Source organism: Hemiscyllium ocellatum, chromosome 46 (assembly GCF_020745735.1).
Source record: "Hemiscyllium ocellatum isolate sHemOce1 chromosome 46, sHemOce1.pat.X.cur, whole genome shotgun sequence".
In the NCBI taxonomy this organism is placed as follows: domain Eukaryota; kingdom Metazoa; phylum Chordata; class Chondrichthyes; order Orectolobiformes; family Hemiscylliidae; genus Hemiscyllium; species Hemiscyllium ocellatum.
Window position 1 is genome coordinate 16,071,896 of NC_083446.1, and position 72,089 is coordinate 16,143,984.

General features: G+C 43.5%; 1 protein-coding gene across 9 annotated transcripts; it reads right to left on the reverse strand.

The window, feature by feature from the left end:
- Positions 1-11,098: 11,098 nt before the first annotated feature.
- On the reverse strand, positions 11,099-58,035 carry LOC132836241 (zinc finger protein ZFP2-like). 9 transcript variants are annotated; one of them, XR_009647343.1, is made up of 5 exons: positions 57,966-58,034; positions 53,880-53,926; positions 39,183-39,291; positions 37,237-37,407; positions 11,099-12,447 (listed from the first exon to the last, which is right to left on the reverse strand). XR_009647343.1 is itself a non-coding variant. In XM_060855585.1 (5 exons), exon 5 carries the CDS (start codon positions 35,080-35,082, stop codon positions 34,039-34,041), a length of 1,044 nt encoding a protein of 347 aa, XP_060711568.1. In that variant the 5' UTR covers positions 35,083-35,243; positions 37,237-37,407; positions 39,240-39,291; positions 53,880-53,926; positions 57,966-58,034; the 3' UTR covers positions 32,770-34,038. The 9 variants fall into 9 exon arrangements, 8 of the variants coding, with proteins under 8 accessions (XP_060711568.1, XP_060711567.1, XP_060711569.1 ...); XM_060855585.1 differs by lacking the exon at positions 11,099-12,447 and adding an exon at positions 32,770-35,243 and having other exon boundaries at positions 39,240-39,291; XM_060855584.1 differs by lacking the exon at positions 11,099-12,447 and adding an exon at positions 32,770-35,243.
- Between the last annotated feature and the right edge of the window lie 14,054 nt (positions 58,036-72,089).

Sequence of the window (72,089 nt, forward strand, 5' to 3'; positions counted from 1 at the left end):
ATTTTAATACCTTTTATAAAACGCAAAAACTCCTCCCTCCTTCTGTCGACTTATCCAAGAGCACTCAAAGATATATCGTTTACATCAATATCCATCATATCCCTCTCCTTGGTGAATACTGATGCAAACTACTCGTTAAGAATCTGACCCATTTTCTCTGACTCCATGCATAACCTTCTTCCTTTGTCCGTAACTGGGTCAACCCTATCTCTAGTTAGCCTCTTGCTCCTTATATATGAAAAAAAAACGGCTTTGGGAATTTCATTAACCCTGTTTGCTAAAGATATCTTGAGACTCCTGTTAGCCCTTTTAATTCCTTATTTCAGATTGGACCAACTTTTCTGATATTCTTCCAAAGCTTTGTCTGTCAAATAGCAGGGCGCTGGCAAAAGTATTGAATTCCCCAATGACCACAGGAATGGTGCTAGAGGACTGAAGGGCAGTCAAAGTGGACCTTTCATTCAAGAAGGAAGCAAGGGAAAAACCAAGAAACTACAAGCCAGTCAGTCACATCTTGGTGGTGGGGAGGCTTCCCGAAATAATCCTGAGGGATAAAGCTAATTTGCATTTGGAGAGGCAGGGATTAATCAATAACAATCAGCATGCGTTTTATTTTGAGGGGACTCCACGCCTGACCAACTTGATTCAATGTTTTGATGAGGTATCCAGCTGTGTCAATGAGGGCTATACTTTTGATGTTGTCTCTTTGGACATCAGTGAGGCTTTTGATAAGGTACTGCATGGGAGGCTGATAGCAAAGGAACCGATTGCAATTTTGCAAATTGGAACCACAATCGGCTGAGTGGCAGGAAGCAGAGGGTGATGGTTGAGTTTTATTTCTCTGACTGGATGCCTGTGTCCATTGGGTTCCCACAGTGGCCAGTGTTGCGCCCTTGCTGCTTATAGTTTGTATAAATGTTGAATGTAGGAGGCTTGATCAGTTAGTTTGCAGATAATGCATGTGTAATGGGTGGTAAATGTTGAGGAGGATATAGATAGGCTGGCCAGATTGGCTGATTGGTGAGAAATAGAAGTCAGTCTGGATCAGTAAGAAGCGACATATTTGGAATGGACAACTGATCATTGCATTCAGCTGTTAACTATAAGGTTCGTGGTTCGTGCACAAGCCAGGTAAGGAAGGTTACTTATTTTTCCTATCAGCATATTCTGTGACACAGCCCTGGGTTGTCAATGGGGATTTTAGCAGCAAGACTATTTTGCCAAATATTGCTGGTTAGACCTCAAACAACAACACCTAATGCACGGTGTTGCAAATTATAAAGAAAGAAAATGGAATTTTGGCTTTAAGTCCTAATATTTCATTGCCCTTTAAATGTTGACCATCTCTGATTGAAATCCTACAATCATGAAAATGATTGCGTGACCCAGAAGGATGTGTCCTCGCTGAATCGGAGCAGATCTTTGGCCTATCAAGTCTGCTCCACGATTCAATCGTGGCTGATAGGTTTTTCAAACTCATTTTCCCCTTTCGCTCCATAACCTTTGTCCCCTTGGCAATCATGAGCTTATCGATCTCTGTTTTAAATATACTCAATGAACTGGCCTCCATAGCCTTCAATGGCAATGAATTCCAAAGATTCACCACTTTTTGGCTGAAGAAGTTCCTCCTCACCGCTTTACTTCCCTTTACTCTAAGGCTGCTCCCTCGGGTCCTCGTCTCCCCTACCAATGGTAACATCTTCCCAATATCCACCCTGTCCGCACCATTGCGTATTATGCAGGTGTCAATCAAATCCTCCTGCGCCCCCATTCTTCTAAACTTCATTGAGTATAATCCCAGAGTCCTCAAACGATCATTTTATGTTAAGCCTTTCATTCCTGGGATTATTCTTGTGAACCTCCCTGGATCCAATCCAGGGCCAATACAGTTTTCTTGAGGGATGTGGTCTGCCTAGACCTTCAGAAAGCCTCAGAAGTACATCCCTGCTTTTATATTCTAGTCCTCTCTAAGTGAATGACAACATTGTATCTGCCTTCCTAACTGCTAACTCACCCTGCAGGATTACCTTAGACAAGAACTCCAAAGTCTCTATGCGATCCAGATTTCTTTTTCTCCCCATTTAGAGAATCGTCCATGCTTCCAATCTTCCAACCAAAGTGCATAACCTCACACTTTCCCACATTGTACTCCACCTGCCACTTCTTTGCCCACTCTCTTAACTTACCTAAATCTTTATACAGCCTCCCCGCCTCCTCAATACTACCTCCCCCTCCACCTACCTTTGGACCATTTGCAAACCTTGCCAGAATGCCCTCAGTTCCTTCAGCTAGATTGTTAATATATAAAGTGCAACCGACCCTGGCTGCCATCCTGAGAAGGACCCTTTTGTCCCCACTTTCTGGCTGTCAGGCAGAAAGCAATCCCCTATCCATATTACCACCATGCATCTGACACCATAGGCCTTTATCTTACTCAGCAGACGCCTGTGTGGCACCTTGTCAAAGGCCTTCTTGAAGTCCAGACAGACAACAACCATTGGCTTTCCTTGGTCTAACCTGTTCATAGAGTCATTGAGTCATAGAGATGTGCCGCACGGAAATATACTCTTCAGTGCAACTTGTCTATACTGACCAGATATCCCAACCCAATCAACTCCCACGTGCCAGCACCCAGACCAATCCCTCCAAAACTTTCTTATTCATATATCCATCCAGATGCCTTTTAAATATTGCAATTGTACTAGCTTCCACCACTTCCTCTGGCAGCTCATTTTATACATGTACCACCCTCTGTGTGAAAAATATTGTCCCTTAAGTCTCTTTTATATCTTTTCCCTCTCACCCTAAACCTACGGCCTCTAGTTCTGGACTCCCCCACCCCAGGGAAAAGACTGTCTATTTATCCTATTGATGCCCGTCATAATTTTACAAACCACTCAACCTCCAACGTTCCAAGGAAAATAGCCCCAGCCTATTCAATATCTCCCTATAGCTCAAATCCTCCAACCCTCGCAACATCCTTGTAAATCTTTTCTGAACCCTTTCAAGTTTCACAATATCTTTCCAATAGGAAGGAGACCAGAATTGTATGCAATATTCTACCAGTGGCCTAAACAATGTCCTGTACAGCCACAACGTGACTTCACAACTCCTGTACTCAGTACTCTGACCAATAAAGGAAATCATACCAAACTTTTTTTAACCCTATCCTATTTACCTGCGACTCCACTTTCAAGGAACTAAGAATCATTACCTTCTCAAATAATTCTAACAGATTGTTAGGCAAAACCTCCCGCTGATAAAACCATTTAGACGTTGCCCTATTTTACCAGGCACTTCCAAGCATTCCGAAATCTCATTCTTCACAATGACCCCAAAATCTTATCAACTACTGAGGTCAGGCTAATCGGCCTATACTTTCCCATATTTTGCTTTACTCCCTTCTTAAACAGGAGGGTTACATTAGTGATTTCCTAGTTCTCTGAAACCCTCGCTGACTACAATAATACCTGAAAGATCACACTAAAACCATTATTATCTCTTTACCAACTCCTTCAGAATTCAGGGTGTAGTCCAGCTCGTTCAAACGGTTTATCCACCTTCAGGCCATTCAATTTTCTGGCACCTTCTCTTCGCTGATGGCCACCACACCCATCTCTATTCCCCTGACTCTCTTGAGTTTTTAGGATATTATTTGAGACTTCCACCATAAAGACTGATGCAAAATATTTATTTCATTCCTCAGCCATTTCATTGTTCTGATTACTGCTTCTCCAGCATAATTTTCCAGTGGCCCAATGTCCATTTTTGCCTTTCTTTTGCCCTTTATATATCTTAAGAAATTCTTTTAATCTTTCTTAATATTACCAGCTAGCTTAGCTTCACATTTAATCTTCTCCCTCCTTATTTTCTTCTTCATTGGTCCTCTGTTGGTTTTGGCGGTTCCTAATCCCCTGGACTCCCATTGACATTTCTCCAGAGTAGTAAACTCCATTTCAATTTGAGAAGTTATAACCATCATCAGAAAAAAATCCAAAGGTCAGAATAAAATCATCTGAAACTCACAGCACAGATGGAGGCCACTTGGTCCATTGTGATTGAATGGATGAAATAGAACTATCCAGGCCGATCTCATTTTATTGATTTTAGTAAATAGACCTGTACATTCTGTATTTCAAGTGTATTCATGTCCTTTTATTTTAATGCAATGAGGATTACTGCCTCTATCAGACAGAGAGTTCCACATCCCCACCATGTCTGGGAGAAATGATTTCTCCCTTCCCCTTCTTTCCGTGAAATATTTTATATCTAAAACCTCCAGTTATCGACCTCTCTGTTCATGAACAGCTCAATCAAATCCACTCTATCTGGACTCATCATTATCTTATCAATTCAATTAAATCTCACGTCGATCTGCTTCTCTTCCACAGAAAACCACCTCAACCTATCCAATCTATATCCAACCTATTCAATCCTGACAGCTTTAATTCTCCAATTCTGGAAATATTCCCATCAATTTCAACTGCACCAGCTCTAGTGTGACCACATCTATCCTGGAATGTTGGGCCAGAACTGAGTATCATATTTTAGCTGTGGTCAAATAGGTGTTCTCATGAATCACAGGAGTTGTATCACTGGCTGATGAAGAGGTATCAGGCACGCACTGAGCACTGGAGTTGGGATGTCATGTTACAGCCAAACAAGACATTGGTGAGGCCACATTTGGAGCACCTTGTACAGTTTTGGTCACCCTGGTATAGAGAGGATGTTATTAAACTAGAAAGGGTGCAAAAAGGATTTATTAGGATGTGACGAAGACTGGAAGGTTTGTGCTACAACGAGAGGCTGCATAGGTTGGGACTTTTTCTCCCTGGAGTATAGGAAGCTGAGGAGTGACATTAAAATTATGAAGGGCACAGATAAGGTGAATATTTAAGCTACTTTTTTCCCAGTGTAGAGGAGTCCAGAATTAGAGGACACAGGTTTGAGGTAAGAGGCGAAAGCTTTAATAGGGTCTTCAGGAGCAATGATTTCACACAGAGAGTGGTGCACATATGAAATGAGCTGACATAAGAAGTGGTAAAGACAGAAACGATTACAACATTGAAAAGACATTTGGAGAGGTGCAAGGATAGGAATGGTTTATAGCAATATAAGCCAAATGCAGTCATATTTGACTAGCTCAGTTTAATCGATCTGGTTGGTATGATGGAGTTGGGCTGAAGGGCCTTTTTCAGTGCTGCATGACTCTGTGACTGTAATTATCTTGGTTTCCTCACAGGAAATTCAATGTGCAGTCCATGGGTCTACCTTGTGTTTCTTTATTAACTAAGCCAACCTTCAGATTAAAATAAAGATCGATTCATTAGCTACTCACTAATCAACTTCTTCCATTATACAGAAGTCACCTTTTTATAGTAAGTTAACCAAAATATTTTTTCTTTATTATTATTGAAGCACTACAGATTTTCAGTTTCTGTCAAATCAGATGTCTTCACTGTTATAATTATTTTGTCAGTTAGCTTTATCACTTTTAGAGACATTTGATGAATTGAATACTGATTTTAATGAAGTATCAAAATAACTTGAGTTTTATTGTAATTAATCCAGTCTCACTGTAGTTCATTCATGTGACGAACAGAACTGCCCTCTGCACTCCAGCTGCGTTCTAACTCATGTTTTCTAATTCTCTAGCATAATCTCCATGCTTTTATGTTCTAGGGTCAACCAAACCCCTCACTGACCTCCTTATGGGGATGTGTGGACATCACTCGGAGTGCTGGCTCTTCCTCTCAACTTCATAGTTTCCTACTATTTATTGTACATTTCCTTTCCCTATTAGCCGCTCTCGTCCCAGATTCTTTATCTCCAGAACAAATTCCATTAGCCAAGTTTCTTCCCTTTTGTGTAGTCCATTGACATCATGCAGTCTGCAGCTTTCATTGTCTATTTCATGGCCAACTTCTGTCTTATTTACAAACTTTTTCATTATGGTATTTACATTGAAATCCAAATCCTTGATTTTCAGGGTGAGCCCGTATCCGCAAAATCATTTTCCGTGGTTTCAGTTACACACTGATTACCATGCCCTGAACATACAATAGGGTACCAGAAACCAAGAGGCTGTGGGAAGGTATGTTTCTATGCTCCTATCCGCTGTGGATGAATCCTTTACCAAACTTTGAGCAGGTGAATGGTCTTGCACCTGAGTGGCTATGTTGGTGAATTTCCAGCTCAGATGAGGACGTGTATGCTTTGCTGCAATCCCAACTTTCTTTCTCAGTGTGAGTGCACTTGTGGTTCTTCAGGCCAGAAGATTGTTTGAGGCCTTGTCCAACAAAGAACACAAATGTGCTTTCTCCCAGATGTAAATTTCTTTTTATATCCATGTTCAATATCTGTTGATCCTCAGATTGCGACAAATTGAACAAATCCATCATATCCTGATTTGATGTTTGGTTTGAACTTCCCAACTGCAAACTTTCCCCTTCTAACATTCCGTGAAATTGGTTTAAAATTGGTTTAAAACAGAAAAAAAAGGAAGACAGAACCCACAAAACAGAAAATTATGTTGTGAAATTGATCTTAATGAACCTGATAATTTATATGAATGGCACTCAGGAAAAAGTGGAAACAAAAACTGCTGAATTGATGCAATAACTGAATCCAATAACTGAATATCCATCAGGGAAGGGTAACTACCATCCTGTCGTGATCTACACAAAAGTCGGGCCTCTAACGGACGACGAAGATGGAGAGAGTAAGAGAGAGAATGTGGCTGGAGAGTGAGAGTGGGAAAAGGAAGACAGGGGAAAGAGGGAGTGCAAAAAATAGAAGCAAGCAGGAGCATAGGAGCATGAGAGGGCAGTGTGTAAGTGAGGCCTGTGCAAAAGTAAGGACACGTGTGTGGGAGTGGGATAAATCAGTAGCACAAAGTTGGGAATGGGCAATGATGGAATCCTCATTTAGATATGCTCGGAAGAAATAGCGATAAATTATCACATGGGGTTAAAGCGCTCAATTTTAAAAGTAGAGGAGTTGTGAAAATGGCAAAGAGGTAATTAGGCAGGATAGGGATAAAGCACAGCAATGGATAGACATAAATTCAGATTGATACTGAGGGGGTCACATCAGTCCTCCCCCGTGAATCTCAGCACAGCAAGATTGGCATTGAGTTTGTAGATGAATGTTCAATAATACTCAGCTTTGGAAAAACATGTTAACATGATTAAATGTAAATTCTACTGCTCCATCTTGCAGTTGAGAAGACAAAAGAAGTGAATCAAAGAAAAAGTTCAGAGTTTTCATGTCTTCCATTTCTCTGTAAAATGAGATGACAGCAGAAATAAGTATCAGTCAAGGAAGGAATTCAGAGGAGGCAAACACTTCTCATGCTTTGAGCACTAAACATCAACCTGTTAAAGGAGTTTCCAACATCCATCACCATCAGTTCAGGATGGCAACTTACAACATGTTTTGAGGGATGAGGTACTTTAATTAGAGGAATATGTTGTAGAGAGCAGACGCCAATGCGTGGAGCATTTCAGGGAAAATCTCTGGGACACTTACACCAAATAACCCTGCCACCTTGTGGCCGAACATTTCAACTCCCCCTCCCACTCCGCTAAGGTCATGCAAGTCTGGGTCTCCTCTAATGCCAAATCAAAGCCACCAGAGTTTATCTCTCATCCCCATCCACATTCCTGAAGAAAGACTTATGCCTGAAATGTTGACTCTCCAGCTCCTCAGATGCTGCCTGAACTGCTGTGCTTTTTTTTAGCACCCCACTTTTCGACGCTGACTTCTGCGTTCTTCACTTTTTCCTAGCTGTAGATAGTGGAGTTGAGAGGTTTGATGGATTTGCCTCAAGTTCAGGACGTCTTTCTGACCGCCGATTTTGTTCTGACAAAGAGTATTTGGATAGCGGAAGCCTGAAATGCAAGAAGGAGAAAACTATTAAAGAGTAGAATCAATCTTCAGTAACAATTGAAATGAATGGTGGATTAAATACCCGGTATTCCCCGCTGTGTTGAAGGTCCTCTGCCCACTCCACAGAGCAGGGGTGCATGCACGGTGCTGACTGGATTTCCACAATGGAAGTAATGATGACGGTTGTGGGCGCTATTTTCCAAATGGTAAGGTCGGAGAGCCATAGGGAATGATGGAGCTGGACAATGGATGGAGGGGGTTTATAAAGGTCTCCAGAGATAGGCCAGCACATTGAAAGAGAAGCTGCAGATTAGTTCCTTGCAGTTTCGGGTCTTTTCTCCAGGAACGGTCCAAGGTGAACAAACAGCATCTCGGCCGGTGATGGGAAGCGCCTGTGCAACTGTGTGGGTGATGCCACAGTCCAGGGAAGGCTGAGCATGAATCCTGCAAATGATGGCAATCTGAGACGAAACCAGAAATTGCTGGAGGAACACAGCAGGTCTGGCAGCATCTGTGGGGAGAGAGAGGGAAAGAGAAACAACACACTTAACGATTCCAGTCCATAGTGTATCTTCTTCTGAACTCAGTGCCCAGGAGGTGCAGTCCACTGGGCGATAGCTTTTTCAGTAACTTCACCCACAGGTGATATTTGCAATAAACAGCCATCTACGTTAATCCCAGGATTTCTCTGGAGTGAATATCTTTAATGAACCTGTTCTCATGTTTATGACCACATTTCTGGAACAGATGGGACTTCAGAATCCAGTCATCCTTAGCCAAAGTAGTTTTCCTCAGGGTAGAGTCCTTGGCCCAACTATCTTCAGCTGCTTCATCAATAACTTTCCCTTCAGAGTTAAAAATAACACAACACCAGGTCACCCAGTCCAACACCGGCATCTCCAAATCATTTCCCTTCAGAAGTAGAGATGTTGGCTGACGATTGCATCATTTGTGACTGCTCACATACTGAAGTAGAGCATATCCATACATAGCAAGACCTGGACAGCAGACACTGGGGAGAAACCATTCGTGTGCTCCGTGTGTGGGAAGGCTCGTTCATCCAGCCTCATGACACATCATTGTGTTCACACTGACAAGAGACCTTTACAGTGGAAAAAGCTTTAAAAGCTCAAAAGATCTAATTCAACATTAACCTGATCACACAGGGAAGAAATTATTCAGCTGTTTCAGGGGGGAGGAATTCACTTGGAGAATTAAGGGCTATGGGGAGAATGGAGTTGAAATGCCCATGACTGAATGGCGGAGTGGACTCGATGGGCCGAATGGCCTTACTTTCACCCCTATGTCTTATGGTCTTATGGATTTAGCCTATTGTCACATAAATGTCTTTGCCACAGGGAGAGAGGCTTCATCTGCCCTGTGTGGGGGGAGGATACACTTCATGCTCCAGCCTAATGTTACACAATCAAGTTCACACTGGATAGAGATCATTCATTTGTTCTGTGTGTGGGAGGAGATTCACTCGATCATCCATCCTAATGTCACACAGTCACATTCACACTGGAGAGAGAACTTTTAACTGCTCTGTGTGTGGAAGGGGATGCACATCATCACCTAACCAAAGGTCACATAAGCCATCTCACACTGGAGAGAGACCGTTTATCTGCTCTTAGTGTTGGAAGAGCTCCAGCCAGTTATCCAGTCTCACTAAACATCGACTTGTTAACAGTGGGTGAAGCCATTCACTTGCTCCATGTGTGGGAATCGATTCACTTCTTCTTCCCACCTCACTTATCACAGGTGTGTTCACACAGGAGAGCGGTCTGCTCTGTGTGTGGGAAGGGTTTTATTAAATCAGCACAGCGTCAGATACACCAGCGTGGTCACACTGGGGAGAAACCTTTTACCTGCTCTGTGTGTGGGACGGGATTCACTCAATTTCCAATCTCAGCACAAACGGAGTTATTCACACCGATGACAGAGCATTTAAGTGTTGTGAATGTGAGAAGATCTTGAGAAGCAGCAATGATTTGATGAAACACCAGCAAACTCATCTGAGGAGAGTCTATTCACCTGCACTGTGTGTGGGTAAGGGATTCAATGTTTCTTCCACATGTCTGCGACACCAGCGAGTCACGTGATTATATTCGGCTGGTACTACACCCAGAACTGAATCGTATTCACTCTGATAGCTGGCGTTTATTTCAGCGGATAGGAATATTCTGTTTAGTTGGACCTATGTTTAATTGTCCTGCTATCAACTTCATCAGATACACAGAGTTCGTGTCACTGATTTCTCTCAGATTAGAGGAGACTGAGAGATATGATGCTACTGACCTTGTGAAGTGCAGTCACAGTTGGAGGAGATACAGCAGCTAAATTTTGTGCAACAAACTCTTACACACAGAAAAAAAAACACATGCTGGAAATAATCAGCAGGTCACGCAGCATGTGTGGGGAGCATAGCTGATAACAGAAAAATGGCTATGACAGGCACTCTGTTCAGGAGTGATTATTGAGGGATGCACATTGAGTAGCAAAACTGACAGACCTGCTCTGCTCTTTGAAATAGCTTCATTGGATCTTTTAAATCCACCTGTGAGGGCAGATGTGGGTCCAACTAAAGGTTCCCTTTGAAAGATAGGATCTCTGATAATGCAGTTCTTCCTCAGTCCTGCAGCACAATATCAACCGGGATTTTACACTAAAGATTCTGGATGGGATGTTTGAGCTCACAACATCCTGACACAGAGATAAGCATGGAACCACTGAACATTAATACCACATCATTAGTTAAGATTATTTCAAATCTGAAACTTTTGTGTGACAGATTTTTTATGGTGCAGAACATGGCCATTCAACCCAGCGTATTATTACTGACTGTTTGAGCTTTATTCTAGCTTTTACATCTTTGTTTATTCTCATGGCCACGTTCACCCATTGGGCTCTTGGTCAATACGGGGCAATGATTTGCAGAGCAACACAAAAGCTGATTCTGTGACAGGAGTAGTGGAACATTTTATTAAATCATGAAGAAAACGACAGATATCAAACATTACAAACTGGTGCTGTTAGGAACTAAAAAGGCTTAACCATTCAGGCCTTTTTTTGACTTAAAAAAATAAAGTTTTTAAAAAGACAAATGCAAGTATAATAAACAAAAACGTAAATTTCAATCCAACTACTAACTACTAATCTACCCTACAAAATGAAACAAACCAAACAATGTGCAAAGTAACACTAATAACTACGAGATTGACTGAAAAAAAGAGCACATAACTCAGAATAACAATGCTTGGCACGAAGCTACCTGGAAGCTACCTTCCAGGGCCCAGAGCTCAGCAAACCTAACCATCCTGTTTAAACAAATGCCCTAGTTGAGATAGCAGACAAATCTGTATCCAAATAACTCAAAAAGGGCCGCAATTTCTTATAAAAAAACTGTTTTGTGGTGCATCATATTCGTGAAACAATCCAAGGGAATGTGCTCCATAATTACTTTTTGCCATCCCGGCAAGCCTGACTGGTTCTCAGACACCCAATTCATCAGGAATATTCTTCCGTGTACAGTAAGAATATTTACCATTCTCCAATCTCAGCGTCAAAAATGTTAGACCAAATCTTAAAATCTGAATTTAATAGAGAGGTGAGCCTATATGAAACACAGTCCTCAGGAACCTTCCCCTTTTTAAGAATGATGGAAATATTAGGTTGTCTCAAAGATGGTGGGAGGCATTCATGAATATAGGAGTGATGTACATTTCCAGCATCAACTCTGAATGAATCCCAGTAAATTCCTTATAAAGCTCACCCAGGAGGCCATCAGGGCCAGGCACTTTCCCACTTTGAAGTTGCATAGCTGCCTCCTGTATTTGCTCAACTGTCAAGTGGGCATTATGGAGAGAGACCTATTACAAGATCACCCCCGGGAGGTCAAGGTCCTTAAAAAAGGACCCATCCTCACAACCTTCAGGTTGATACAATTCAGTGTAAAATCTCTGAAAAGCCTCATTAATCCTTTTGGCATCATATCTAAGGACTCCAGTGCTGTCTCCCTAATTACAGTAATGGATTGGAGACCATGCTCTTTCTTAGTCAGATATGCTAAATATTTCGCTGGCCAAACCCCATACTCGAACAGCCTTTGTCTAGGAGAAAGTGAGGGCTGCAGATGCTGGAGACCAGAGTTGAAAAATGTGATGCTGGAAAAACACAGCAGGCCAGGCAGCATCCGAGGAGCAGGAGAATTGGCGTTTTGTGCATAAACCCTTCAGGAATTTGCCTAGCAAAAGCAAGTTCTTTCTTTGTGGTTTGTGTAAGTACTGAATTCAGGGCTACCCGGAGGACCATGATCCACTATAGATTGGTCACGAAACACCTCTCAAAATGTACCGCTTCAGTGGCTTTCATCCCCGTCTCAAGTAGATGCTGCAGTTCCCCCTTCTGTTGGTTCCAGTTAGCCAAATAGGAAATAGCTAATCCCATAGCAAAGGCCTTAGCGGTATCCCATAGCATAGACGGACTACTCGCCTTGTCTGAGTTGATAGTCAAAAACTCCTGAAATTCCCTTGAACAGTTTTCCACAAGTTTGGAATCCTGGAAGAGAAAAGGATCCAATTGTCAATGCCGTGAACCTAATTCCTCATTCTTGGCCTTAACCTCCAAGTATACCACCACGTGATCAGAAATACCTATGTTCCCAATTTTACAACCAATAATCGAATCCAGAACAGTTGAGGGCGCCAGAAAAAGATTCATTCTCATATGATATTTATGAGGGTTTGAAAAAATAATGGAATCCCTGCCGGTAGGGTGAAGACATCTCCAAATGTCCACCAGCCTCAATTCCCCAGTCACCTGCTTGGCCCACAAAGAGATAGTTAGGGGCTCATTGGGCATCCTGCCCACTGTCAGATCCAAAAGGCAATTGAAATCTCCCCCTATAATAATGTGTTGTGTTCCAGAGGCACTCAGTTTAGAGAAGGCATGAATCAATAGTTTGAGGGGATGTGCCGGGGGACAGTAGACATTTAAGATGCCATATTCCTCCCAATGTATCAGGGCCTTAAGAATCACAAACTGCCCTTGCTCATCTTTCACCTGTTCTAATAATGTGTACGTAAGATTTTTTTTCTGGATAAATATAGCTACACGCACCACCCTCTGAGTGAAAAAGTTGCCGCTTGGTCTTTTTTTTTATCTTTTCCCCCTCACCTATGCCCTCTAGTTCTGGACTCCTCTACCCCAGGGAAAAGACCTTGTCTATTTATCCTATCTATGACCCTCATGATTTTATAAACCCCCATAATGTCACTCCTCAGCCTCCAATGCTCCCGGAAAACAGACCCAGCCTATTCAACCTCTGCCTATAGCTCAAATCCTCCAACCCTGGCAGCATCCTTGTAAATCTTTTCTGAACCCTTTCAAGTTTTGCAACATCCTTCCAATAGGAAGGAGACCAGAATTGCACGCAATATTCCAAATGTCCTGGACAGCCTCAACATGATCTCCCAACAGCTGTACTCCAGCTTTAGGTGATAATACTAAGGTAATGATAAGTATTTGGATTTTGCATTGAACAGTCTGCTGAATCGATTTAATATCACAAACAATCCCTTTTGAATAGAAATCAGAAAACTAGAAATACATGTAATATGAGTAATACGGTAATAATGGGAGAAAGTTAGGACTGCAGATGCTGGATATCAGATTCCAAATGTGTGGCACTAGAAAATCACATCTAGTTAGGCAGTATCCAAGGAGCAGGAGAATCGAATTTTCGAGCATGAGCTCTTCATCAGGAATGTGGGATGTCCAAGGGGGCTAAGAGGTAAATGGGAGGGGTGTGGGGCTGTGGGGAAGATAGCTGGAAATGTGACAGATGGATGAAGATGGGATGGGGGTGACAGTGATAGGTGGGAGAGGAGGGTTGAACAGATAAGTGGGAAGGAAGATAGACAAGTAGGACATTTCAAGAGGGCAGTGCTGAGCTTGAGGGTTGTATCTGGGATAAGGAGAGGGGAGGGGAGATGAGTGAACTGGTGAAATTGGCATTGATCTGTGAAATTCACAAACCCCAAAGTGTGGTGGATGCTTGGACAGTGAATAAATTTAAGGCGAAGTTCGACAAATTTTGACTTGGCAATGGGTTGAAGGGTTTTTGGGGAAGGCAGGAAAGAGGAGCATATCAGTCATGATCAAATGGCAGAGATACTCAATGGGCCGAATGGTCTAATTTTGCCCCATGTCTTATGAACTTTTGAGCTAAAGTAATTCTGCAGTACTAACAAAAAAGTAATTCTGATTTCTATACTGTCCAGTTTAGCTTACTTTGGGTGTAGCTCAGGAGAGCATCCACATGCATTCTCGTGCACGCCTTGAATGTTTAGATGAGACACATACATTTTTCCTGGAACCATTTGCATTTTTGCCCATCATTTTTCATCAGGAACCACATTTGATAGCCAGGTCCAAGCTGAAATGCCAGGACCATATAGGGGCAATAAGCAAATGTTTTGTGAGAGACCCCTGCTTTAATCATCTGTGTCCACATTCCCCTACTGTTCACTTCAACCATTTACTGTGTATGAGTCCGCATTCTCAACACATACTGGGTAAGAAGGTTTCTCATGAAATCCCCATTGGATTATTGAACTCTTTCAACATCTTCAAGAATTCCACCACATCATGCTTCAATCTTCTCTTTTCTATACCACCCCATCCTGCTGTTTCTGAGGGTGAAATGCTGTCAGTTCAGGTTTTATCTTTGTTAAACTGTAACACCTTTGCTAGTGCATCCATTCCATTTCCTGAATGAAGAGGACAGAGACTGGGACTGTAATCCCAGTCAAATCTAACCATGGTTCTGAAATAGGTGGCATGAATCTTCCTGATTTTTCAATGAAATCTCTCTAATGCAACCCCCATGTTTTGGTCCTATGCTTCAGGTATGTTGAGAAGTTCTCACAGAGGTCAGTTAAGATTCAACCACATTGGTATGGGTCTGGAGTCATACACAGGCAACACCAAGTATTGGCAACAGATATGCCTCAGAAACAAAAATGGAAATTGCTGGAAAAGCTCAGTAGGTCTGGCACCATTGAAGAGAAATGAGAGTTAATGTTTTGAATGCAATTAGCCTTCCTCTAAGGAAGTTTTTCCGGCAATTTCTGCTTTTGTTTCTGATTTCCAGCACCTGAAATTCTTTCAGGTTTTATTGGATATGACTCAGTGTTGGTCAGGGTCCTCAGTAGGAGCATAGTCAGTATTCCCATCTGTCACAAGGGAGACTGGGATTTAATTCCCAACCAGGGAGAGTGCAGCATTTTTAGGAGACTGTTGTGGTGCAGTGGCAGTGGTAGTGTCCCTGCTACTGAATTGAGAGGCCTAGGTACAACTGCCAGCTGTCCCAAAGATTTGGAACAACATCTCCCAACAGACTCCTGGGAAAGAAACAATACAAGCTCATGGGGGCTTGCCAAATAATTGCCCCATTCCTCATTGTCTCCCATTGTCAGAAGACCATCCATTCCTGTTAGGTCTTCCAGCCATGCCCAGAGCCTCCAGGAACAGACAGATGTCAGGCCGCCAGTACACTTCGTAGCATGGAGCAGGACAGAGGTAGAGTCGCCGGGTGTGGGAGAGGAATGGAACCGTGGCTGGGCGGGAGAGGGCATCCCGCACCTACACCCTGGAAGGGTTTGTGAGACAAGGTGGGAAGGTACACTGGACAGGGGGATAGGAGGAGGAGGGGGCCCAAGGAGGTTATAAACTCGAGGGGGAGACCTGAGGCTGCAGTGGGGTGAACTGGCCATCAACTTGGGTGAGGGCAGGAATTCTTATCGGGTAACTGTCCGATAACTCGATATGAGGAAAAGGCGTGTCAGACTTTTGGGAAAATCCATGAGGCTGTGATCAGTAAGGAAACCCTCGAGGTGGGTAGGCCAGTGGGAGGATTTACCAACACCACCTGGAAACCCCAAACCCCAATCAGACTCAGTGCTTTAATTTTCAGTCTGCAGCCAGAAGCTGGAAAACTGAATCCAGAGACAGGATAGAAAACTGGGAATGGGGAAAGGAGATTAGAATCCTGACAATGTGGAAACAGGCCCTTTGGCCCAACAGATCCACATCAACCCTCCAAAGAGCAATCCACCCAGACCCATTCCCCTCTGTTTACCCCTTCACCTAACACTATAGGCAATTTAGGTCAGCCAATTCACCTAACCTGCACATTTTGGGACTGTGGGAGGGAACCAGAGGAAACCCACACAAACACAAGGAGAATGCACAAACTCCACACAGGTAGGAATTGAACCCGGGTCCCTGGCACTGTGAGGCAGCAGTACTAACCACTGTGCCATCTGCTGCCATTGCTATTGTCGATCACTTCCAAGATTGACAGTCTGACTGATTTGTTTCAATTTGATGTTACCACAACTATAACTTGCTAGCGTTTGGTAATCTGGATATGTTGCTGATTTTTGGGACTGCAGTGTCCCTTTTTAAAAGCACCAACGTTGATCCTGGATTCGAGATCTGTGTTTGGAGAGAGGAACACATATTCTGTGGAAGGGAAAACACAAAATCATCAACATTCCAACAGAAATCTGACAAAGGAGATCACCAAAAACGCTTTATCTAACAAAGCTCCCAGGGCCAACTACTCTGTTCATTGCCCACTATTGCGCAGATTGACAGCATCATAATTTGTGATAGGAATTGGATGAAGAATGAAGTGAAATCGAGCTGTATCAGAGTCCCCACTTGGTTTTCCAATACCTTCTCCATTCTCTTCACTTTGGAATTCTCCTGTGATATGGGGAAATTTACCTGAATACGAGGTCAGACAGTCAGCTCTACAATCAATCCAGACTGAAAACGAAGTCAAAAGTAAAGCATGTATTTAGTCAGAGAATTCCTCTGCCTTACACTGACAACAGTGCACTCTCACAAACTGATCTACAACGAATCAATTGTTCATCTATCCTATGTTTAAACATAACAGATCCACACTTGGATCAGTGTAAAGACCATCTTTTTGTGACTTTGAGACTGTCGTGAGATAACCTGTTTCCTAGAGCAGAACTCAGTACACATGTTGGGAAAGCAGAGATCACCTTTGGCTGTCCCCTGAATTCTACATAGAATAACCACACCCCGACTCTGAGCATGTTGCTTTCTGAGGTCTGTGCTCTCAGAACTTTGTTGTCTGGAATTGGAAAACAGAGGACTGAGAACAATTTTGGTCTAAGGTTTATATTATAGATGAAATATATATGTAGATATCATTTATACATATATATAAATTATCTATTTTAGAGTTTGGATTTTGAACTACCATCTTTACGCTTTGATCTGTTTATGTCAAGGAGTTTAATCTGTTTTTTTTAAAAAGTTGTTCATCTGTGGGATGTGGGCATCACTGGCTGGGCCTGCATTTATTTCCCAACCTGGGTTACACTTAAGAAGATGGTAGTGAGCTGTCTTATATAGAGAATCCCATCAGTGTGGAAGCAGGCCATTCCCCCCAGTATTTCCTGACCAACCCTCTGAAGAGCATCCCACGCAGACTCTGACCCTTCCCCTAATGCTGCACTTCCCATGGCTAACCAACCTAACCTGCACACGCCTGGACACCATGGGTAATTAGGTTACCCAATCCACCTAACCTACACATCTTTAGACTATAGGAGGAAACCAAAGCACCCAGAAGAAACGCCATGCAAACATGGGAAGAATGCACAAACTCCACACAGATGGTCATGTGAGGCTGGAATTGAAACACGGGTCCCTGGCAATCTGTGTCAGTAAACTAACCACTGAGCCACCATTCCTTCTTGACCTGACCTGTGCCTTGCATATGGTGGTTAGGTTTTGAGGAATCAGGAGGTGAGTTGCTCACTGCAGTATTCCTAACTTCTGGCCTGTTCTTGTAGCCATTGTGCTTATGTGGCGAATCCAGTTGCATTTCTAATCAATGATAACCCTCAGAATGTTGGTAGTGGGGTTTTCTGTGATGGTAACACAGTTGAACAGCAAAAGGCGGTAGTTAGATTGTCTCTTATTGGTGATGGTCATAGCCTGGCATTTGTGTGGCACGAAGGTTACTTGCCACTTGTCAACCCAAGCTCGGATATTATCCAACCTTGCTGCATTTAAGCATGGACTGCTACAGTATCTGAGGAGTTGTGAATGATGCTAAGCATTGTACAATCATTGGCGAACATCCCCAATTCTGACCTTATGATGGAAGGAAGGTAATTGATGAAGCAGCTGAAGATGGTTGAGCCTAGGATACGACTCTGAGGGACTCCTGCAGGCATGTCTTGGAGCTCAGATGATTGACCCTACAACAAAGATGACCATCTTTCTGTGTGCTAGGTACGACTCCAACCAGTGGAGGATTTGCCAGTACCCATTGATTCCAGTTTTGCCACAGCTCCTTGATGCCACACTAGGTCAAATGCAGCCTTGATGTAAAGTGCTGTCATTCTCCCTTCCCTTCTGCAATTCAGCTCTTTTGTCCATGCTTGAACCAAGGCTACAATGAGGTCAGGAGCTGAGTGGCCCTGAGGGAACCCAAACTGGGCATCACTGAGCATATTATTGCTGAGCAGCTGCTGCTTGATAGCACTGTTGATGATTCCTTCCATGATTTCCTGATGATCGACAGTCGACTGATGGGGCGGTAATCGGCTGAGTTGGATCCGTGGTGTGTTTGTGAACAGGACATACCTGGACAGTATTGCACACTGTTGGATAAATGCCAATGTCATCATTAGAATGGAGGAGCATAGCCAGGGAAACAGGAAGTTCTGGAGTGCCTCCTCAGTTTGTTTTACTGGAATGTTGTCAGGAACTACAGCTTTTGCCTACAAATGTTTCTTGATATCATATGGAGTGCATCAAATTGGCTGAAGACTAGTATCTGTAATTCTTGAAACACTGAAGAATGCTCAGATAGATCAGCCACTTAGCATGACTGGCTGAAGGTTGCTGTGAAAGCTTCAGCCTTATCTTTTGAACTGATGTGTTGGGCTCCTCCATCAATGAAGATGGGGCTATTTGTGGAGTCTCCTCCTCCAGTGAGTGGTGCAACCAGGGTTGCCCCCCTGGATTGATGGTAATGGTTGAGTGGGGATATGCTGTGCCATTGCAGTTGTTGGCCCACAGCACCTCACCTTTCTTGAGTCGCCAGATCTGTGCAAGGTCTTTTCCATTTAGGACAGTGCTAGTGCCACATAACACGATGGAGGGTAGTCTCAATGTGAAGGTGGGACTTCGTCTCCACAAGACTGTGTGGTAGTCACTTTTATCAATACTGTCATGGACAGATATATCTGCAGCCTGTAAGCACGAGGTCAAGCGTATTCTTGTTGGTTCCCCTACTGCCTGCCGCAGATCCAGTCTGACAGCTATGTCCTTTAGGACCTGAAAAGCTCAGTCAGTCACACTGCTGCTCAATCACTCTTGGTCGTGGACAGTGAAATCCCCCACCCAGAGGATATTCTGTGCCCTTGTCATCCTCAGTGCTTCATTCAAGTTTTATTCAACATGAAGATGGACCAATTAATCAGCCGAGAGAGGACGGTATATTGTAATCTGCAGGAAGTTTCTGTACCCACATTTAACCTGAAGCCATAAGACCTCATGGGGTCCGCAGTCAATGTTGAGAACACCACAGCAACTCACTCCTGGCTGCATCCGACTGTTCCACCACCTCTGCTGGATCTGCCCTGTCAATGGAACAGGACATATCGAGAGATAGTGATAGTGGTGTTCTGGGACATTATCTGTAAGGTATGATTCTGTGAGCATGATCTATATCCTGATGCATTGTTTGACAACCTTCCTCACTATCCTCAACTCCACTAATTCTCACGGCATTATCAGAGGCGAGAGTGGTGCTGGAAGAGCACAGCATGTCAGGTAGTATTCAAGGAGCAGGAGAATTGATGCTTCGGGCAAGAGCTCCTGCCCAAAACATCAAATTTCCTGCTTCTCAGATGCTGCCTGATCATTTGAACCTAGTCCCACATATCAGCAGTGTGAACGTACTGATGTCTCATCAGTTGTGCTACAAAGTGGAATCCACTCTCCCCTAATAAATTAAAACCAAAACACCCCAAGATAGTTTTGTTTCGTAATCTGATAGAGAAGTGTTACAAGGGGTACAACCTACCTCCTACACCCAATCTGTTAGAAAGAAGTGGTTAAATGAAATAGAATTCTTTCACCCATTCTATAATTAACAATTTATTGATCTAAAAGTGATCTAAAATTGACAGAATTACTAACAAATTGGACAAATTTTCCCTAAGTACTAAATATTCCCTAACTGAACAAAATTCTACTGGAATGAAAGCGGTTCAAATTAACACAAGTCCCATTTATATAAATCCAATTAATAAGGAAACAGTTAATTAAACTTTAATCTCTCCAAGTTCACACAGTCCATGTCTTCTTGGCTTTATCTCCAATCTTCCTTCTGCTGATCTCACGTCACAAAACCTTTCCTTCCCATGATTGCTGTATCAGGATCTTGAGGTGCAAATACTGTGAGTTCTTTGATGTGCTTTTTGAAGAGAATTGAACCATTTTTGTCTAAAACCCAGATTTTTTTTTCTCTCAGATTGCAGACTTGCTTTTGCTGCGGCATCAATTTGGCTCCCTCTTCAGTCAGCAGGAGGCTCTGTGTTGGGAGGTAGGGGTCTATATGTTTAGGGGCAGAGGGCTCTGTTCAAGAGGGGTGAGGGGTTCTGTGCTCAGACAGCAGGGGGTTCTGTGTTCAGGCGGCAGGGGTCTATATGTTTAGGGGCAGAGGGCTCTGTTCAAGAGGGGCGAGGGGTTCTGTGCTCAGACAGCAGGGGGTTCTGTGTTCAGGGGGCGAGGCACTTTGTGTTCAGGTTGACAACAGGGCTCTATGTTCAGGGGTGGGGGCTCTGTGCTCAGAAATGTGTTGCTGTGTTCAGGGGCTGGGGGCTCTGTGTTCTGGGGGCTCTGTGTTTGCACCATGGAGCTCTGTGTTTTAGGGGAGAGGGACTCTGTGCTCAATGCATGGTGTATTCCGCGTTCAGGGGATGGGTAGCTGTGTTTGGGGACAGAGAACTCTGTGTTCAGGGGCCGGAGGGGCTCTATGATCCAGGGCAGAACGCTGTGTGTCACAGCGCTCTATGATCGAGGGCAGAACATAGAACAGTACAGCACAGAACAGGCCCTTCAGCCCACGATGTTGTGACGACCATTGATCCTCATATAAGGTAAACCTAATGTACGAACCCTCAAATTTCTGTGACCATATGCATGTCCAGCAGTCTCTTAAATATCCCCAATGACGTCGCTTCCACAACTGTTGCTGGCAACGCATTCCATGCTCTCACAACTCTCTGCATAAAGAACCCAGCTCTGACATCCCCTCTATACTTTCCGCCAAACAGCTTAAAACTATGACCCCTTGTGTTAACAATTTCTGCCCTGGGAAAAAGTCTCTGGCCATCAACTCTATCTCCTCTCATTATCTTGTACACCTCATTTAGGACCCCACTCTTCCTTCTTTTTTCCAATGAAAAACCTCCGAGCTCAGTCAACCTCTCTTCGTAAAATAAGCCCTCCATTCCAGGCAGCATCCTGGAAAACCTCCTCTGAGCCCTCTCCAAAGCATCCACATCTTTCCTATAATAGGGTGAACATAACTAGACACAGCATTCCAAGTGCAGTCTACTCAAAGTTTTATAGAGCTGCAACAGGGTCTCACGGCTCTTAAATTGAATCCCCGTTAATGAAAGCCATAACACCATATGCTTTCTTAACAACCCTGTCCACTTGGGTGGCAATTTTAAGGGATCAATGTACCTGCACACCAAGATCCCACTATTCCTCCACACTGCCAAGAATCCTGTACTCAACTTTGAAGAGCGACCTTCCAAAATGCATCACTTCGCATTTATCCAGGTTGAACTCCATCTGCCACCTCTTAGCATCCTGTGAATGTCACGCTGCAGTCTACAACAGTCCTCTATACTGTCAATGACACCTCCAACCTTTGTGTCATCTGCAAACTTGTTAACCCATCCTTCAATCTCCTCATCCAAATCATTAATAAAAATTACAGAGTAGAGGCCCAAGACCAGAGCCCTGCGGAACACCACTCACCACTGACTTCCAGACAGAATAATTTCCTTCCACTACCACTCGCTGTCTTCTGTTGACCAGCCAGTTCTGTATCCAGATAACTAAATTTCCCTGTATCCCATTCCTCCTGACCTTCTGAATGAGCCTACCATGGGGAACCTTATCAAATGCCTTGCTGGCATGGGGGCAGGTGGCTCAGTGTTCGGGGACTGTGGATGGGGTGGGGGGGGGGCTCTGTGTGGAGACAGCGGGTGGCTCTGTATTCTGGGAGTTGTGTTCAGTGGTGGGGGTTTGTGTTCTGAGACCAAGCGGCTCTGTGTTCTGGCGGTGAGGGACTCTCTCTCGATTTTCAAAACACACTTCCTTAAATACCAAAAATGCAAAAACAATCTCACATAAAATGATTGGTTCAAGGTAGTCAACACGAAGAGATTAGAATTTAATTGCTCCTTAATCTCAAAGCGCTTTTTAAAAAATGAATTGGCTGAATTTAAACTTGGGCCTGCTAAATGAAAACTCTTTTGATCCAAGTGTTGGGACTCACTCCCAATGCTTGCAAACTTCCATACACAAACAAAGCACAATTTCCTAAAGGGATCACAGCTTTTCAATTCTTTTTACAATTTTGCCATTTTTTCACACCAACTTCATGACAGTTGTCCAGAATCTTTGAAGCACTTCCCACAGTTTGGACATTAAAAAATCTCCCGTCAGTGTGAACCAGCTTGTGTGTCAACACTGTGGATAACCAAGTGAATTCCTTCCCATGATCAAGGTTTGTGTGATGTCAGTCGAGATAGTTGTCTAAACCCACGTGCAAATACAGAACACATGTATGGTTTCTCCACACTATGAACAGTACTTTCTCCTTCCATATTCAAAATCTGGTGATATTCAGATTACGATAAACTGGGGGGGGGGGGGGTTATCAAACCCTGGGATGATGACTGGTGTCAGTTTCCCTGTGAAATTGATTGAAGTCAGGACAATGGGAGCGAGATCGAGCCCCACACAAACACCAGGCCGCTGTGAAATTCAGCTAGTAATCAATGTGGTAATTGTTAGGATTTATGATGCACAATGAGAAAGTGACCACAGAAGCTGCTGGATTGTCATAAAACCCAAATGTTAATCAGAGAATGGAACATTCTACCTTGTCTGGTCCTACACCAGACTCTCACCTTTATGTGAGTGGAGAGACTAGGTAAGAAAACAGGGAGAAAGGACAGTGTGGTGGCTCAGTAATGAGCACTGCTGCCTCACAGCATCAGGGACCCAGGTTCAATTCCTGCCTCAGGCAACTGTGTAGAGTTTGCACATTTCTGCCCCCCTCAGGGCCATGTGAATTTCCTCCCACAGTCCAAAGATCGGCAGGTTAGGGGAATGCACCATGCTAAATTGCCCACAGTGCTAGGTACATTAGTCAGGCATAAACATAGGGTAGAGGAATAGATCTGGGTGGGTTCCTCCTTAGAAGGTTGGTGTGGACCTATTGGGCTAAAAGGCCTGCTTTCATACTGTAGAGAGCCTAATTTAAAAAAAAAGGAGAAATACAAGAATAGAACAAATCTACAACTTATCCACGACTTTGACCAAATAACCCAACCTTCAATCTTCATCAACGTGGAAGATCTACATGGAGAGGGTTCTCGTGGTAATGGTGTTCCAAGTCACACACCAGTCTGACCTGTTTGACATTCAGTGCAGAATGCACAGAAATTTCCTCCAATTAAACACTGGGAAAGCTTCCTAACGTCAGTGCTGGGAAAGTTGTTGGAGAAGGTACTGAGGGATAGGATTTATTTATCTTTGGAAAAGAACGGGTGGATCAGTAGTCAACATGGTTTTGTGCGGGGGAGATCATGCCTTACCAACAGAGTTCTTCAGTTGATAGATGAAGCAAAGGCTGTAGATGTCATAAACATGGACTTAAGTAAGGCATTTGGTAAGGTTCTTCATGGTGAAGTTACATGGTGTGCAGGTTGTTCTAGCTAAGTGGATAAACAACTGGTTGAGCAACAGGAGACAGAGAGTAGTAGTAGTAGTTGAAGGGAGTTTCTTGAAATGGAGAAAGGTGACCAGTGGTGTTCCACAGGGATCAGTGCTGGGGCCACTGTTGTTTGTGATATACATAAATGACCTGGAAGAGGGCACTGTTGGTATGATCAGCAAGTTTGCAGATGACACGAAGGTTGGTGCAGTAGCAGAAAGCGTAAGGGACTGTCAAATAATACCGGAGAATGTTGATAGACTGGAGAGTTGGGTGGAGAAGTGGCAGAGTTCAATCCAGGCAAATGTGAGGTGATGCATTTTGGGAAGTCTAATTCTAGAGCACATTATACAGTAAACGCAAGACCCTTGAGAAAAGTTGACGAGCAAACAGATCTGGGAGTTCAGGTCCATTGTACCCTGAAGATTGCTGCACAGGTGGATAGAGTAGTCAAGAAGGCATATGGTACGCTTACCTTCAGTGGATGGGGTATTGAGTATAAGAGCTGCCATGTCATGTTAAAATTGTACACATTGGTTCAGCCACATTTAGAATACTGTGTACAGTTCTGGTTGCCACATTACCAAAAGGACGCTTTGGAGAGGGTGCAGATAAGCTTTACGAGGATATTGCCTGGTATGCAAGGTGCTAGCTATGAAAAGAGGTTGAATAGGTTAAGTTTGTTTTCATTAGAGAAAAGGAGATTAAGAGAGGACCTGATTGAGGTGTACAAAATCATGAAGTGTATAGACAGGGTAGATAGAGATAAGCTTTTTCCCAGGCTGAAGGATTCAATAATAAGAGGTCACGCTTTGAAGATGACAGGTGAAAAGTTTAAGGGTGGTAGCTGCCTGGAATGCGCTGCTAGTAGAGGTAGTAGAGGCAGGCACAGTAGATTCATTTAATATGCGTCTGGACAGATGCATGAGTAGGTTGAGAGCAGAGGGATATAGATGCTTAGGAATTGAGCAACAGGTCTGGATGTGGGTTTGGATCGACTCAGGCTTGGATGGCTGAAGGGCCTGTTCCTGGGCAGTAAATTTTCTTTGTTCTTTATTTTTTATACACTGCTCAAGTGTAGGGTTGTGGTTGAGAGCTCCACACTGGGTCCAGACTGTTTAATGATTTGGTAATCCCTCTCAGCAAATCCCCTTCCTCCAGCTACTGTTGATAGGCCAAACTCTTCATCTCAAGTAACAGCTTAGCAAATCTCTTTTGCACTGCATTCAATGCCAACATATCTGTTTCTTAAATACCAGGACAACATGATATATGATACATCAGGAATGGCTTCACCAACATTCTGTACGTTCTTACAAGATTCCCCCAATGTTTAAACTCCAACACCTGGCAACTCAGGCCAAAAACCCATTTTCTTTCTTCATAATTTGCAACACAAGTTTAGGACTTTAGTCCCATTCTTGACAGTTTCCATTACAATCCTGAAAAGAAATGTGTTATAATAACTGTCTGCAAAATGTTCCCTCACTGACACTTCAACTATTTGCCCAGCTTTGTTATCTAAAAGCAATTCCAGGACCTTCCCCCTTCCTTGTTGGGACTATTATATACAGGATTCAAAAGCTGTCCCAAATCTACGTTAAAAATTGTGATAATCTTTCACCCTATGACAACCACAGTTAATGTCGGGGAAATCGAAAGCCCAAGCTATCGCAACCCAATTACGTTTACACTTCCCTGAAACTTGCGTAATTTCCTGCTCTTGTCGTTCTACCCATACAGTTTATGTGAGGAGTTTTTAAGAAAAGGTATTAAAGAAAAAGAGAGATCCTTATAAAGTGGCCAAGAACAGTGGGAAATCAGAAGATTCGGAAGGTTACAAACACAAACAGAGGGTAACAAAGAGAGAAATAAGGAAGGAGAGGATCAAATATGAAGGTAGGCTAGCCAGTAATATTAGAAATTATAGTAAAAGTTTATTTCAATACATAAGAAACAAACGACAGACAAAAGTGGACATTGGGCCACTTCAAACTGATGCTGGAAGCCTAGTGATGGGAGATAAGGAAATAGCAGGAGAACTTAACAAGTACTTTGCGTCAGTCTTCACAGTGAAAGACATGAGTAATATCCCAGCAATTAAAGGAAGTCAGGGGGCTGAGTTGAGTATAGTTGCCATTACAAAAGAGAAAGTGCTAGAAAAGCTAAAAGGTCTTAAAATTGATAAATCTCCTGGCCCCGATGGGATACATCCTAGAGTTCTGAGAGAGGTGGCTGAGGAAAAAGCAGAGGCATTGGTTTGAGATCTTTCAAAAGTCACTGGAGTCAGAGAAAGTCCCAGATGATTGGAAGATCGCTGTTGTCACCCCCTTGTTCAAGAAACGATCAAGACAAAAGATGGAAAATTATAGGCCAATTAGTCTAACCTCGGTTGTTGGTAAAATTCTAGAATCCATCACGAAGGATGAGGTTTCTAAATTCTTGGAAGAGCAGAATCTGATTAGAACAAGTCAATATGGATTTAGGAAAGGGAGGTCGCGTCTGACAAACCTGTTGGAATTCTTTGAAGACGTGACAAGTAGGTTAGACCAGGGAAACCCAGTGGATGTGGCCTATATAGACTTCCAAAAGGCCTTTGATAAGGTACCACACGGGAGGCTGCTGAGCAAGGTAAGGGCCTATGGTGTTCGAGGTGAGCTACTGGTATGGATTGAGGATTGGCTGTCTGACAGAAGGCAGAGAGTTGGGATAAAAGGTTCTTTTTCGGAATGGCAGCCGGTGACAAGCAGCGTCCCGCAGGGTTCAGTGTTGGGGCCACAGCTGTTCACATTATATATTAATGATCTGGATGAAGGGACTGGGGGCATTCTATCGAAGTTTGCCGATGATACGAAGTTAGGTGGGCAGGCAGGTAGTACTGAGGAAGTGGGGAGGCTGCAGAAGGATCTAGACAGTTTGGGAGAGTGGTCCAGGAAATGGCTGATGGAATTCAACTTGAGCAAATGCGAGGTCTTGCATTTTGGAAAAAAGAATAAAAGCGTAGACTACTTTCTAAACTGTGAGAAAATTCGTAAAGCCAAAGTACAAAGGGATCTGGGAGTGCTAGTCGAGGATTCTCTAAAGGTAAACATGCAGGTTGAGTCCGTGATTAAGAAAGCGAATGCAATGTTATCATTTATCTCAACAGGGTTGGAATATAAAAGCACCGTTGTGCTACTGAGACTTCATAAAGCTCTGGTTAGGCCCCATTTGGAGTACTGCGTCCAGTTTTGGTCCCCACACCTCAGGAAGGACATACTGACACTGGAGCGTGTCCAGTGGAGATTCACACGGATGATCCCTGGAATGGTAGGTCTAACATACGAGGAACGGCTGAGGATCCTGGGATTGTATTCATTGGAGTTTAGAAGATTAAGGGGAGATTTAATAGAAACTTACAAGATAATACAGGGCTTGGAAAGTTTGGATGCTAGGAAATTGTTTCCGTTAGGCGAGGAGACTAGGACCCGTGGACACAGCCTTAGAATTAGAGGGGCAGATTCAGAACAGAAATGCGTAAAAATTTCTTCAGCCAGAGAGTGGTGGGCCTGTGGAATTCATTGCCGCGGAGTGCAGTGGTGGCCGGGATGCTAAATGTTTTCAAGGCAGAGATTGATAAATTCTTGATGTCACAAGGAATTAAAGGCTACGGGGAGAAAGCTGCTAAGTGGAGTTGAAATGCCCATCAGCCATGATTGGATGGTGGAGTGGACTCGATGGGCCGAATGGCCTTACTTCCACTCCTATGTCTTATGGTCTTAAGATGTCATGCCTCCTGAAGCTGTAATAGATTGTCTAGCATTAAGACCCTGTATCCTGGAATATTAAGCTGCTATGTCTAAGTGACAGCATTGTCTTCACAAACCTCTTATTTTAATTTTTATCCTCAACTCATCTGCCTTCTTCATCAGACTCCCAAGCATTAAAAGAAATACCGTCCACTTGTGACAAACTCTCTCGTACCTTGTGTGGCCTGTGACAATGCCTTACTGACTTTTGTTTTTCACTTTTTGGCCCTACCCACTGCAAAGTTACTTACACGGCCCCCAAAAACACTTGAAAGCTACCCCCACCAGGATGCAGCTTCCATTCTGGTTCAGGTTCAGGTGCAACTCCGTGCACCGTGAACAAACTGTGCACAAGCAGAAAAAGACTTCTTCCCCATGCACACAATCCCAATGGTGCACAAAATGTCCAGCATTATGGGATGTTCCTGCTCCCAACTGATCATGTGAAATGTACGGATTGTTTCATTCAGTGTGACAAATCAACTACACGGGTTCCTCACACTTGTTGGGGGGAAGCTTGGAGGAGATAGGAAAGATGGAAAATCTTTCAAAATAAATCAATCAGTCTACTTTACAGATAAGATAAAGATTTGATGTGCACAGCTTTAACAGAAAGCCGATTTATATGATTTTCCGCCCCAGTGGGTAACCAGACATTTGGTTTTTACAGACATCATCAGAAACAGGCCCAAATAACATGCCTTAGATACAGATTAATAACAGCATCAGAAAAACAATTCCTACTGATTCTTGGGAACTGACTGGTGGTTAATCAGTCCTGAGGAACCAGGAAATCCCTTTCCAAACACGATGCAGGTGGATTGTATTTATGCAGTGTGAACATGTTGATGTACAGCAATAATGTGATCATTTCCAATATTTACCCTACAGATACACAATTATTATTAGCATTGACGAGGTAGGACTGATCAATTAAACTGCATTTATTTCAATGCAAGAGGTCCACAGGTAAGGCAGATGAACTCTGGACATGGTTGGGAACATGGGACTGGGATATCACAGTAATTACAGAGATATTGCTCAGATTAGGGCTGATAGCTTAATGTTCCAGATTATAGATGCTATAGAAAGGATAAAAGTGGGGGCGGGGGGGAAAAGAGGAGGGGGAGTAACATTTTTGATTACTGTTAACATTACGGCTGTACTTCAGCGTGATATTCCTAAAAACTGGGCGAGACCGAGAAATAAGAAATGGATGATCACCTTATTAGAATTGAGCTAAACACCCTACAATAGTCAACGGAAAATTGAGAAACAAATTTGTAAAGGAGATCTCAGTTATCTGTAAGGATGATAGGGGATTTTAACTTTCCAAACACAGACTGGGTCTGCCATTGTGTTAAGGGTTGAGATGGGGAGGAATTTGTTAAGTGTGTACAAGAAAACTTTCTGATTTAATATATGGCTGGGCCAATGAAAGAAGGTGCAAAACTTGACCTACTCATGGGAAATAAGGCAGGGCAGGTGACTGAGGTGTCAGTAGGGGGCACTTTGGTAAGGTGCCCACAATTCTATTAGTTTTAAAATAGTGATGGAAAAGGATATATCAGATCTAAAGGTTAAAGTTCAAAATTGGAGGAAGGCCTATTTTGATGGTACTAGGCAAGAACTTCCAAAAATTGGTTAGATGTGGATATTCACAGGTAAAGTGATGGCTGGAAAATGTGAGTAATGAGATAATGTGAGTCCAAAGACAATGTGTTCCTGTTAGGGTGAAAGGCAAGGCTGGTAGGTGCAGGGAATGCTGGGACTAGCGAAATCGCGGTTTGGTTGGACCGAAGGGTCTGTTTCTATGCTGTAGATCTCTATGACTCTGACTCTATAATGAAGGAAGCATATATCAGGTATATACAGCAGGGATCCAGTGAATCTTAGAAGAGTATAAAGGCTGTGGGAGCTTACTTAAGAGGGAAATCACGAGTGCAAAATTGGGACAAGAGACAATTTTTGTAAATAGGGTTAAGGAGAATCCAACTGGATTTTATAAAGACATGAAAGACAAAAGGGGAACTAGGAAGAGAATAGGGCCCCTCAAAGATCAGCAAGGCTGTGTATGTGTGGAACAACAGGAGATGGGGGAGATACTAAACATCAGTGCTTACTGGGGAGAAGAACATGGAAGATAAAAAAAGGTAACGAAATAGCAAAATACTGAATTACAGAGTTGGTGGTGCTGGACGTCTTACAATGCATAAAGGTGGATAAATCCCCAGGTGTACCCTAGAACTCTGAGAGGTTAGGGAACTGATTGTGGGACCCCTTGCTGAGATATTTGTATCATTGATAGTCTCAGATGAGGTACCAGAAGACTTAAAGGTTAGCTAACATGGTGCCACTATTTAAGGAAAAGCCAGGGAACTATAGACTGGTGAGCCTGACATTGGTGGTGGGCAAGTTGTTGGAGGGAAATCTGTGGGACAGAATTTACATGTATTTGGAAAGGCAAGACTGATTAGGAACAGTCAACATGGTTTTGCACATTGGAAATCATGTCTCACTAACTTGATTAATTTTTTTTCTCAAAAAGTAACACATAGGAATGATGCAGGCAGAGCAGCAGACATCATCTCAAAAGGACTGCAGTAAGGCATTCGTCAAGGTTCCTCATGAGAGGCTGGTTAGCAAGGTTACATGGAATACCGGGAGAACTAGCCATTTGGATACAGAACTGGTTCAAAAGGTAGAAGGCAGAGGGTGGTGATGGAGGGTTGCTTTTCGGACTAGGGGCCTGTGACCAGTGAAGTGCCACAAGGATCGGTGCTGGGTCCACTGGTTTTCATTATTTCATATAAACGACTTGGATGTGAACACTGGAGTTATGGTTAGTAAGTTACAGCTGACACCAAAATTGGAGCTATAGGGGACAGTGAAAATGATTACTTTAGAGTACAATGGGATCTTGATCAGATGGGCCAATGGGTGGCAGATGGAGTTTAATTTAGATATTGCATTTTGGAAAGACAAATCAGGGCAGGACTTACACACTTAACAGTAAGGTCATGGGGAGTGTTGCTGAACAAAGAGACCTTTGAGTGCAGATTCAAAGTTCCTTGAAAGTGGAGTCTCAGGTAGGGAGGGTAGTGAAGCTGTTTGGTATGCTTGCCTTTATTGGTTACTGTATTATTATAGGTGTTGGCAGGTCATGTTGCGGTTGTACAGGACTTTGGTTAGGCCACTTTTGGAATATTGTGTGCAATTCTGGTCTCCCTCGTATAGGAAGGATGTTGTGAAACTTGAAAGGGGTTCAGAAACGTTTTACAAGTGTGTTGCCAGGGTTGGAAGATTTGAGCTTAGAGGAGGAGCTGAATAGGCTGGGGCTGTTTGCCCTGGAGCATCGGTGGGTGAGGGGTGACTGGTGACTGTATAGAGGTTTATAAAATCATAAGGGACATGGAGAGGGTGAATAGACAAGGTCTTTTGCCTGGGGTGGGGAAATCCAAAAGGTGTAGGGCACAGGTTTAAAGTGAGAGAGGAAAGATTTAAAAGGGAACCTAAGGGGCATCTTTTTCACACAGAGAGTTATATGTATACAGCTGGCAAATGGGACTGGATTTATCTTGGATATCTGGTTAGCATGGTCAAGTTGGACTGAAGGGTCTGTTTCTGTGCTTTACATTTCTATGACTCTATGTTATCTATAATACTCTCAGAGACGTACAGCACGGAAACAGACCCTTCTGTCAAACTAGTCCATACTGACCCGATGTCCTAAATCAATAGAGTCCCATTTGACAGCACATGGCCCATATCCCTCTAAACCCTTCTTATTCATATACCCAACCAGATACCTTTTAAATGTTGTAATTATACCCGCCTCCACCACTTCCTCTGGCAGCTCATTCCATAGACCTCTGCGAAACCACCTTAAAAGAATTATGAGTTCCCCATAGTCTCTTTGTTCAGCCACACTGCAGGAGCCTACTAAGTGTAGAAGTCCTGCTCTGATTTGTCTTTCGAAAATGCAGCACCTCACATTTATCTAAATTAAACTTAATCTGCCACTCCCTGACCTATTTTATTTAGGTCCCGTTCTATTCAGAGATAACCTTCCTCACTGTCTACTATCTGCAAACTGAGAAACCATTCCTCCAATGTTCAAATCATTTATATAAAATGACAAAAAGCAGTGGACTCAGCACCGATCCTTGTGGCACACCATTGGTCACATGTCTCTCGCTGAAAAACAGACCTGTGACCAATTCGTTATACTGTCTCTTACTTTTTGTATCTCAATGGATAACTCTCCCTGAATTCCATGTGATCTAACCTTGTTAATCATGTTGTGGTTCTGTTCGCCGAGCTGGAAGTTTTTGCTGCAAACGTTTCGTTCCCTGGCTAGGGAACATCATCAGTGCTATTGGAGCCTCCTATGAAGCGCTGCTTTGATGTTTCTTCCGGTATTTATAGTGGTTTGTTCTTGCCGCTTCCGGGTGTCAGTTTCAGCTGTAGTAGTTTGTATGTGGGGTCCAGGTCGATGTGTCTGTTGATGAATGTTCTTGCCACTTCCGGGTGTCAGTTTCAGCTGTAGTGGTTTGTATATGGGGCCCAGGTCCATGTGTCTGTTAATGGAGTTTGTGGATGAATGCCATGCCTCTAGGAATTCCCTGGCTGTTCTCTGTCTGGCTTGTCCTATGATGGTAGTGTTTTCCCAGTCAAATTCATGTTCCTGGTTGTCTGAGTGTATGGCTACTAGGGATAGCTGGCCATGTCGTTAACAGACACATGGACCTGGACCCCATATACAAACCACTACAGCTGAAACTGACACCCGGAAGCGGCAAGAACATCCATCAACAGACACATCGACCTGGACCCCACATACAAACTACTACAGCTGAAACTGACACCCGGAAGCGGCAAGAACAAACCACTATAAATACCGGAAGAAACATCAAAGCAGCGCTTCACAGGAGGCTCCAATAGCACTGATGATGTTCCCTAGCCAGGGAACGAAACGTTTGCAGCAAAAACTTTCAGCTCGGCGAACAGAACCACAACAACGGACACCCGAGCTACAAATCTTCAACCAGACTTGTTAATCATGTGGAATCTGATCAAAAGCCTTACTGAAATCCATACAGACAACATCCACCGCTCTGCAGTCAATCTTATTTGTCATTTCTTCAAACAATTCAATCAAGTTCATGAGTGCAAACTGCCACACACAAATCAATGCTGACTATCCCTAATCGGTCGTCATCAGTTTCCAAATTCATGTAAATCCTGTCCCTCAGAATCCCCTCCATCAAAATACCTACAACTGACGTCAAGATCACCGGTCTATAGTTCCTTGCATTTTCCTAACTACATTTCTTAAACAATGCTAACCTTCAATTTTCTAGTACTTCACCGCTGGCTATCAATGGGATAAATATCTCAGCAAGGGACCCAGCAATGACTTCCCTAGCTTACCCAAAGTTCTACGATACAGGCCCTGGGGATTTATCCACCTTTATGCTTTTTGAGGCATCCATCGCCTGCTTCTCTGCAATATGGCCATTTTAAAAGTTATCGCTATTTATTTCTCTAAGTTTTCTAGCTCCCTTATTTTTTTCGCCACCGTAAGTACAGATGTGAAATACTTGTTTAGCATCTCAGCTATTTCCTGCATTTCCACTTCTAAGCAGCCTTGCTGATTTTTAACGGGCTTGGAATCATAGAATCCCTACAGTGTGGAAGCAGGCCCTTCAGCCCAACAAATCCACACCAACTTCTGAAGAGAAGCCCGCCCAAACCCATTCACCTATTACTCGACTTTCACCCTTGACTAATGCACCTAACCTACACATCCCTGCACACTATTGGCAATTTAGCATGGCCAATTCACCTAACCAGCACATCTTTGGATTATGGGAGGAAACCGGGGCACCTGGAGGAAACCCATGCAGACACGAGGAGAATGTGCAAACTCCACGCAGACAGTTGCCCGAGGCTGGAATCAAACCCAGGTCCCTGGTACTGTAAGCAGCATGCTAACCACTGAGCCACTGTACCGCCCAATGACTGTGCCAAAATTGACCTTACCCCAATTTAGCATTTTAACTTTTAGATGAGGTCTATCTTTTTCTACAACTATTTTAAAACTAATAGAATTATGATCACTGACCCCAAAGTATTCACCCACTGACAACTCTGTTAAACGTCTGGCCTTAATTTCCAAGAGAAGGGAAAATTTTGTGCAGGGATGAATATCAGTACAAACAGTCCAAAGATTTCAGTTCATCCCTTGATGTGAGTAAGAGCAAAACCCTTCATTTATGGTTTTTGGTGAACCTGCTGGTGTCTCAGCAGGTTGCATGACTGAGTGAATCCCTTCCCACACACAGAGCAAGTGAATGGTCTCTCCCCAGTGTGAACTCGCTGGTGTATCAGCAGTTGCATTCTCTGAGTGAATGCTTTCCCACACTCTGAACAGGTGAATGGCTTCTCCCCACTGTGAACTCGCTGGTGCCTCAGCAGGTTTGATGACTCAGTAAATCCTTTCCCACACTCGGAACAGGTGAATGGCTTCTCCCCAGTGTGAACTCGTTGGTGTACCAGTAGTTTAGATGAGCGAGTGAATCCTTTTCCACACACAGAACAGTGGAATGTTCTCTTCCCCGTGTGAACTTGCTGGTGTTCTAGTAGGTAGAATGATTGACCAAATCCTTTCCCACAAACAGAACAGGTGAATGGTTTCTCCCCAGTGTGAACTCGTTGATGTTTTAGCAGGTAGGACGACTGACTAAATCCTTTCCCGCACACAGAGCAGGTGAACAGTCTCTCTGCAGTATGAACTCGCTGATGTTTGAACAGGTAAGAAGTCAGCATGAATCCTTTCCCACACACAGAGCAGGTGAAAGGTCTCTCTGCAGTGTGAAGTCGTTGGTGTATCTGCAGGTTTGATGACTGACTGAATCTTTTCCCACACACAGGGCATGTGAATGGCTTCTCCCCAGTGTGAACTCGCTGATGTTTGAGCAGGTGAGAAGTCAGCATGAATCCTTTCCCACATACAGCACAGGTGAATGGCTTCTCTGCAGTGTGAACTCGCTGATGTTTGAGCAGGTGAGAAGTCAGCATAAATCCTTTCCCACACACTGAGCAGGTGAATGGCTTCTCCGCAGTGTGAAGTCGCTGGTGTATCTGCAGGTTGGATGACTGAGTGAACCCTTTCCCACACACAGAGCAGGTGAATGGCTTCTCCCCAGTGTGAACTCGCTGGTGCATTTCCAGCTGGGACGGGTAAAGAAATCCCTTCCCACAATCCCCACATTTCCACTGTCTCTCCCCAGTGTGACTGCGGTGGTGTTTGGACATTTCAGATGAATCGCCACAGACCCTTCCACACACAAACAGTATGTGTTTCTCACTGGTGCGAACAGGGTTTTTTCCTTCTGTGTTCAAAATCCTGAGATACTGAGGTCATTGCAAACAGAGTGACTGTCAGAAGCGGATATGGTTTCGGTCGATTTCTCTAACTGCAATTAAAATTTCAAACAGAAAATAAATGAGAGAGAGTGAGAGCGAGAGAGAAAGAGAGAAAAAGACAAAGACAAAGACAGAGAGAGAGAGAGAGAGACACAGAGAGAGAGAGAGAGACAGAGAGAGAGAGAGAGAGAGAGAGAGAGAGAGAGAGAGAGAGAGAGAGATAAAACTGAACTGGTTCATAAATATCCTTCAGGGAAGGGAACAAGTCAGTGTCTGCGCAAAACTACTGAAATAGAGAGATGTTGAAAAGACAGGTACGAAGCAGAGGCATTTTACACATCTGCAGCTCAAACCAATTCCTATTTCTCTCCATACCTTTTGATCCATTTGAAGGACTAAGAATAAGAAATAAAATACCTGAAATAAAAGCAGAAAAAGATGGAAATACACAGCAGGTATGGAAGAATCCAAAAGGGTGACAAATTCAGGAACCATTGTTATCTTTACAAAATGTTTAGATGGTCACCCATTGCACTGCAATATAGGCTGCACGCTCACTGCTGGAAAATAGAATTAGAGTAAATAGGTGCTTGATGACCAACATGGACGAGATAAGAACATTGTATTCAACAGTTTTATATCAGAGACTCTGAGCACATTAAGTCTCATATTTCTCTGTGACACTCTCTTTTAAGAAGCAGGCAGGAGCAGCAAGCAGTGAAGAATGCAAATAATACACTGGCCTTCATAGTTTGAATATTCGAGTACAGAAGCAGGGATATCTTTCTGGAAGGGCTTTGGTGAGACCACATCTGGCATATTGTGGACACCTTTGTTATTCAGTTGCCCTGGCTACTGACACAGAATAATGAAGGATCACCAGACTGATTTCTGGAATGTCAGGACTGATGTACGAAGAGAGGCTCTATCCTTATTTAATCTTCCCTTCTTTTGTCTTTCTGAGCCACTGATTGCATCATCAACTAACATTATACCTCCAAATTCCTGATCAAGTCTGATACGTCTAAGCCTACACTTTGGTTCTCATTCCCCTCCCCGACAGACTAGTTTAAACCCTCACAATCGAACTAGCGAAACCATCCAAAAGAATATTTCTCCCAGCTTTGCCTGGGAGCAAGTGGTCAGGCCTGGACATGTTAGACCTTCTCCAGAAATGGTCCCATTGCCTCAGGAATCTAAACTCTCTCTGGTACACCATTTCTCCAGCCACACATTCAGCTGACCTATTCCCTTCTTTGTGCTCTGAGCAACACGTGTTATAGCTGCCCATGACTAAACATGGCCAAAAGGGTTGGCAGCTACAGAAAGCAGCTGTTCAGTCAGACTTGTGCTCTCCATACAGAGCTACTGGAATAGATAATGAAAGGTCGTGTGGGGGGGTCATAAAGGAGTTCTGGTGAGAAGAAGCATTAGGGAATTTACTTGGGTTTCTGTAAGCAGACAGTTCAAAACACATCAGCATTTTTAATAACAAGCATTTTTGAAAGGCCTAGTTAAGCCCCAATCTAAAATTTGTTGCTAAGCAAAGAGTAGAAGGATCCCACAGCATTCTGAACTGTTTGGGTAGTGGTAAGCTAGAAATGCAAACAACAAATTAATGCGAAAGGGTTAGTTGCATTCATTGAGCAAATGTTTGAAGGCATCATTAGGGAAGACAAAGCAATAAATGGTGTAAACACAACCCTGAAAAGATCATCTGCACAGGAAGATGGGAAAGAAAGCTTGTAAAATGGGAGGGGTCAGGATAGTGGGAGACACAAACAATCAAAGCTCAAGTGCAGATGTGGATAATTTGAACAAGTTCTTACATGCAAAGATCAAGGGAAGAGTGACAGAGTTAGATTACAAAATACAAAGTAATTATTTATGGAGTCAAAAACAAATATTAATTAATAGAATTAAACAAAACAGTGGAATTTGAATAGATTTTTTTTATTAAAAGAAAGTAATAATGGAAAGTATTTAGAGTAGAAACAGTAAAGATTTATTTAAAAATTAGAGTTTAGTTTAAAATTTACTTACAGTGTGCGTACAGCAGGAATTGTAAACTGCAGCTACAAATCAGAAGGATTGTTTGATCTCTCAGACTGAAGTGAGAAAGGGCTGTTCTCAATGTCTCAGCTGTGTCGCAGAATTGTAGTCACTTCGTAATAGAGTTGATTGCAACATTCCAAAGACAGATGAAGAAAATTTCTGGTAAATAAAAAGAGATTATGGGAGGACCTAGGGCTATCCATAGTATTATCTACGATTGTATGTTTACTGGATTGAATGCATAAATTAGGGGTGTGTAGCTAACTGTGACATCAATATTGCATGTAAATATTGTCACGTAAAAGGTACAAAAATGTTGTATTCAGCCAGGGAGGTTTGAGTATCATTGACCTCTCCTCCAATCTGAAGTGTAAAGCAGATGGCCCCCATGTAAAAGCCAGATTCAGACAGGGCTCGGGTCACTTCCGTGTGTGGTCAAAGCCCTCTGAATAAAGGTCGCTTGTACTGCTGAACACACAGCTCAACACTCCTTTTCAATATTTCTCCCTACAACAACGTAGCACTGGCTGTAAGTCTGATATTACTAGATTGTGAGGTCTTGTATTTTAATATTTTCCTTCAGCTTTCAGGTCCTCACCCTATTATTTTCCAATGTCATTGGTAGCTAGGTGTGGCTGTTCACCCTCCCACTCCTGACAGCCCTGCAGCTGCTCCAACATCCCATCTTGGATTCACGTCCGTCTGTTGGATCCCCTGCCACTTGTTTTCCTCTGCTTCTGTACAACAGAGCCACCAGTGGGGCCATGAACTTGGCTGATGTCCCTCACCACCTCACTCCAAACAGTACCCAAAGCAGAAGGGGATGACCAGTGGGGTCTTCTGCACTTCCTTCCTAAGCCTTTTACTTTATCTGATGGTCACCCATTCCCTTTCTGCCTGTGTAATCCTCATCTGCAGTGTGAGCAACGCACTAACTGTGCTGTCCATAACATTCTCAGTCTCACAGATGCTCCAGTGATTCCATCCACAGCTCCAGCTGTGAAAAGCAGTTACCCAGTAGCCGCAGATGGACATACCTCAGGCACATGTAGCCAGCAGGGACACTGGAAGCATCCTTTATTTCCCACATTGTGCAAGGGGAGCACACCAGGGGTCTGAGGTCTCCGGCCAAAACTTCTCTCCGGGTTCAGCTAGTTACTCCCTTTAAGAAATTTTAATTAAGCTGGGACCAGCCCCTTCATTTTAAACACTTCTATTGTAATCAAAAGTGCCTGACTTTATTTAAGTTGATATATACTTTAAACCATAAGAAAGTTCTCTGCAGGTATCACTTACCAATTGGCTGTTTTCATTAGGACCATGTGACTTTCTGAACTGCCTGAACTGAGACTGAGCACCAAACAGAGTCTTTCAGCTTCAACTTCTCCCTGTCTCACCTGTCTGTTTTTACCCAACTCCAAAGCACTCTCATTGAGCCAAGAGGCACTCACAGTGCAGCCTTGTCAGCTAATTGGCTGCTCACATTCACACTGCCCTCAGCCTCCTGTACTGTTCCAATGCAGCTCAATGAGAGCTCAGGGAACAACACCTCACCTTTCAATTCAGTCCTTTATAACCCTAGACTCAACGTGGACTTCAGCAGTTTTTGGATCAACAGAGAGTTGTCAGGATCTGGAATATCCCACCTGAAGGGGTGTTGGAATTTGAGTCCAGAATGAACTTTAAAGGAAATTTGCAAGTATTTGAGAATGAGGAATTTATGGGTTAAAATCAGGAAATGGATGATTGGGACTAAATATGACAGTGCCTTCAAAGAGATGAGATGTAATTTGGATAAATCTGTGCTCCCCTTCTCTTTCCTCAGCTGCAGGGCCCAGAACTGAGTACATGCCCAAGGGTAATCTAAACAAAAATCTGAATATCCAAATTACAAACATATCAGAAATATTTTCCCACGGACAGAATAGACAAACCTCTTTCCTTCCACAGTTAAACGCCAATGATATTCAGATCCTTATGACTCCACTTACTGTCAGAACTGGTTTTGAGATCCCCGTCTGCAATTTATTTTCAATTAGTATCCTGCAAAACAAATTCACAAAAGAAAAGTCTCTGTCAGCCCAGGATAGAAATCTTTCAACACTCTTGAAACACCCCATCCATGCCCCTCATGAGTTTACAAGCCTCTCAGATTGTCTAGAAATGACAAACATTTATTTTGGTTTCAGTTTGCAGTGTGTAAATCCTCCTCTTCAAATTATCCTACTCCCCCACCAGAAAGATGCAGAGTGAAAATACACCCAATATGAGAGATTGAGGAAGTCAGATATTGACAAAGAGTTGATCAAGAAGCACAGAAGTGAATGAGAGCTGTTCCAGTGTTCCAATCCCAATTGGATGAACACTGAACAAATGGATATGCTTTGACAGATCATAATGTTTAAAGCAGGACTTCCTACACTGAGTCTGCCATAGGTAACACGGAGCTGTAACCGGTTTACAGGCAATGCTCCTCCACTAAGTACCTAAAGTGTAACAGCAGCAGTAATGCTGCCTAAAGCAAGTATTTTGCCAGCATCAGCACCCCCATGCCCTGTTCCTTTACTGGGTCCTGCATATTCTGTAAGTGCTCGAGCCTCACACACAGCAATAGTGCAGACAACGACAAGTTACGTGACATCCACTATTCCTCTGTCACTCACTCTGATTGGTTGGAGAAGCAATGCTTCCGCTCAGTCCTCCAGGCCCACCCTCTCCCCTCCTAATGGACCAGAGCTTACGTCAATCACATGGGCTACCACTGAGAGCTGAAGCATGCGCAATGCTTTCTGTTTTTGCTGCTCTTCATCAGCAGCTGTTCACCGTGCTGTTCACCATGGCGGCATGGTGTCACAGTGGTTAGCACTGCTGTCTCACAGCACCTGAGACCCGGGTTCAATTCCCGGCTCAGGCGACTGACTGAATGGAGTTTGCACATTCTCCCCGTGTCTGCGTGGGTTCCTCCGGGTGCTCCGGTTTCCTCCCACAATCCAAAGATGTGCGGGTCAGGTGAATTGGCCATGCTAAATTGCCCATAGTGTTAGGTAAGGGGTAAATGTAGGGGTATGGGTGGGTTGCGCTTCGGCGGGTCGGTGTGGACTTGTTGGGCCGAAGGGCCTGTTTCCACACTGTAAGTAATCTAATCTAATCACAGCTCTGAGTGACGGTGAGAGTTCATAGTCATAGAGCTGTACAGCACGGAAACAAAGTCTTCCATCGATTTGTTCATGCCAACTAGATATCCTAACCTAATCTAATCCCATTTGCCAGCTCTTTGCCCATACCCCTTTAAACCCTTCCTATTCATATACCCATCCAGATGCCTTTTAAATACTGTAATTGTACCAGCCTCCACCACTTCCTTTGGCAGCCCATTCCATACACGCACCCCTTCTGTGTGAAAACATTGCTCCTTAGGTTCCTTTCATATCTTTCTCCTCTCACTCTGAACCTATTCCCTCTATTTCTGGACTTCTCCACCCCAGGGAAAAGACCTTGTCTAGTTATCCTATCCATGCCCCTCATGATTTTACAAACCTCTGTAAGGTCACCCCTCAGCATCCAATGCTCTAGGGAAAACAGCCCTAGCCTATTCAACCTCTCCCAATAGCTCAAATCCTCCAATCCTGGCAACATCCTTGTAGATTTTTTCTGAACCCTTTCAAGTTTCATAACATCCTTCCTATAGGAGGGAGACCAGAACTGCACACAATATTCCAAAAGTGGCCGAACCAATGTCCTGTACAGCTGCAACATGACCTTCCAACTCCTATACTCAATGCTCTGACCAACAGCTAGTGTACAAAATGCATTCTTCACTATCCTATCAACCTGAGTCTGCACTTTCAAGGAAATGTAAAGCTGCACTCCAAGGTCTCTTTGTTCAGCAACACTGCCCGGGGCCTTACCATTAAATGCATAAGTCCTGCCCTGATTCGCCTTTCTAAAATGCGACACCTCAGATTTATCTAAATTAAACTTCATTTCCCACTCTTCAGCTCATTGATCAATCAATCTGATCAAGTTCCCACTGTACTCTGAGGTAACCTTTTGCACATCTGCACCACCTTCAATTTTGGTATCATCTGCAAACTTACTAACCATACTTCCTGTTAAGGACCAGGACAGATTCAAAACATTTCAAGAAAGTCACCCGAATTTTGTTAGTTGCTTTAAGCAGGTGTACAGCGAATATTCCAGGAGTGATGCAGTTGGTCAGACCACTTTGTTTTAAACAAAACAGAATTTATTTGCAAGATTACTGAAAGAAATATAAAACAACAAAGAACAGAAAACAGAATAATCTAAACTATCTGAAACCCCAACAGATTAGCATGATGCAACAATCCCCACAAACACCCCTTGACTCAAAAGGTAAAATCAAACACAGGTCTTACAGGAGAGAGGTCAGAGAGGGGGAGGATCAGCATGGACCCGCTTCTTTGGGTCCAGCAGCTACAAAACTTCACTGCTAAAACTCAAACCAAACCTGAGCTGGGGAGAACTGGTCACTCCCCCTTCATTTTACAAGTGTTTTTTTAAAACATGCCTGAGGCAGTATCTGTAAGCTATAATCAAATTGGCCTTAAAACCCTTCAACTTAAACTTTTCAGAGTCTGTCTTTTATGACCTCTCTGAAAAAAGTCCAAGGAAAGCATAACCTTGTTAAAGGAGCAGTATCGTCACACCCCTATGCTCACATCCAAATCATTTTTATAAATGACGAAAAGCAGTGGACTTAGAAACAATCCTTGTGGCACACCACTGGTCATAGGCCTTCACTCTGAAAAGCAACCGTCCACCATCACCCTCTGTATTGAGAGATGGGAAAGAAGTGTGTCATTCCTGATTCTCCCAATGTAAGGCTTTTACAACAACAACTTACAGTTTATGGAACCTGTCACATTATCACTCTCCTAAGATTCCTCACAGGTGATGAACATGCTGATTAAAGATATCGATTTTAATGACACACTATCTTGAATGAGAGAGATGTCTAAGGAGGAAAGTGCGGAGCTTGTATTGTAGGCAGCTCAAAGCCTGGAGTGATGTAAGTGGAGTGAGTGAGAAAGGATATTTGGAAAGGGGAATAAAAACTAAGAACTGTGGATGCTGTAAATCAGAGACAAAATTAGAAGTATCTGCTGAGTTCAGAGCTTCCTGAAACTCGACCTGAAACGTTAACTCTGATTTCTCTCCACAAATACTGCTAGACTTGCTGTGCTTTTCCAGCAATGTCTGTTTATGTGTAGAAAGGCAAAGAGTGAATCGGGTTTTAAAGTTGGCAAAGGTTCCAGATACTGTCTGTGATAGGCAGGAGGGTTGCCTCATGGAGCTTGAAGTATGGTGGTGCAAGCCCTGACCACAGTGGGACAGAAGATTTCTGCTGCTTTATACAGAATGACAGATCTTGTATCTGTGGGCTTATAAAATGTTACTGATCACCAGCAAACTGCTCTGAGGTAGAGTTGGAGTATGATGCTGCTAAATGAAAAGGGACAGGGAACAGGGAGCTCCATACAAAGTTCTCCCCTCTCCTTACTATTTTCACCCCCAAAACTGAACGCGTACCTGTCACATTACTTCTATTCCAACCACAATACCTTGTCCCACAATAGATGTGTTGGGCCTTGCACAAGTAAAGAGAAACAGTCATTACTGGACTCTCTGGGGCTCAAACTCTCAGTGAACAGTAAAAGCAACGGAGTAGTGAAAGCAGAGATTTCAGAAGACTGTTTGCACCTTCGCTAAGACCCGCAATGTGCACCAGGAAAAAAAAACAAGAAGCATCTGGACTACAAAATGGAATCAATCAATCACTTCGGGGGAGGCAGTAGGAGGCAGGTGGGTTGAGTTCACAAAATACTCAGTTTCCTTTGCTGGGTAATCTAAGACAGACGATGGGAAAAATTGTGGCTGCTTTCTTTTGATGTATTTTCAGTATTGAAACTGATTTTGTCAATTCTATGAGTGGTAATTACAGTTTGATAAGCTGTTGTATTGTCTATCTTCCTTTTTCCAAAACAAAGGCCAATGACCATACGGGAATTGATTCAAACAGCAAAATACACTGTCTTACCCAGCAGTGAATCCACAAAGCTAACTGTTCTGCTGTTTGATTTCAAGTATCTCCAAACCACCGGAATCATTGAAGAAAAATTAACCAACAGTAAAATTCATAGCTGACCATGGAGATACCTTTGTTAGCGAAGTGGCTTTTTAAAGTACAACCATATCTTTCCTTTGTAAATTTACAATAGTGAGTAGACTGGGCTCCTATAAAACATTGGTACTAATTTAGTCTGGAGCAGAGTTTTTTTTTAAGAGCAGTAAGACTGTGCTGTTTTCTGGGTCTGTAGACTGCTAAGGTGCAAAGATGGCCCATAGTAGAGTGGCGTGCTCTTCCTGTCAGACGTGGGAGGTTAGGGAGAGCTTCCACGTTCCTGATGATTATGTCTGCAGGAAGTGTGCTCATTGGAAATCCTATCGGATCACTTAGATTGGTTGGAGAGGCAATGAGGAATTTACTGGAGCTGGGGGTATGATGGATAGTATTTATAGGAAGGGATAAAAGGTAGGAGGGGTAGGCAGGTTGTGCAGGAGTCTCCTGTGGCTATCCCCATCTGAAACAAGTATGCTATTTTGGAAAATGTAGAGGGTGATAGACTTTAAGGGGAATGCAGTATTGACAGCCAGGTTTCTGATACCAAGACTGACACTAATGTAACAAGGGATATCATAGGTTCCAAATGATTGACTGAGATAGGGGACTTTCTAGTCAGAGGTACAGACTGAGGTTTCTACCACTGACAAGGAGACATCAGAATAGAGTACTGCCTCCCTGGTGCCAGGATCAAGGATATTTTGGAGAGGGTACAGAATATTCTCAACGGGGAGAGGGACTACCAGGAAGCCATTGTACACATTGGAGCTAAAAACATGGGAAGAGAAAAGGACGAGATTCTGAGGAGAGAACATAGTAAGTTAGGCAGGAACTTAAAAAGGAAGTCCTCGAGAGTACTAATACCTGGATTACCCTGGTGCTTAGAGCTAGTAAGGATATGAAATGGAGGATAGAACAGATGAATGCATGGCTGAGGAGGTGTTACAGGGGAGAAGGATTCATATTTTTAGATCATTGGAATCGCTTCTCAGGGAGAAGAATCCTGTACAAGAAGCTGGGATTGCATCTGAATTGAAAGGGTACTAGTACACTGGCAAGATGATTTGCTAGACCTGCTTGAGACGATTTAAACTAGGGGAAAGGAGGGGCACCCAGGGAGATAATGAGGTAAGAAATCAGTCTGAGATTGATATTGTTAAGAAAAGGAGCAAGTCGAACAGTTAAGGCAGGCAGAAACAAAATAGTGGGGGGGGAGGGGGGGGGGGACTACTAAGCATGTATTTTGCATGAGTGGTTACTGTGGAAAAGGATGTGGAAGATATAGAACATAGGAAAATAAACAGCAACATCTTGGAAATGTCAAAATTACAGAAGTGGTGGTGCTGAACGTCTTACAACGCATAAAGGTGGATAAAGACTCAGGACCTGACCAGGTGTACCCTAGAACTATGCGGAATAGCTAGGGTACTAATTGCTGAGCCACTTGCTGAGATATTTGTATCACCGATAGTCACAGGTGAGATGCCGGAAGACTGGAGGTTGACTAACGTGATGCCACTATTTAAGAAGGTTGGTAGGGGAAAATCAGGCAACTACAGACTAGTGAGCCTGACCTCGGTGGTGGGCAAGTTGTTGGAGGAATCCTGAGGGACAAGATTTACATGTATTTGGAAAGGCAAGGACTGATTAGGGATAGTCAATATGGTTTTGTGTATGGAAAATCATGTCTCACCAACTGGATTGCACTTTTTGAAGAAGTAACAAAAAAAAAGGGCAGAGCAGTGGACGTGATCTATGTGGAATTCATGAAGGCATTCCGCAAGGTTTCTCATGGGAGACTGGTGAGCAAGGTTACATAGAATACAGGGAGAACTAGCCATTTGGATACAGAACTGGCTCAAAAGATAGAAGGGTGGTGGTGGAGGGTTGCTTTTCAGACTGGAGGCCTGTGACAAGTGGAGTGCCACAAGGAATGGTGCTGGGTCCTCTACTTTTCATCATTTATAAAAATAATTTGGATGTGAGCATAAGAGGTATAGTTAGTAAGTTTGCAGATGACACCAAAATTGGAGGCATTGTGGACAGCACAGAAGGTTTCCTTAGACAAGACCAGGATCTTGATCAGATGGGCATTTGGAGTTTAATTGAGATAAATGTGAAGTACTGTATTTTGGAAATGCAAATCAGGGCAGGACTTATCCACTGAATAGCAAGGCCCTGGGGAGTGTTGCTGAACAAAGAGACCTTAGAATGCAGGTTCATAGTTTCTTGAAAGTAAAATCACAGGTAGATAGGGTAGTGAAGGTATTTGGTATGCTTTCTCTTGTTGATCATTGTGTGTGTTGCAGTTGTACAGGACATTGGTTAGGCCACTTTTGGAATACTGCGTGTAATTGTGATCTCCCTCCTATCAGAAGGACGTTGTGAAACTTGAAATGGTTCAGAAAAGATTTACAAGGACGTTGTCAGGATTGGAAGGTTTCAGCTACAGGTAGAGGCTGAATAGGCTGGGGCTGTTTTCCCTGGAGCATTGGAAGCTGAGGGGTGACCTTATAAATCATGAGGGGCATGCTCAGGGTGAATAGACAAGATCTTTTCCCTTCGGGTGGAGAAGTCCAAAAGTACAGGGCATCGTTTAAGGTGAGAGGGGCAAGATTTAAAAAGGGACCTATGAGCTGCCAGAGAAATTGGTGGAGTCTCGTATAATCACAACATTTAAAAGGCAGCTGGATGGAAATATGAATAGGAAGGGTTAAGAGGGATATGGGCCAAGTGCTGGCAAAAGGGACTAGATTTATTGAGGATATCTGGTCAGTGTGGACAAGTTGGACCAAAGGATATGTTTCTGTGCTGTACATCTCTATGACTCTATGTTCAAGAACATTTTCTTCATCAATGTAAATGTTCCCATTAGAGAAAGAAGAAAATGTGACCTTCTCTTGTTTAATAAGGCAGGGCAAGTGACTGAAATGATAGTTGGGGAACACTTTGGGTAAAAAATGAGGTCTGCAGATGCTGGAGATCACAGCTGCAAATGTGCTGCTGGTCAAAGCACAGCAGGCCAGGCAGCATCTCAGGAATAGAGAATTCGACGTTTCGAGCATAAGCCCTTCATCAGGAATGGGACACTTTGGGTCTAGTGATCGTAATTCTATTAGTTTCAAAGTAGTTATGGAAAAGGATAAGCCTTCATTAGAAGGCATGGTTACTGAATTAGCGGATGACACCAAAATTGGTGGTATATTGGAGAGGAAAGAAGGTTGTCTAAGATTACAAAGCGATCTTGATCAATTGGATCAATGGGCTGAGGCATGGCAGAGTTTAAATTGAATAAATGCAAGGTATTGCATTTTGTAAAACAAACAAGGGTGGAACTTATACAGTTAAAAGTAGAGTCTCAGATAGTGCTGTCAACAGAGAGACCTTGGGGTTCAGGTACATAATTCTTTGAAGTTTGTGTCACATGTAGACAGAGTGGTTAAGGCAGCTTTCAGTAGGCTAGCCTTATTGCTCAGACCTTTGAGCATTGGAGTTAGGATATCATTGTTGAGGTTATGCAGGTTGTTGATGAGGCCTCTTCTGGAGTACTATGTTCACTTCTGATCAGCCTGTTGTAGGAAAGATATCATTATGCTGGAGATGGTTCAGAAGAGATCTAGCAGGGTGTTGCAGGGAACGGAGGTTTGCTTTTTTAAAAAAGGGGCTGGAATCTTTTTCAGTGGACGTTAGGGGATTGAAGGGTGACCTTATATAGGTTTGTAAAATCACGAGGGACTTACATAAGGCGAATGGCAGGTGTCCTTCCCATAAAGTGGAAGACTAGGAGGCATATTTTAAAGGTGAGAGGAGAACGATTTATAAAAAGAGATGAGGGGCATGGACAGGGTGAATAGACAATATCTTTTCCCTTCGGGTGGAGATGTTTCATACCGAGAATAGACTTCCAGAGGAAATGGTGGATCTGGGTTACAAGGTTTTTAAAAGATATTTGATTAAGTACATGTATATGAAATGTTTGGAGGGACATGGGCCAAAGGCAAGGAGGTGGGATGAATTTAATTTGGGATTATGGTTGGCACGAACTGGATGGACTGCAGGATCTGTTTCCATGCTGCACGAATGTATCTATGCTTCACGAGGAAACTCAAATGTCTTTTCTCCAAAGTTGTAGATGACATGAAGCTGGGTAGGACAGTGAACTGTGAGCAGGATGCAGATATGCTTCAGTGTTGTCAGCAAAGTGATAGAAGGTGTCATCAACAGTGTCATCAAATAGCTCCTGCTCAACAATAGCCTGCTCAGCTCCTGACCTCATTACAGCCTTGGTTGTAATGGACAAAAGAGGTGACTTCCAGAGGGGAGAGTGACAGTCCTTGACATCAAGGTAGCATTCAACCAACTGTGGCATCAAGGCACCCTCACGAAACTGGAATCGATGGGAATAAGGGGGCAAACTTTAAGAAAAGTCAGAGGTGGGGATGTTCACCAATGATTGTGCAATGTTCAGCACCATTCGCCACTTCTCAGATACTGAAGCAGTCCGTGTTCAAATGTAACAAGATCTGAACAGTATTTAGGCTTGGGCTGACAAGTGCAAGTAACATTCGCACTACACAAATGCCAATCTATGACCACCACCAATGAGACAATCTAACCACCACCCTTTGGCATTCAACTGTGTCACCATCACGGAATCCTCCACTACCAACATCCTGGGGGGTTACCATTGACTAGGAATGCAACTGCATTTGCTACATAAACACAGTGACCACAAGAACAGGTCACAGGTTAGGAATACATTGAACAAAACATTACAGCGCAGTACAAGCGCTTAGGCCCATAATGTGCACTAACCTGTGAAACCAATCCGCAGCCCATCTAACCAGGACGACTTACCAGGGGTAAGCAATGGGGTTCAGGCCTCTGGCACGGAGCCTGTCCCCGTTGCTCAGAAGGGAAGGGTGGAGAAGAGCAGAGCAATAGTTATTGGGGACTCGATAGCTCGGGGCACAGATAGGCGGTTTTGAGGGGGCGAGAGAGACTCACGTTTGGTATGTTGCCTCCCAGGTGCAAGGGTATGTGACATCTCTGATCGTGTTTTCCGGGTCCTTAACGGGGAGGGGGAGCAGCCCGAAGTCGTGGTCCACATTGGCACCGACAACATAGGTAGGAAGAGGGATGAGGATGTTAGGCAGGCTTTCAGGGAGCTAGGTTGGAAGCTCAGAGTTAGAACAAACAGGTTTGTTACCCGTGCCACGTGACAGAGAGTCGAGGAATAGGGAGAGAGAACAGTTAAATGCGTGGCTACAGGGATGGTGCAGGAGGGAGGGATTCCATTATCTGGATAACTGGGGTTATTTCTGGGGAAGGTGGGACCTCTATAAACAGGATGGTCTACACCTGAACCTGAGGGGCACCAGTATCCTTGGGGGGAGGTTGGCTAGTGCTCTTTTGGCGGGTTTAAACTAACTCTGCAGGGGCATGGGGATCTAGACTGCAGATTTAGGGTGCAGGGCCTGGAGTGTAAGAAGGTTAGGAACATAGCATCAATCTCAAAGGAAGGCGCCTGTAAACAGGAAAGTGGCTTGAAGTGTGTATACTTCAATGCAAGAAGTATACGAAATAAGGTAGGTGAACTTGCAGCGTGGGTTGGTACCTGTGATTTTGATGTTGTGGCTATTATGGAGACATGGGTAGAACAGGGACAGGATTGGCTGTTGCAGGTTCCAGGGTTTAAATGTTTTAGTAGAATCAGAGGGGGAGGTGTGGCATTGCTTGTCGAAGATAGTATTACAGCAGTGGAAAGGGCGATGGATGAAGACTCGCCATCTGAGGTAGTTTGGGCTGAGGTTAGAAATAGGAAAGGTGAGGTCACCCTGTTAGGAGTTTTCTACAGGCCTCCTAATAGTCCTAGAGACGTAGAAGAAAGGATTGCGAAGATGATTCAGGAGAAGAGTGAAAGTAATAGGGTGGTTGTTATGGGGGACTTTAACTTTCCAGATATTAACTGGGAAAGCTATAGCTCGAGTTCGTTAGATGGGTCGGTGTTTGTCCAATGTGTGCAGGAGGGTTTCCTGACATAATATGTAGACAGGCCAACAAGAGGTGAGGCCATACTGGATTTGGTTCTGGGTAATGAACCAGGCCAGGTGTTAGAATTGGAGGTAGATGAGCACTTTGGGGACAGTGACCACAATTCGGTGACTTTTACTCTAGTGATGGAGAGGGATAAGTGTGCACTGCAGGGCAAGAGTTATTGCTGGGGGCAGGGAAATTATGATGCGGTGAGGCACAACTTAGGATGCGTGGCTTGGAAAAGTAGGCTTCAAGGGAAGGGCGCAATCGATATGTGGAGCATGTTCAAGGAGCAACTATTGCGTATCCTTGATAAGTATGTACCTGTCAGGCAGGGAGGAAAGGGTCATGTGAGGGAGGTAATAAAGAATTGGAATCCCTTGTTAAAGGGAAGAAGGCGGCCTATGTAAAGATGAGGCGTGAACGTTCAATTGGGGCGATTGAGGTAGCCAGGAAGGATCTGAAGAGAGAGCTAAGAGCAGCAAGGAGGGGACATGAAAAGCCCTTAGTTGGTAGGATTAAGGAAAATCCAAAGGCTTTCTATAGGTATGTCAGGAATAAAAGAATGACGAGGGTAGGACTAGGTCCAGTCAAGGATAGTAGTGGGAAGTTGCGTGTGGAGGCTGAAGAGATTGGGGAGACACTGAATGAATACTTTTCATCAGTATTCACTCAGGAACAGGACATTGTTGCCGATGTGAATGTTGAGTCACAATTAATTAGAATGGATGGCTTTGAGCTATGTAGGGAAGAGGTGTTGGAAATTCTGGAAAGGGTGAAAATAGATAAGTCCCCTGGGCCTGACGGCATTTATCCTAGGATTCTCTGGGAAGCAAGGCGGGCGATTGCAGAGACATTGGCCTTGATTTGTATGTCCTCGTTGTCTACAGGAATAGTGCCAGAAGACTGGAGGATCGCAAATGTGGTTCCCTTGTTCAAGAAGGGGAGTAGGGATAACCCTAGTAATAATAGGCCGGTGAGTCTCACTTCTGTTGTGGGCAAAGTCTTAGAGAGAATTGTAAGGGATAGGATTTATGAACATCTGGATAGGAATAATGTGATCAAGGACAGTCAGCATGGTTTTGGTGAAGGGCAGGTCATGCCTCACAAACCTTATTGAATTCTTTGAGAAGGTGACTAAGGAGGTGGACGAGGGTAAAGCGGTAGATGTGATGTATATGGATTTTAGTAAGGCGTTTGATAAGGTTACCCATGGTAGGCTCCTGAAAAAACACGGAGGTATGGCATTGAGGGTGAGTTGGAGGTTTGGATTAGGAATTGGAAGAAGACAGAGGGTAGTAGTTGATGGTAAAGGTTCATCTTGGAGTGCAGTTACTAGCGGTGTTCTGCAAGGATCTGTTTTGGGACCATTGCTGTTTGTCATTTTTATAAATGACCTGGAGGAGGGGCTAGAAGGTTGAGTGAGCAAGTTTGCGGATGATACGAAAGTCGGTGGAGTTGTTGATAGTGAGGAAGGATGTGTCAGGTTACAGCGGGATATAGATAAGCTGCAGAGCTGGGCAGAAAGGTGGCAAATGGAGTTCAATGTAGCTAAGTGTGAGGTGATTTACTTTGGTAAGTGTAACAAAGAGATGGGGCACTGGGCTAATGGTCGGATACTTGGTAGTGTGGATGAGCAGAGGGATCTTGGTGTCCATGTACACAGATCTCTGAAAGTTTCCACCCAGGTAAATAGTGCGGTGAAGAGGCATATGGCGTACTGGCTTTTATTGGTAGAGGAATTGAGTTCCGGAGTCCTGAGGTCATGTTGCAGTTGTATAAGACTCTGGTGCGGCCGCATCTGGAGTATTGTGTGCAGTTTTGGTCGCCATACTATAGGAAGGATGTGGAGGCACTGGAACGGGTGCAGAGGAGGTTTACCAGGATGTTGCCTGGTATGGTAGGAAGATCATAGGAGTAAAGGCTGAGGCACTTGGGGCTGTTTTCATTGGAGAAAAGAAGGTTTAGGGGTGACTTGATAGAGGTGTACAAGATGATTAGGGTTGACCATGAGAACCTTTTTCCACGTATGGAGTCAGCTATTACGAGGGGGCATAGCTTCAAATTAAGGGGTGATAGGTAGAGGACAGATGTTAGGGGTAGATTCTTTACTCAGCGAGTTGTGAGTTCATGGAATGCCCTGCCAGTAGCAGTGTGGACTCTCCCTCTTTATGGGCATTTAAACGGGCATTGGATATGCATATGGAGGATAGTGGGCTAGTGTAGGTTAGGTGGGCTTCGAACGGCGCAACAGCGAGGGCCAAAGGGCCTGTACTGCGCTGTATTTTTCTATGTTCTATGTTCTAACCAACACTATTCCATTATCATCCAAATGTTTATTTAAATACCCTTAAAGTTGGTGAGCCTACTACTATTGCAGGCAGGGCATTCCATGCCCCTACTACTCTCCTGAGTAAAGAACCCACCTCTTACATCTGTCCTATATCTTTCAGCCCTCAATTTATTGCAGTGACCACCTCACCTCCTGACTCCTTGAAGCCTGTCCAACATCTAAGGCACAAGTCATGAATGTAATGGAATACTCCCCACTTGCCTGGATGGGAGCAGCTCCAACAACATTCAAGAAGCTGACACCAGATGAAGGACTATGTAGATAAATGGGAGGTTATCCAGTTTGATCACAAAAACAGGAAGGAAGACTAATTTCTAAATGGCGAGAGGCTGGAAAAGGAGGAGGTGAAATAAGATCTAGTGTCCTTGTCCACGAGTCGCTGAAAGTAAGCACGCAGGTGTAGCAGGAGGTGAAGGTGGCAAATGGTGTATTGGCGAGAAGCAGGGATGTCTTGTTGCAATTGTACAGTCTTGGTGATTCCACATTGTGTGCAGGTTTGGAAATCTTACCTGACGAAGAATGTTCTGCTTAATGGAGAGTGTACAACAAAGGTTTACCAGACTGATTGTTGGGATGGCAGCACTGATGGATAAGGACAAAACGAATTGGTTAGGATGAAACCCACTGGAGTTTGGAAGGAAAGAGAATCTCTCAGAAACCCAAAAACATTCTGACAGGACTAACAAGGTAAATACAGGAAGGATCTTCTAATGAGTGAGGAGTCAAAGGTTAAGGATATGGGGTAGGCCATTTAGGACTGAGATGAGGAAATATTTATTTTCTCAGAGTCTGGTGGTCTGCAGAATTCACTGCCACACAAAGCAATTTAGGCCCAAACACTGAATGTTTCCAAATTGAAGATAGATATAGTTCTGAGGGCTAAAGGGATCGAAGGATATAGTCTAAAGGGAACAAGCTACTGAGTAGAATGATCAGCCATGATCATACTGAATAGAGGAGCAAGATTGAATGCCACAACAGTGTACACCTGTTCCTATGTTCTATGTTTCTAATGTATTAAAGGTGGGTTGTAAAAGCAAAATGATTGTAACTGATAAATATCTGCACTACATTTTCACTACTGGGTGAAAATTCTGTAACTCCTTACTGAACAGAAATCTGGGAGTAGCTTTGCAACACAGACTGCAACGGTTCAAGAGGGTCAAGAAGGTGAGAGTGAGTTTGGAAGCTTCTGAACTGGCTGCTCTGTCTCTCGTTTTCTACCCAGCTCTCAAATTTTTCAATGTTCTGAGAAAATCAAGAACAAAGTATACAGATCAAAATAAATATTTATAGGAGTTTGCTGAAACTGTTTCCATTGACTGCTGACTTAGAAATTAGATAAAGTTTACGTGCCTGTGAAAATCTCATTATCCAAGAATTGCACAAAGGCTTGGCATCCATTGTTGGCAAGTATTTACTTGAACTGACAATTTATATTAATTTCAATTTCTGTTTCATCTATCCCTATGTGTCTGTCAGTCAGTGAGAATGGAGGTTATGAATGAAGAAAAAAATATGTTTAAATCACAGATATTGATGAGATTAGTTGCTTATATTTGTTTTGCTCAAGTTATTGTTTCTTCTTTCTATAAACTCAGTATCTAAGATCTGTTATTGTTAAAGTCTAGTTAAGAATGGTTGGGCAATATGGAGGGTCATTCAATGCTTTAATTTCACTGTGTTGTGAATCCAGTGTTAGTGAGGCTGGTTTACTTTGGGCTGCTATCCTTGTGTCATAAAAAGTGATGGTCAATATTAGCTCAGAAAAAGAAATGATCTCCAGTGCAGGACAAACAATTCCTGACCATGGGAAGATAAAGCTGGGAAATCACAACATATACTGGGATATGGCCAGCAATGGAAACCTCATTTGCACACAGTCAGCAGAAATAACAACAAAATACTAATAAAGGTTCAAATAATCCTGGAATTAGAGACAGAGAGATGATGTGGTGAGGTATAAAAGAGCAATAAGTGGGACACAGATTCGGATCCACAGGAAAGGTGCCACATCAGCCCCAGGACTATGGAAGCACGACAAGATGAAATTGTAGATGAATGCTCAAAAATACTCACCTGCCAAAGAATCCCACTGTTTTCAAATATCCTGCTGTAGCCTGGAGCTGGAAAGATATTAGAAGCAAAGAAAATAAATTCTTGCTGCCTTCAAATCTTATAAATCCCTGGGAAAGGAGATGACAGAAATCAGAAGTTCCATGAGGCTAGAAATGCAGCAGAGATAGGGTTACAGGGAATTGAAAAGAAAGTGGAATTGAGGTTAGAATCAAATCAACCATGAGCTCAATGATCCAAATAAGACTACAAGATATCGCAGCAGAAATAGGCCCCTCTGTCCATTGAGTCTGCTCCACCATTCGATCATGACTGATTTGTTTCTCAAGCCCATTCTCCTGCCTTCTCCCTTTAACCCTTGATCCCCTTACAAATCAAATACACTCAAAGACTAGGCCTTCACAGTCTTCTGCGGCAAAGCATTCCACAGATTCACCAACCTCTGACTGAAGAAACTCCACCTCCTCTCAGTTCTAAAAGGCTGTGTCCTCAGTCCAGGGGGAGTAAGGGACAGGGGGGGATGTGAGGAATGGGAAAGGGGTGGGGGGTTTCAGTAATGGATGGATGATGGGGGAAGGAAGGAACGGGGAGGGGGGGGGGGTGGGGGTGAAGGAGGAAGCCGTACAGTGTGAGGGGGCAGTAGTGGGGAGGAGGGGCAAAGGAGTGGGAAGTGTGGTGTAAGAAGGAAAGGGGGAGGTAGAAGGAGTTTGGGGGGGGGGGGGGGTGAGAGAAGTGGTGAACTGACGATAACCCCAACATCCGAAGGGCCCACACCACTCAATTTTCTCCCTGTCACTCCCTAGTCTGCTCTCAAAGTCTCCTCCCAATTGGCAGCCAGCTCAGTGAAACAGTTTTGTAAGTAACCGCTTATCAATCAATCACACGTACACAAGTGCCTCCCAACACCATACTGCACATAATCCTCAGCAAATGTGGCTCAGTTGTTAGCACTGCTGCCTCACAGTCCCAGGGATCTGGGTTAGAGTCCTCCCATGAGTGACTGTCGGTGTGGAGTTTGCATGTTCTCCCCGTGACTGCACAAGCCTCCTCCAGGTGCCCCGGTTTCCTTCCACAGTTCAAAGATGTGCAGATTCGGTGAGTTGCCCAAGCTAATTGCCCCATTGTGTCCAGGACTTTTCAGGGTGGGTGGGTTAACCGTGAGAAATACAGGGTTACAGGAACAGGGTGAGGCTGGTCACGTTGCTCTTCCGAGGATCATTGTGGACTAGATGGGCTGAATACCTTTTTCCACACTGTAGGTATTCTAGGATCACTGCAATGATTGAATTCAATCATTTGTTTTCAGCCCTATTCATACCAAAGTCAGACAAACAGTCATTGAGTAATTTAGCATGGAAACAGACCCCTTGATCCAACCACTTCTTGCTGACCATAATGTCAAACTATACTAATCCCACCAGTGTCTGCTTGGCCCATATCCCTTGAAACATCTCTTATTCATGTACTTATCCAAATGTCTTTTAAACGTAATTGTATCTGCCTCCACCACTTCCCTCTGAAAGTTAATTCCACACACGAACCACTCCCTCTCTGTGATAAAGAAATGTCCCTCATCTTTTTAAAATCTTTCTCCTCTCACGTTAAAAATACATCCCTCATCTTGAAATCACCCACCACCTGCCATTCACCTTATCTATACCCCTTACGATTTTATAAACCTCCATACGGTCAACTTTCAACTTACTACACTCCAGTGAAAAAGTGCCGAGCCTTTCCAGCCTATCCTTATACAGTAGCACCTCGACATACGAACAACCCCATTCATGAACAAATTGGTTTGCGAACAGGATTGTATGTAAAACTTTGCTTCAACGTACATACAAAATTCAAGGTACGAACGAAGGTACAAACGCAAAAAGCCAGTGGTTTCTTTGTCATTGTTCTGCTTTACTACGCCGTTTTGAATATCCGAATAATGGGAAAATTGATTCAGTTCTTGAACATTTTGGTTCGCGAACCAGGTCCTGGAACGGATTAAGTTCTTAAGTCGAGGCGCTATTGTAAATTCAAACCTTCCATTCCTGGCAACATCTTGGTCAATCACTGCTGAACCTTCTCCAATTTAATGGCATTCTTCCTGTAACAGGGCAACCAGAACTGGACACAGCACACCAGAAGAGGCCTCACCAACATCCTGTACGACCTCAATATAATGTCCCAATGCCTTTACTTGATGGTCTGAGCAATGAAGGAAGAGTACTAATATCTTCTTGAGGTTTAAGGGATAAATTAGAAAAAGTTAAAAAATTATAAAACTGGCCAGAATACTTCAGTAGTTTCCATGATGCATCATTTCACAGATACGAAGGTTGACAAATCCTCAGACTGTCACATCAATAGACAAAATTCTTCTCTCAAAAAACCAAAGGTCAAAAATAGTATCAAAAATCTCCAGCTTGCTTCTGTTTAATCACATCCTCTCCCAGACTTGCAGGCACCAGTTCCCAGACACTAACCTTATTAATAGTCAGACATCTCCTATCTGGTTAAGCACACTGTCATCCTCTAGTGTCTACAGAGTTCTTTAGTCAAGAAACAACCTGCAATTAACATCCAGGCTCCAGACTTAACAACAAACACCAGCTGATTTACTCTTTTCAAAACAAGCTGCTGCTCACAATCCAGAGGTCCACCATTGACCTCAATTTCAAAACAAAAATGATTTTAAAATTCAGCAAAAGTTCTCTCACAGTGCACTGCACGTGGAAAGAACTTTAACCAGTGATTAAGTGAATAAAACATGATACATTAGAGTTTAGAACAATGATAGATCTCATTGATGCAAATCAGATTTTGAATTGTCTAGACAGGGTGTGTGAGAGGATATTTCCATTCACGCAAGAATAAAAGACTAGAAAGTATAATCTCAGAATGAAGGGATATCAAAAATGAGAGGAGAAGGAATTTCTCCTTGTTGGAACTCCTTGCCTCAGTGCTGTGGGGGCAGAGTCTGTTTGTACCTTTAAGGCTGAGATAGATAGATTCTTAATCAGTAGGGGAAACAAAGGTTTAAGAAAATGCTGGAAAGACGACATGAGGAATATTTGGTCAGCCACAATCCTATTGAATGATGTAACTGCCTTGAGGGGCCAAATGTTCTGATTACATATGGTCTTCCAGTGGACTGTACAAACAAGTTACACAGCCTGAGTAAAAGTGTACCAGGGAACTGACTACAGAAAGAGCTTTAAGAGCTCATTAGCATCTGTGGAATTTACCACTTAGTGAAGCGGTTAATGCTACCTCTTTGAATGTTTTTGAAGCAAAACTAGGCTTGTGAACTGTAAAGGAATTAAAGATCGTGGTGCGCAGGGGCGTAAGTAGTGCTGAGTTCATGAAAAGATTAGCCAGGCTGATATTGAATGGCAGAGCAGGCTTGGTGAGCCAGATGGCCTACTCCTGTTCGTCTTTCTTATGTTAACCTATGCTGAAAGAGAAACTATATGGATGTTCTGTCCACTCAGTTAGAATTTACCTGCCTATCTGGCCAGCAGAGACACTATTGACGTCCTGTGGAATATCAGGATAATGACAGGGATACTCAGTTACCCATCTGAGTTGCCCATCTAATGGTGCAGTCACATTCCCCTGCTCCATGTGCAGGATTCAGTCAGACATCCAGCTGCTGAAAGCCCTGTTAAGTTTTCAGCGGGGCTACAGTGGTTAGATCCTGGTGGGATTGCTGCTTTTTTATCCCAGCCAGCTGCATCTCCCCTTCACATTGCCCTTTGTAAGCCCGCCCTCCGACGGGGAGAAACCAAACAAACCAGCAGGGCCCCAGATGGAGTCACTGGCTCAGATTTGAGGGAAGGAGGGGGTGATTGGAGAGGCGACACACGGCTCCGCCCACTCATGGTGACATCACCGCGCTAACGGCGCCTATAGTCCCTCCCACCCGACCAAAACAAATACTACTGGCCTTCAACGGGGGCCTGTGGCAGGAAGAGGCCTGAGGCTCTCTGCGGCACCAGAACACCCGATTTGAGCATTGCGACCTAAACTTCGCAATGGTGAATTCGTCTTTTCAGAATGTTTCTGCGGGCACTGGCCATTTTAACCTTTACTTACCGCCCGTGGATGTGATAAACAAACATTCACTTCTCACCGTCACTCCCGGCACACGCATGTTCAATATCCCAACCAGCTGTGCGCATGCGTCGCTCTTCCACCCGCATGATTGACAACGCCTCAGAGCAAATAGGAAGCAGAAGGCGCGATAGTAGCTGCCAGCCATCCAATCAGAGTAAACATGAAGTGAGACTCGCCCAATCAGAGATAGCGGGCGGGCTGCAGCCTTAACCTATCGAAGGGCGTGAGGGGTGGGATTAGTTTTCCAATCATTCCGTGCAGGTTTACTTGGAAGCGCTAGCTTTGACAGCGCTGCTCCTTTATCATGTAGTTATGGGGTATCCTGATGAACGAGCGGCGCTCAGAAAACTAGTGCTTCCAAGTAAACCTGTTGGACTATAACATGGTGGTGTGTGATTTTTTTAACTTGGTATACCCCAGTCCAACACCAGCATCTCCAAATCGTGAATGAGGGGGCGGGCCTGGAGCCAGAACATTGTCCTGGACTGAAGGGAGAGGAGGGGCTGCTCTCTCTCACTGTTTCTGTAGCACATTCAATGGAAGCATTTCTAGATCGTCAATTTCAAACAGATATCAAGCAATATCAAATAAAGTCACTCCCCATTCTTTAACTCCTCAATATCATCGGCCTTTCACCGTGCAAGATAAAAGGGTGTGTGCAAAAAGATTTCCGGGATTAGTGTCACCGCAAAAACTATTTAACAGCGGGCGCAGGACGTTGTCCAGCTCTGGGCACCTCATCTGTGGAAGGAAAGGCAAGAGGAAAGCACAAATATACCCAATTAATCCCAGGATCATATTATGAGCAGGGTATTGCAAAAATTAAATTCCCCTGCTCCCTTCCCAAAGCTCTGCAAGATTATTTGCCCTAAATGCTTGTTTAATTTCCTTTTTCTACACTGTCGATTCTTTTGGTTTCCACCCATAAGCCGAGAGGACTGGAAAATATGCTTTATTCCCTCTCTGTGTCGTGCCTGTCTTGTAAGTGGTTGGTCTAGTACACTAGCCAACCTTTAAAAATGTATATAAATCACTTAAACAAGAGAATTGAGGGCATGGTAGCTAACGATGGATAGAAAATATTTTTTTATACATACATGGGATGAGGGTGACAGTGTCTGCCTATCCCTAATTGCCTAGAGGCCAGTTAAGACACAACCACATTGCTACGGGTCTGGAGTTACATGCAGGCTAGACCAGGTAAGGGTGTCGGTTTCTGTCCCTAAAGGACATTAGTGAACCAGACGTGTTTTTTCAACAATCTGTAATTCATGGTCATCATCAGACTCTTGATTCCAAGTATTTATTGAATTCAAATTCAACCGTCTGCTGTAGCGGGATTTAAACACAGGTCTCCAGAACATTATCTGGGTCTCTGGATTCGCAGTCTAGCGATAATACTGCTAGGCTGTTGCTTCCCCCATGAATATGTTATGATGAAGACGTAAGGAGTTTATGGACCCATGCTGATGAATTTTGTGAATAGACAAAATAATGCAGCTGGAGTATAATGTAGGAAAGTGTAAGGTCATTCACATTGGCTTGAAGAATAAATAAGAGCAGAACATTACTTTTAAATGGAGAATGGCTGCAGAATTGTGAAGCTTGGAGGGATTGAAAGCACCGGTGACAAAGAGTTAGTGCACAGATGCACCGCGTAATCAAGGAACCTAATGGGCTGCTATCCTTTATTATGGCAGGAACTGAACATAAATGTAAAGATGTTATGCTTCATTTGTGCAGAAAATTGGTAAGATTCACTTCGCAAATACTATGCAGTTTTTATCTTTGTCGAGGATGTGTGTACATTTAATGAAGTGATTCAGAGGAAGTTTACTTAGATTGATACCTGGATTAGGTGACTGTGACAGTGAACTCGAGAAGCATCTTCAGGGAAGGAGGTGTTGGGTGAAAGCAAGGAGATAATCTGTTGGATTAGCATTCCAAACTTAGATAAATAGGGAGTATGCAGGACATAGTCTTTTATACTTTCATAATAAATATATTCACAACGTCCAGAATAATGTGGTCTGAATGTCCATCCTGGACGATACCACTTGTAAAACCATATTCTTCTTCATGAGCAGATGGGGAGGATTGAGGATGACTCCCTTCTGCTTCAGTCTTGTGGGTCCTGAGGCTATTAAATAGTTCAAGGCTGGATACACAAGCACTGCCAATATGGGGCAGATAATATTTGCTCAAGCGCATAGGAATACTGCTTGGATTTTCACATGTTCCAATTTAGTAGTTTAACTTATAGGATCCAGTCCATCCTTTTCCATCACTATTTTAAAACTACTAGAATTATGGTTGCTGGCCCCAAAGTACTCCCTCACTGGAAACTCAGGCACCTGCCCTGCTTATTTCCCAACAGTAGGTTAAGTTTTACACCTTCTCCAGTAGATACATCCACATGTTTAATCAGCAAATTTTCTCGTACATACTTACATTCCTCTACGTCCAAACCTTTTACAGCATGGCAGTCCCAGTCTATGTTTTGAAAGTTCAAATCCCCTAGCCAAACTAGCTTATTATTCTTACAGATAACTGAGATCTCCTTCCAAATTGGGGGGCGGGGGGAGGGGGGGTGAGGGTGGTGGTGGTGGGGGTCTATAGTACAAGAAGTTGATTATCCATTTCTTATTAGTTCCATCCAAATATCTTCCCTGCTGAAAATGTGTTGCTGGTTAAAGCACAGCAGGTTAGGCAGCATCCAAGGAACAGGAAATTCGACGTTTCGGGCCAGAGCCCTTCATCAGGAATGTTCCTGAAGGGCTCTGGCCCGAAATGTCGAATTTCCTGTTCCTTGGATGCTGCCTAACCTGCTGTGCTTTAACCAGCAACACATTTTCAGCTCTGATCTCCAGCATCTGCAGTCCTCACTTTTTACTCGAAAATATCTTCCCTGGACATGTTCCCAGAAATATCCTGCCGAACATAGAACATTACAGCATAGTACAAGCCCTTCAGCCCTCAATGTTGCGTCAACCTGTGAAACCAATCTGAAGTCCTTCTAATCAGCACTATTCCATTATTGTCCATATGTTTATCCAGTGACCATTTAAGTGCCCTTAAAGTTGGTGTTGTACTACTGTTGCAGGGAGGGCTTTCCACACCCTTAGAACTCAGAGTAAAGAACATCTGTCATCTGTCCTATATCTATCAACTCTCAATTCAAAACTCTGTTCCCTCATGCTAGCCAACACCATCTGAGGAAAAAGACTCTCACGGTTCACCCTATACAATCCTCTGATCATCTTGTATGTTTCTAGTAAGTCACCTCTTAACCATCTTCTCTCTAGCAAAAATAGAGAGAAGTCCCTCAACATTTCCTCACAAGGTGTTCCCTCCATATCAGGCAACATGCTGGTAAATCTCCTCTGCATCCTTTCCAATATTTCCACATCCTTCCTGTAATGCAGCAACCAGAACTGTACACAATACTCCAAGGACAGCCACACCAGCTTTTTGTACAGCTGCAGCATGACCTCATTGTTCTGAAACTCAATCCCTCTACCAATAAAAGCTACACAATGTACGTCTTCTTCACAACCCTATCAACCTGGTGGTAACTTTCAGGGATCCATGAACATGGATACTGAGATCTCTCTGTTCATCTACATACTGCCAAGAATCTTACCGTTAGCCCAGTACTCTGTATTCCTGTTACTCCTTCCAAAGTAAATCACCTCACACTTGTGTGTACTAAACTGCATTTGCCACCTCTCAGCCCAGCTCTGTAGCTTATCTATGTCCCTGTGTAACCTGAAACATCCTTCAGCACTAGCCACAACCTTAGTGTCATCTGCAAATTGACTAACACATCCTTCCATGTGCTCATCCAAGTCATTTATCAAAATGACAAACAGCAGTGGCCCTAAAATAGATCTTTGCAGTACTAGTAACTGAACTCCAGGATGAACATTTCCCATCAACCACCACCTCGGTTTTCCTTCAGCTAGCCAATTTCTGATACACACCACTAAATCACCCTCAATCCCATCAACAACTGCAATGTTATCCCTAATCAAAAATGACTCATCTCTCTTCTCTTGCTCCCCTTCCCTTTCTATCCTTCCTATAGCATCAAAAATTTGGAACAATAAGCTGCCAGTCCTGTCCATCCCTGAGCTACATCTCTGTACTCACTGTGATATTCCAGTCCCACGTTCCCAACCATGCTGAGTTCATCTGCCTTGCCTGTTAGACTCTTGCATTGAAATAAATGCAGTTTAATTAATCAGTCCTACCTCATCAATGTTAATGACAATCGTGTATCTGTAGTGTAGGTTTTGGAAATAATCACTTTATTACTGTATATCAACATATTCACCCTGGGTAAAGACAGCCACCTGCACAGTGTGTGGAAAGGGATTTCCTGGTTCCTCAGGACTGGTTAACCATTAGTCAGTTCCTAACAATCTGTAGGAATTGCTTTTCTGATGCTCCTGTTATTCTGTGTCTAAGCATGTTATTGGGGACTGTGTCAGATGACATTTGTAAACATCACAATGTCTGGTTACATATTTGGGAGAAAACTGATAAAGATCAGCTTTCTGTTGAAGCTGTGCACATCAAATCCCTCCTTCCCTCTCCCTGCTTGTATAGAGTTGGATGGGGAGAGTTTGGGGGAGGGGGTGAAGGAGGGAGAAGGTGAGAGTGGTGGGGGGGAGAGGGAAATAGGAAGGGAGGGATGGGGGTGGGGGAGGAGTATGGGATGGGGAGTGGGAGGAGGGAGGGAGGAGGAAAGATGGAGGGAGGGGAAGGGAAGGGGGATATAGAAAGAGAAAGGGGGAGGGGAAGGAAAGGGGGGAGAAAGGAAAGGGAATGGGGAGAAAGGCAAGGGAGGGGGGAAAGGATAGGGAGGGGGAGAAGGAAAAGGAGGGGGAGGGGGAAGGAAAAAGATGGGGAAGGGGGAAAGATAAAGAGGGGGATGGGGAAGGAAAAGGAGGGGGGATGGGGAAGGAAAAGGAGGGGGGATGGGGAAGGAGAGGGATGGGGGAAGGAAAAGGAGGGGGAGGAGGGAATGTGAGGGGTGGGGGGAAAGAAAAGGAGAGGGGAGGTGAAGGAAAAGGAGGGGGAGGGGGAAGGAAAAAGAGGGGGCTTGGGCAAAGGGAAAGGAGGGGGAGGAGAGGGGAGAAGGTGGAAGGGAAAGGAGGGTGGAGGGGAAGGGAAAGGGGAATGGGAAGGGAAATGAGGGGGGTGGGGGGAAGGGAAAGGAGTGGGGTAGGGGAAGGGAAAGAAGGGGAAGGGAAAGGGGGAAGGGAAAGGAGGGGGAGGGAAAGGATTGGGGAGGGGGAAGGGAAAGATGGGGGGAGGGGGAAGGGAAAGGTGGGGGAGGGGGAAGGGAAAGGTGGGGGGAAGGGAAAGTGGGGGAAGGAAAAGTTGGGGAAAGCGGGTAGAAGGACAAGGGGGGAGGGGGTAAGGACAGGAAAACGAGGGTGGGAAGGAAAAGGAGGGGGAGAAGGGAATGGAGGGGGAGAAGGGAAAGGATGGAGAAGGGAAAGGCGGGAGAAGGGAAGGAGGGGGAGGAAGGGAAAGGAGTGGGGAGAAGGGAAAGGAGGGGGGAAGAAGGGAAAGGAGGGGGAGAAGGGAAAGGAGAGAAGGGAAAGGGGGGAGAAGGGAAAAGAGGGGGAGAAAGGAAAGGGGGAGAGGGGATAGGAGGGGAGAAGGGAAAGGAGGGGGAGAAGGGAAAGGAGTGGGGAGAAGGGAAAGGGGGAGATGGGAAAGGGGGGGGGAAAGGTGACTGGGTCCAACTAGACATAAGTTACTTGGCCCATTGCTTCTCATATTAGAGAAAACATGAAGCTCTACAATTCACAATGTGAATTTTGCATGGATAGATCAATGCTGATGTACTATTTTTTCCCTGTCCCAGTGTTCTAGTAAATTGTGGGTCCACAAACATCGATTGAGAGGTTTATAGACAGAGCCAGGGTGACAGATAATGTGATGGAGAGAACTGAAGAGATAAATAAAAGAAACTGCAGCGGAAACAACCAAAAGGGTAGATATGAAGATGGAGAGAAAATAAAGTGAAAGAAACAATGGTGTGTGCGGGTGAGATTGCGAGAGAAAGAGATGTAAACTGATAGGACACACCTCACGTCAACTCCCTGCCCTTTCCCTGTCTCCCTTAATTCTCCTACTGATCAAGAATCTACCTCAGCCTTAACTATACACAAGGGCTCTGCCCCTGCAGTTCTCTATGGCAAAAATTTTCAAAAACCCAGTACCTCCTAGGAAAAGAAATTCTTCCTCACCTCCCTGTTGGCTTGATAAACAACTAGATAGAAAGATGGCATACTATAGTTGTTTCGAGAGTGGGGTGGTAGCACAAACTCTGAGAAAAGGGATAAAGAGAGAACTAGAAAACATAAGAATTTGGACAACCACGAAACCATTGGGGCCACTCGAGCTTGGTTTGGCCATCTATAAAATCATTCATTCTCAGTGTTTTCAATTCCACTTTCACACCTTACTCTAATTATCTTCTCTCTCAAGATTATCCACCTCTGCCTTAAGATTCAAGATAATTGCCTCTACGGCCTTGTGAGGCAGAAATTCCAATGTCAAACAGCTCTCTGAGAGAGAAAAAAATACCCTAATCTGTCCAGAAAGAGGGACACCTAATTTTGAAACATTGCCGCTATCTCTGTACTAACCCACAAGATTCACATCCTTTCCTCGTCTGTCCAATAAAAAAGCATCTTGAACTTTATAATGCAGTCATTGCTGACTGCTGTGAATCACAGCGAACAGCAGGAGAGTCTGTGCAACGTTATCAAAAGAGACAGCCTGTCAATTAATGGCGTCAATTTAGGAAGCACCTTCCACACTATCTCCAACATATCTGCATCCTACCTGAACCAAGAAGACCAAAACCACATAGAGTATTCCAGTCTTGGCCTCACCACTTCATGCAGAACTGAACAGAACATTGTTACTCATCTTTGTGCAGTTCCTCCTGCAATAAATCACAGAGTGCCACTAGCTGCCTTAATAATTTGTTGTAGCTTCATTTTATTTCACTTTGATTCACTACTTGCCTCAATGTCACAAGTGATCACGATAGATAGTTGGATAAGAACATAAGAACCAAGAGCAAGAGTAGGCTGACTGACCCTTCGAGTCTGGTCTGCCATTCAGTAAGATCATGGCTGTTCTTTTCATGGACTTAGATCCACTTCCTCATGCTCTCACTGATAAGAACATAAAAATAATTTCACTGTGATTCAGAGGAGTCAACAATGATGAAGGGAAAGGATGTTTCCATCTCAGTTCAAAACTGTGCATCATTATGGCTCATGTAAGGGGGTAAGGGGGTTTTGGAATTATATAAACAAGGTCAGTAAATTGGTAAACACGTGCAAGGTGCAAATGTGAAGTGGTCCATGTTGAAAGAAAAAAAATCAGAAAGGCAGAGAATGATTCAAATTATGATAAAATGGAGCAATATTGACATCAGTAAGGAGAGGAGGGATAGAACATTTTTTCACTGGAGCATAGGAGGTTGAGGTGTGACGTTACAGAGGTTTATAAATTCCTGAAGGGCATAAATGAGGTTAAATGGCAAAGGTCTTTTCCTGAGTGCAGAGGAGTTCAAAACTAGAGGACAGCGTATTTAGGTGAGAGGTGAGAGGTATAGGGGACTGGTAGGGTAACCTTTTCACACAGAGGGTGGTTCATATGTGAATTGAACTGCCAGAGAAAGAGTCAGATGCTGGTAGAGATGCATCATTTATAGAACATGGAACATGACTGGACAGTAGAGCCCTTTGGCCCTCAATGTTGTGCTGACCTGTGGAACCAATCTGAAACCCATTGAACCTACACTATTCCAGTTTTGACCATATTCCTATCCAATAACCACTTAAATTCCTTAAAGTTGGCGAGTCTCCTGCTGTTGCAGGCAGTGCGTTTTACACTCCTACTACTCTCTGAATAAAGAAACTACCTCTGACATCTGGCCGAAACTATCACACCTCATTTTAAAGCTTTGTCTCCTCATGCTTGCCATTGCCATCCAAGGAAAAAGGCTCTCATTGTGCAACCTATCTAACCCTCTTATATGTCTCAATTGAGTCAGCTCTCAACCTTCTTCTCTCTAACGAAAACAGCCTCAACCTTTCCTCATGAGACCTACCCTGCGTATCAGGCAACTTACTTGTAAATCTCCTCTGAATCCTTACCAATGCTTCCAAATCATTCCTGTAGTGTGGGAACCAGAACTGTACGCAATACTCCAAATGTGGCTGCACCAGAGCTCTGTACAGCTGCTGCATGATGTTGTTCCGAAACTCAATCCCTCTACCAATAAAAGCTAACACATTGTATGCCTTTGAAAGAACCCTATCAACCTGGGTGGCAACTTTCAAGGATCTATGTACATAGACACCAAGATCTCTCTGCTCATCTACACTACAAAGAATCTTACCATCAGCCCACTACTCTGCATTGCTGTTACTCCTTCCAAAGTGAATAATCTCACAATTTTCTGCATTAAACTCTATTTGCCAACTCTAAGCCCAGCTCTGCAGCTTATCTATGCCTCTCTGTAACCTATAACATCCTTTGTCATTATCCACAATTCTACTGACTTTAGTGTCATCCACAAATTTACTAACCCATCCTCCTATGTCCTCACCCAAGTTTTTTCTAAAAATGACAAACAACAGTGGACACAAAACAGATCCTTGCAGTATCCCACTAGTAACTGAACTCCAGGATAAATATCTCCCATCAACCACTTAACTCTGTCTTCTTTCATTCAGCCAATTTCTGATCCAAAATGCTAAATCACCCTCAATCCCATGCCTCCGTATTTTGTGCAATAGCCTACCATGGGGAACCTTATCAAATGTCTTACTGAAATCCATATACAGCACATCAAGTGTTTTATCCTCATCCTCCTGCTTGGTCACCTTCTCAAAGAACTCAATTAGGTTTGTGAGACATGACCTACTCTTCACAAAACCATGTTGACTACCCCTAATCAACATATTCCTTTCTAGATGATTACAAGTCCTATCTCTTATAACCCTTTCCAACACTTTCCCCACAACCGAAGTAAGGCTCATCGGCCTATAATTTCCAGAGTTGTCTCCACTCCCCTTCTTGAAAAAGGGAAGAACATTAGCTATCCTCCAGTCTTCTAGCGCTATTCTTGTAGACAATGATAACACAAAGATCAAAGCCAAAGGCTCCGCATTTTAAATGACGTTTGGCAGACACAAGTATATGAAAAGAGTATTTGCCAAATAGGAATAGTTTAGCTTGGGAAACATGCTGGACATGGACTAGTTAAAATTGTAGAATCCCTACAGTGTAGAAATAAGCACCTCAGCCCAGCATTCCACTCTGACCCTGCGAAGAGCATCCCACCCTGACCCATTCCTTTCTTACTCGACATTTACCCCTGACTAATCACTAATTCCTGAACACTATAGGCAACTTAGCGTGGCCAATTCACATAACCTGCATATAAGTTTGTGGGGTGAATCTGTCCTTGCAGAATTTCATTTTACTTTCATCAAAAACAGCATGAATCCATGTAAGCTTCTGTAAATCCGTTTTTAGATTAGAATCAGTCTGACCATTGTGGCACAAACAGTCTCACCCAAGGAAGCTCACACCTTCAATACATTATTTGGGCCAACATAACGCCAATTGTAAAAGTTCACTTGAGAATGTAACTTTTAAAAATGTTTTGCGATTTACATATGAAAGAACTGAAACCAACATGGTCATTCTGACAGATGGGAAATTTAACAAACAATCCAGGTCTTTTTCAATGTATAATTTCAGTCACATCACACTGTAAACGTTTGCTATAAATACTGTGTCATACAATCTTATACACTAATAACGACCTGATGAAGGAGCAGTGCTGCAAAAGCTGTTGGACCATAACCTGATGCGTGATTTTTCACTTTGTACACCCCAGTCCAACACAGACATCTCCAAATCATGACAGAGAGAGAAAGACAGCAATACAGAACGAGTGAGTCAGTGGTAAAGTAGAAACAGAGAGAGACTTAAGGAGTGAGAGAGGGGGAAAGAACAACAAAGATGAACAGAGCGAGCCAGTGAGAGAGATAACTAGTGTATGTGCATGTGTGAGAATGATGGTGCAAGGGAGAGAGCAGGACAGTGAGAGAATGAGTGAGAAAGAAGAGGAGACTGACAGACAGTGAGAGACAAAGAAAGAGAGAGTGGGAGACAGTCTGTGTGAGAGAGAGACATCGGGGAAGAATGGCAGTGAGAGATCCATAGTGAGAGAGAGTGTGAGTGAGGGAGGGGCATAGAGTCATAGAGATGTACAGCATGGAAACAGACCCTTTGGTCCAACCCATCCACGCCAATCAGATTTCCTAACCCAATCTAGTCCCACCTGTCAGCACCTGGCCCATATCCCTCCAAACCCTTCCTATTCATATTCCCATCCAAATGCCTCTTAAATGTTGTAATTGTACCAGCCTCCACCACATCCTCTGGCAGCTCATTCCATACGCGTACCAACCTCTGCGTGAAAACGTTGCCCTTAGGTCTCTTTTATACCTTTCCCCTCTGACCCTAAACCTATGCCCTCTAGTTCTGGACTCCCCGACTCCAGGGAAAAGACTTTGCATACTTACCCTATCCGTGCCCCAAAGAAAAAGATAAAAATCACAACACCAGGTTACAGTCCAACAGGTTTATTTGGCAGTACAAGCTTTTGGAGCACTGCTCCTTTGAAAGGTAGCTAGTGGGGCAGTATCATAGCACACAATATTTATAGTAAAAGGTCAAAGTGTCACACAACTGATAGATGTATTGAATAAACCTAGACTGCTGTTAAATCTTCAATCACTTTGCACAGCGATGCAAGTTTTGATTCATTAATGTGCAAATTTACATATTAATCAATCAAAACCAGCAACCCATTCTAACTGATTAATGGCTTACTAGCAATTTAGAGCTGAAAATGTGTTGCTGGTTAAAGCACAGCAGGTTAGGCAGCATCCAAGGAACAGGAAATTCGATGTTTCGGGCCAGAGCCCTTCATCAGGAATGAGGAGAGTGTGCCAGGCAGGCTAAGATAAAAGGTAGGGAGGAGGGACTTGGGGGAGGGGCGATGGAGATGTGATAGGTGGAAGGAGGTCAAGGTGAGGGTGATAGGCCGGAGTGGGGTGGGGGCGGAGAGGTCAGGAAGAAGATTGCAGGTTAGGAGGGCGGTGCTGAGTTCGAGGAAATCGACTGAGACAAGGTGGGGGGAGGGGAAATGAGGAAACTAGAGAAATCTGAGTTCATCCCTTGTGGTTGGAGGGTTCCCAGGCGGAAGATGAGGCACTCTTCCTCCAACCATCGTGTTGTTATGTTCTGGCCCTCCAACCGTCGTGCTGTTATGTTCTGGCCCTCCAACCATCATGTTGTTATGTTCTGGCCTCCAACCGTCGTTTGTTATGTTCTGGCCCTCCAACCGTCGTGTTGTTATGTTCTGGCCCTCCAACCGTCGTAATTTAGGTTTGTTCAATACATCGCATCAATTGTATGACACTGTGATCTTTTATGAAAAATTCAGCGTGCTATGATCCTACCCCACTAGCTAATTGATGAAGGAGCAGCGTTCTGAAGGCTAATACTTTCAAATAAATCTATTTGACTATAACCTGGTGTTTTGTGGTTTTTAACTTTGTCCACCCCAGTCCAACAAGGGCACCACTCCATCAGAGAGTAAGAGATGAGAGAGAGAGGCACTGAGACAGAAAGAGCAAGACAGAGAAAGACAGAGAAAAAGTGAGAAAGAGAAGTGCAAGGGAGGAAGAGTGGGATATAAAGAGAGCGGGGGAGAAAGAGAGAGAGAGAGAGACGCGGAGTTTGAACCAAATAGAGAGAAACAGAAAGACAGTAGTTCAAAAAAGATTCACCGATCAGAATCACCTCGTCTCTGAATTAACTACTCTGTCTTTGTGCCCTCAATTTATGTTATTTTCCATGTTGGGCCACTTCTGCTTTTGATTTGGCTAGACATATACATCTTGCAAAATAATCTTCTTGGCCAAACTAACCACAGCACATCCATCTATCACTTAAGTAAACAGTAATAAAATGCAAAGTGCAAAAAAAAATTGCATTTGCCTGTTTTTTTGCTTTGGACCAATTTGAAGACTCTGGTGGCTGGTTCCAGACTCTCCTCAAGGCAAGACATTTATGCAGCATTCGACAATTCAATGTATGTTTAATTAAATAAACTACTTTTTTAATGCACTAAATAACTTTGTGTGCAATGCTACTGCCAGAAGCAAGCGCTTCTTCTGTAGAAATACTTGTATGTTGATCTCTTCACTGGAAGCATATCCTTCCCTCATAAGATCAGCAATAATGTGCACTTTACTCAAATACATAAACCACTTGAAATTTGGCAAGTGGGCAACCTGACAGTGAAGCATTGCCTCACCGCTGCTCCTAATAATGCAATAGTCTGTATACTCTGTAGTTCCGATAGCTTGCATTTAAAACAAAGATTTTGACTGTTTCGACATTTGTAATAAATCTAAGTTCCAGTCATGAGCAAAAGCCCAACAAGATACAGGGAGAGTGCGGGTAAGTGGTGTTGAAATGCCCATCAGCTATGATCGAATGGAGGAGTGGACTTGATGGGCCAAATGACCTTACTTCCACTCCTATGTCTTATGGTCTAAGATCTAATCATTGAATAAGGCTAAGGTAAAGATTGTTGTCAATCGAAGGAAGAGATGTACAAAGCTGATGTTGGGTGGTGGGATGGGAGCTAGGTTTAAGGCATCTGGTGGTGCAGAGATAATGAACAGATAATTTTAAAAATAGTTTACTTTAAAACAATATGTGTAAACCTGATATTAAGCCCAGGCCTGGGGTTTCAGAACACTTTCAAAGCAGGACCAACAAAATAATGCATTAAGAGAAAAACAACATGAAATTAAACGAGCAAGAGACATAAGCATGTGTTTGAAAAAGCTTTCTGTAGGTAAAGCAAAAAGTGATCACAAAAGACAAATATGCACTGTTAACTAGCAGCAAAAGATCACTATCGCTACAACCAATGTTCTAAAGACACCCAGATGTTGATTGTCAGATTCCAGGATTGTATTTTTTTTCTTTATTACTATTTTTGTGCACTAATGACCAATTTGTCAATCTCCTCATTTTCACTAGGATAATGTTTCTGTTGTTTTACTGAGAAACATAGTGAATGTTCCTCTTTGAAGACAGGCCCAAAATATTATCTTTATTTTTCTGTTATTTACACCATCCCAATTGCAATTTTCCCTGTTTCTGACAGTTGTGGTGCATATTTCTGATTGCATTTTGCATTCTTTGTATAAAGCTTTTACAAACACATATTTAAGTCTCTCACCAGTTTAATTTCATGATGTTTTCTCTCTTAATTATGTTAGCATTGCTTTACTGAATCGAAAGTGTTTCAAATTGGAAGGCCTAAAGTTTAATGCCAGCTTTAATTATTTTTTTTAAAAATAACCTATTTTTCCAATTAACCTGTTCAGAGATGTTGTTACATGGCTCTTCCTTTGATTGACCATAATCTGGACCTTTGCCTGTATTCCATAATTATATATTGTTGGGCTTTTGCTCATGATTGGAATTTAAATTTGTTACACATGATGAAATAGTTAAAGTCTTCTATTTAAATGCAAGTTATCCAAGCTACAGTATACAGACTGTCACACTCTCAGGAGCAATGGTAATGCTTCATGTCCATGTGCCAGATTTCAGCTAGTTTGTGTATTTGAGTAAAGTGCACATTATTGCTGACCTTATGAAGGAAGTATATACTTCCAGTGGAGAGATGAACATAAAGGTTTTTCTGCCAATGAAGTAATTGCTTCTGACAGTAGCATTGCACACAAAATTATTTAGTTCATGAAAACATGAGTAACTTTTATTTAATTAACAATACACATTGAGTTGTTGCATGCTGCATGTCTCACCTTGAGAAGAAAAAGTATAGACATCTAAAGAATTCAAAAGCAAAGGAACATGCAAATGCAATCAAATTGCTTTTGCACTTTGCATTTTATCCCTGTTGATATAGGAGTTGGATGAACATGCTATGGCTCA

Excerpts from the sequence above, each read along its gene's own strand:
- LOC132836241 (XM_060855591.1), bottom strand. The coding sequence starts at position 35,082 with ATGTCCAAACACCACCGCAGTCACACTGGGGAGAGACAGTGGAAATGT.